The following is a 70,194-nucleotide window of genomic DNA, read 5'->3' on the forward strand; positions in this document are numbered from 1 at the left end:
CCTTTCCTCGTAACTCATACCTCTCAGCTACTCTGGTGGAATACCTCTGAATTTTCTCTAACTTTGTCTTGTGTTTAATTAAGTATGGACTCAAGGCTGGCACTGCATACTCTAGGATTGGTCTGATAAATGTGGTATACAAGCTTCTGAACGATTCCTTACACAAGTTTCTATAGGATTTCACCTCTTAAATGGTACCCTATGCTCGGCCTCCTGCTCTCTTCACCTAATATTAGTAACAGTAATAATAGTAAATTAGTAACTAATAGTACTAGTAACACTTACTATTAGTAACTAATAGTAATAGTAACTTAATAGTAATAATAACACACTTAATAGTAACCTAATAGTAACGTAACACTTACCTTGAGTTAAACTTTAGTAGCCATTTTCTGGATTATTTCGGCAGTCTCTCAATGTCGTCTTTTAGTCTCTATCTTACTCTATCTTTATCCTTCCCTCATAATTTTAGCATCATCAGCAAACATTGAGAAGAATGAGTCTATACCCTCTGGAAGATCATTTACCTATATATATCAAAAACAGGATGGGTTCGAGTACAGAGCCCTGTGGGATTCCGCCTGTGACATCTCGTCACTCTGAGGTCTCCCCCTTCACAGTTACTCGCTATGTCACGTTGCTTAGATACTCCCTTATCAATTGGAACACCGCGTCTTTTACTCCTGCCTGTTTCTCCAACTTTTGTAACAGCCTCTTTTTGGGTACCGTGTCCAATAATATACAGTCTGCCCACCCTTCTCTTTCTTGCCAAATTTTTGTTGCCTGGTCGTAGAATTCCATTAAACCTGTGAGGCATGATTTACTATCCCTGAACCCATGCTGGTGGTATATTACAAAAGTCCTTCTCTCCAGAGGTTCTCTAAGTTTTCCTCACGATCTTCTTCATCTCACTGCCTGGTATTCAAATTAGGGAAACTGGCCTGTAGTTCAGTGCCTCTTGCCTGTCGCCTTTTATGTATATTGGGACTACGTTACCTATCTTCCAGCTTTCCGGTAAGTCCCCTGTTTCCTGTGACTTGTTATACACTGCAGAGAGGTGGTATACATTGTGCTTCTGCACCTCTTTCAGTAGCCGTGTTGAGATTCTGGAAGGCCCAACAGCCTTTCTCACATCCAGATCCAACAGCTTCCTTTTGACCTAAAATTCCTCCAAGGTTGCTTGGTTTACGCCTCCTCTCTCAGTACAGAAACTGCTCCTTGCTCTATTGTGAAGATGTCTTGGAATCTCATGTTGAGTTCTTCACACACCTTCTTATCTCTCCTTGCTCTCTGGCGTCTATTATTGATTAAGTTTCTCCATGTTCATGTATTTAATTACTTTGCTCCCTTACATATCTGATTGAACCATGGATTCCTTTGTTGCTTTTCATTTTTTCTTCTTTTGAGCCTGGATATATCTGTCTGCAGCTTCCTGGCACTTCAGGGTGAAGTAGTCAATCATATTTTGACCAGACTTTTCTCTGAGCTCTGTTTCCCATGGTATTCCCAAATTAGGAAGTTCCTTGTCTCATCATTGTTTCCTCTTCGGTAAGCCAACCTTTTCCTTTCTGATCCTTTCCCATCGCATCAGGCTTGGGTACCCATGTGCATGGGAAATAGGCTTACAGGTTCCGGAAGATGAGAGGAAATGTCAGCACTGTGGAGAAATGCCCGACAGACCACTGGAACATTATCTAACACAGTGCACAGTTACAAACCCATTAAGATTTCAACTTAGATTAAACAGAGCAGAAGTTATTAAACACGTATGGCAAAATCTTACTAAAGCGACCATACGAGTCATAATTACTCATACTCCGTCCAAGTAAAACAGAAACAAGCAACACTTAGTGGGCCAGCCAGAGGCTTAGGGCCCGCGCAGGAATATCCCTGCAAAAAAAAAAAAAAATATTCCTTCCTTGGATAGGTTATCCGTACCTCCACCAGATACTCAAATGTCAATACACTGTGATTACTCATTCCCATGGGGGCTTCATATTTCACTTTCCTTATTTCTGACTCATTCAAAGAGAATATCAGGTCGAGTCTGGCTGGTTCGTCATTGACTCTCAGTTTTGAGGGTTCCCTGATATGTTGGCTCAGAAATTTCCTTGTTGCAACTTCCAAGAGCTTAGCTCTCCATGACCTGCAGCTCCATGTGGTCTATCTTTCCATGATTGAAGACACCCATGATTAAAAGACTGGCACCATTCCTGTAGGCAATTTGAAGGTGCTCTCTCTATTAAATTCCCAACCACTTGGGCTGGACGGTAGAGCGACGGTCTCCCTTCATGCGGGTCGGCGTTCAATCCCCGACCGTCAAAGTAGTTGGGAACCATTCCTTTCCCCCGTCCCATCCCAAATCCTCATCCTCATCCCTTCCCAGTGCTATATAGTCGTAATTGCTTAGCGCTTTCCCCCCTCATAGTTCCCTTCCCATCTCTATTATATTAATGGTAGTGGTGTATCAAACTCCTGCTTGTGACTTCTGTCATTTAATATAGAATTATATATTACTGTTAATATTATCTTAGGTCCTCTCATTGTAATATTTCCTGTTATGTAATCGTTGAATCCTTCACTGTCCAGGATATCCATGTTTTCAAAACACAAGTCGTTCCTTATCATCAGGGCCACTCCTCTTCCTCCTCCTTCACTGCCTTCCCTCTTTTGCCTTACTCAATTGTTGTCCTGCAGAAACACCGCATTTGTTATGATGCCTGACAATTTGGGTTCTGTGAGTGCTATTACATCTACATTTTCTTCCTGCACCCTTTCGGCCAGCTCACTTGCTTTATTTGTAATCCTATGTTTCAGTACCTTAAAGCTTACTTTCCTTAGACCTTACTCACATACTCTCCGCTGTGATGTAGGAAGCTGCTACATTAGCAGAGACATGTGGGTAAGTACTCCTGTTGGGTAGTTAACTGGGGATGGAGGGAGAGGTGGTGGGGGATAGGTGGTGCATGGGATGGCAGGGACTACGGGGGCCTGGGATGGCAGAGACTACGGGGGCCTGGGATGGCAGGGACTACGGGGGCCTGGGATGGCAGGGACTACGGGGGCCTGGGATGGCAGGGACTACGGGGGCCTGGGATGGCAGGGACTACGGGGGACTGGGATGGCAGGGACTACGGGGGCCTGGGATGGCAGGGACTAAGGGGGCCTGGGATGGCAGGGACTACGGGGGCCTGGGATGGCAGGGACTACGGGGGCCAGGGATGGCAGGGACTACGGGGGTCAGGGATGGCAGGGACTACGGGGGCCTGGGATGGCAGAGACTACGGGGGCCAGGGATGGCAGGGACTACGGGGGCCTGGGATGGCAGAGACTACGGGGGCCAGGGATGGCCGGGACTACGGGGGCCAGAGATGGCAGGGACTACGGGGGCCTGGGATGGTAGGGACTACGGGGGCATGGGATGGCAGGGACTACGGGGGCCAGGGATGGCAGGGACTACGGGGGCCAGGGATGGCAGGGACTACGGGGGCCTGGGATGGCAGGGACTACGGGGGCCTGGGATGGCAGGGACTACGGGGGCCTGGGATGGCAGGGACTACGGGGGCCAGAGATGGCAGGGACTACGGGGGCCTGGGATGGCAGGGACTACGGGGGCCTGGGATGGCAGGGACTACGGGGGCCTGGGATGGCAGGGACTACGGAGGCCTGGGATGGCAGGGACTACGGGGGCCTGGGATGGCAGGGACTACGGGGGCCTGGGATGGCAGGGACTACGGGGGACTGGGATGGCAGGGACTACGGGGGCCTGGGATGGCAGGGACTACGGGGGCCTGGGATGGCAGGGACTACGGGGGCCTGGGATGGCAGGGACTACGGGGGCCTGGGATGGCAGGGACTACGGGGGACTGGGATGGCAGGGACTACGGGGGCCTGGGATGGCAGGGACTACAGGGGCCTGGGATGGCAGGGACTACGGGGGCCTGGGATGGCAGGGACTACGGGGGCCTGGGATGGCAGAGACTACGGGGGCCTGGGATGGCAGGGACTACGGGGGCCTGGGATGGCAGGGACTACGGGGGCCTGGGATGGCAAGGACTACGGGGGCCTGGGATGGAGGGACTACGGGGGCCTGGGATGGCAGGGACTACGGGGGACTGGGATGGCAGGGACTACGGGGGCCTGGGATGGCCGGGACTACGGGGGCCTGGGATGGCAGGGACTACGGGGGCCTGGGATGGCCGGGACTACGGGGGCCAGGGATGGAGGGACTACGGGGGCCAGGGATGGGAGGGACTACGGGGGCCTGAGATGGCAGGGACTACGGGGGCCTGGGATGGCAGGGACTACGGGGGCCTGGGATGGCAGGGACTACGGGGGCCAGGGATGGAGGGACTACGGGGGCCTGGGATGGCAGAGACTACGGGGGCCTGGGATGGCAGGGACTACGGGGGCCTGGGATGGCAGGGACTACGGGGGCCAGGGATGGCAGGGACTACGGGGGCCTGGGATGGCAGGGACTACGGGGGCCTGGGATGGCAGGGACTACGGGGGCCAGGGATGGCAGGGACTACGGGGGCCTGGGATGGCAGGGACTACGGGCGCCTGGAATGGCAGGGACTACGGGGGCCTGGGATGGCAGGGACTACGGGGGCCTGGGATGGAGGGACTACGGGGGCCTGGGATGGCAGGGACTACGGGGGCCTGGGATGGCAGGGACTACGGGGGCCTGGGATGGCAGGGACTACGGGGGCCCGGGATGGAGGGACTACGGGGGCCTGGGATGGCAGGGACTACGGGGGCCAGGGATGGCCGGGACTACGGGGGCCTGGGATGGAGGGACTACGGGGGCCAGGGATGGCAGGGACTACGGGGGCCTGGGATGGCAAGGACTACGGGGGCTTGGGATGCTGTACACTATGGTGGCCTGGGATGCTGTACACTATGGTGGCCTGGGATGCTGTACACTATGGTGGCCTGGGATGCTGTACACTATGGTGGCCTGGGATGCTGTACACTATGGTGGCCTGGGATGTTGTACACTATGGTGGCCTATGTGGGAACCGACCTGTGAGATTTATATTTATTTAATTTATATGAATTTATATTTACGTTAATTTATATACTTCGATAGCAATTTGTATAATGATAAGTGGACTGTATTTCTGCAATAATCTCATAATCTCACAAATCGATCCTCTACACATTAGGGGGGTTTATTAAATTAATATATATGCAGCCAATCAAACTACAGTAACTACATACATTGAAGAGGTTCCTTATCTTATAGTACAGCAGGTTAGTCCACCAGGTATAACTAGGGTGTAGACACCAAATTATCCTCTTTGAGGTAGCTTCCATATCACCCAGTAACTGGTGCACAAATCTTGCTTCCTCGTCTTGACCTGTCAAAAGTGCGCTAGCTGTGAAGCCAGAATCCTATATATGACAAGTATTTCAGAGAAAACTGTACATGGAACATGAAGACCTGGCTTAATTACCTTTAGTTTGAGGCTTCCACGTGCTCTAACTGGGTCACCCTATATAATGACATTAATGGCCATAAATGAAAGATACACGGGTTTCGGAAAGAACACTTAACTTGAATTGTAGACATCGTGTTGGAGATGGTACCTTTGGTTTCCATAACACTACGTCCAAGTAAAATTAACAGGAGCCGAATTTGCTCCCGTGTGAGCCTCTGGTCTCAATATAAACAATGGCTGTTTAACACTCCATACTATTGACGTTACTGGCCGACATTGTCCAGATATGATAGGAGCTAAATTTGCTCCACACGTCTCGGAGGTGACACAACAATGGCCGCCTCCTTCCTCCCTCCCTGGCTTACATTGTCCAGATGTCCAAAGGTGATAGAAGGGTCACATTTACTCTACTTTACTACTGATAATTAAATTAATTTATATAAGATGTTTTATGATGGTAAAGTCCAAAGACTAATGTATTTAAGAACAATTCCCAGCAAAATAGCTGGTGAATTATAATAGTATGTGGTGATGATATCCCGTTTTCCTTAGACGGTAATTCCACTACAAGTTACGTTTTCTATGGGTAACTTGTTTATACAACACAGCTCTTATCTGTCTGTATGATATTATATGGTGTCGGATTTTCCGACAGCCTAGTATGCTGTACACTATGGTGGCCTGGGATGCTGTACACTATGGTGGCCTGGGATGCTGTACACTATGGTGGCCTAGGATGCTGTACACTATGGTGGCCTGGGATGCTGTACATTATGGTGGCCTGGGATGCTGTACACTATGGTGGCCTGGGATGCTGTACACTATGGTGGCCTGGGATGCTGTACACTATGGTGGCCTGGGATGCTGTACACTATGGTGGCCTGGGATGCTGTACACTATGGTGGCCTGGGATGCTGTACACTATGGTGGCCTGGGATGCTGTACACTATGGTGGCCTGGGATGCTGTACACTATGGTGGCCTGGGATGCTGTACACTACGGTGGCCTGGGATGCTGTACACTATGGTGGCCTGGGATGCTGTACACTATGGTGGCCTAGTATGCTGTACACTATGGTGGCCTGGGATGCTGTACACTATGGTGGCCTGGGATGCTGTACACTATGGTGGCCTAGGATGCTGTACACTATGGTGGCCTAGGATGCTGTACACTATGGTGGCCTGGGATGCTGTACACTATGGTGGCCTGGGATGCTGTACACTATGGTGGCCTGGGATGCTGTACACTCTGGTGGCCTGGGATGCTGTACACAATGGTGGCCTGGGATGCTGTACACTCTGGTGGCCTGGGATGCTGTACACTATGGTGGCCTGGGATGCTGTACACTATGGTGGCCTGGGATGCTGTACACTATGGTGGCCTGGGATGCTGTACACTATGGTGGCCTAGGATGCTGTACACTATGGTGGCCTGGGATGCTGTACACTATGGTGGCCTGGGATGCTGTACACTATGGTGGCCTGGGATGCTGTACACTATGGTGGCCTGGGATGCTGTACACTATGGTGGCCTGGGATGCTGTACACTATGGTGGCCTGGGATGCTGTACACTATGGTGGCCTGGGATGCTGTACACTATGGTGGCCTGGGATGCTGTACACTATGGTGGCCTGGGATGCTGTACACTATGGTGGCCTGGGATGCTGTACACTATGGTGGCCTGGGATGTTGTACACTATGGTGGCCTAGTATGCTGTACACTATGGTGGCCTGGGATGCTGTACACTATGGTGGCCTGGGATGCTGTACACTATGGTAGCCTAGGATGCTGTACACTATGGTGGCCTAGGATGCAGTACACTATGGTGGCCTGGAATGCTGTACACTATGGTGGCCTAGGATGCTGTACACTATGGTGGCCTGGGATGCAGTACACTATGGTGGCCTGGGATGCTGTACACTATGGTGGCCTAGGATGCTGTACACTATGGTGGCCTAGGATGCTGTACACTCTGGTGGCTTGGGATGCTGTACACTATGGTAGCCTAGGATGCTGTACACTATGGTTGCTTGGGATGCTGTACACTATGGTGGCCTAGGATGCTGTACACTATGGTGGCCTAGGATGCTGTACACTATAGTGGCCAGGGAGGCTGTACGCGATGGTGGCCTGGGATGCTGTACACTATGGTGGCCTAGGATGCTGTACACTATGGTGGCCTAGGATGCTGTACACTATGGTGGCCTAGGATGCTGTACACTATGGTGGCCTAGGATGCTGTACACTATGGTGGCCTGGGATGCTGTACACTATGGTGGCCTAGGATGCTGTACACTATGGTGGCCTAGGATGCTGTACACTATGGTGGCCAAGGATGCTGTACACTATGGTGGCCTAGGATGCTGTACACTATGGTCGCCTGGGATGCTGTGCACTATGGTAGCCTAGGATGCTGTACACCATGGTGGCCTGGGATGCTGTACAATATGGTGGCCTGGGATGCTGTACACTATGGTGGCCTAGGATGCTGTACACTATGGTGGCCTGGGATGCTGTACAATATGGTAGCCTGGGATGCTGTACACTATGATAGCCTAGGATGCTGTACACTATGGTAGCTTGGGATTATGTACACTATGGTGGCCTAGGATGCTGTACACTATGGTGGCCTGGGATGCTGTACATTATGGTAGCCTAGGATGCTGTACACTATGGTGGCTTGGGATGCTGTACACTATGATGGCTTGGGATGCTGTGCACTATGGTGGCATGGGATGTTGTACACTATGGTGGCCTGGGATGCTGTACAGTATGGTGGCCCTGGGATGCTGTACACTATGGTGGCCTGCGATGCTGTACAATATGGTAGCCTGGGATGCTGTACACTATGGTGGCCTAGGATGCTGTACACTATGGTGGCCTAGGATGCTGTACACTATGGTGGCCTAGAATACTGTACACTATGCTAGTCTGGGATGCTGTACACTATGGTGGCCTAGGATGTTGTACACTATGGTGGCCTAGAATACTCTACACTATGCTAGTCTGGGATGCTGTACACTATGGTGGCCTAGGATGCTATACACTATGGATGCCTGGGATGCTGTACACTAAGGTAGCCTGGGATACTGTACACTATGGTGGCCTAGGATGCTGTATACTATGGTGGCCTTGGATGCTGTACACTATGGTGGCCTAGGATGCTGTACACTATGGTGGCCTAGGATGCTGTACACTATATGGTGGCCTGGGATGCTGTACACTATGGTGGCCTGGGATGCTGTACACTATAGTGGCCTGGGATGCTGTACACTATCGTGGCCCTGGGATGCTGTACACTATGGTGGCCTAGGATGCTGTACACTATCGTGGCCTGGGATGCTGTACACTATGGTGGCCTGGGATGCTGTACACTATGGTGGCCTAGGATGCTGTACACTATGGTGGCCTGGGATGCTGTACACTATGGTGGCCTAGTATGCTGTACACTATGGTGGCCTGGGATGCTGTACACTATGGTTGCCTTTGATGCTGTACACTATGGTGGCCTGGGATGCTGTACACTATGGTGGCCTGGGATGCTGTACACTATGGTGGCCTAGGATGCTGTACACTATGGTGGTATGGGATGCTGTACACTATGGTGGCCTAGGATGCTGTTCACTATGGTGGCCAAGGATGCTGTACACTATGGTGGCCTGGGATGCTGTACACTATGGTGGCCTGGGATGCTGTACACTATGGTGGCCTGGGATGCTGTACACCATGGTGGCCTAGGATGCTGTACACTATGGTGGCATGGGATGCTGTACACCATGGTGGCCTAGGATGCTGTACACTATGGTGGCCTGGGATGCTGTACACTATGGTGGCCTAGGATGCTGTACACTATGGTGGCCTAGGATGCTGTACACTATGGTGGCCTGGGATGCTGTACACTATGGTGGCCTGGGATGCTGTACACTATGTTGGCCTGGGATGCTGTACACTATGGTGGCCTAGTATGCTGTACACTATGGTGGCCTAGGATGCTGTACACTATGGTGGCCTAGTATGCTGTACACTATGGTGGCCTGGGATGCTGTACACTATGGTGGCCTGGGATGCTGTACACTATGGTGGCCTGGGATGCTGTACACTATGGTGGCCTGGGATGCTGTACACTGTGGTGGCCTAGGATGCTATACACTATGGTGGCATTTGATGCTGTACACTATGGTGGCCTGGGATGCTGTACACTATGGTGGCCTGGGATGCTGTACACTATGGTGGCCTGGGATGCTGTACACTATGGTGGCCTGTGATGATGTACACTATGGTGGCCTGGGATGCTGTACACTATGGTGGCCTGGGATGCTGTACACTATGGTGGCCTGGGATGCTGTACACTATGGTGGCCTGGGATGCTGTACACTATGGTGGCCTGGGATGCTGTACACTATGGTGGCCTGGGATGCTGTACACTATGGTGGCCTGGGATGATGTACACTATGGTGGCCTGGGATGCTGTACACTAAGGTGGCCTGGGATGCTGTACACTATGGTGGCCTGGGATGCTGTACACTATGGTGGCCTGGGATGCTGTACACTATGGTGGCCTGGGATGATGTACACTATGGTGGCCTGGGATGCTGTACACTATGGTGGCCTGGGATGCTGTACACTATGGTGGCCTAGGATGCTGTACACTATGGTGGCCTGGGATGATGTACACTATGGTGGCCTGGGATGCTGTACACTATGGTGGCCTGGGATGCTGTACGCTATGGTGGCCTGGGATACAATGGAATATGGTGAAGTATAGTGGCTTGGGAAAGGCCAAGGAAAAATGTGTACTGGAAGGCTAGTACAGTGGAGATCAAGAATATCAGAGACTATTTGAAATCTGAGTGTGAGTGTGTGGTATGAGCCTGTGTGTTGTGAGTGTGTGGTGTGTGTGGTGTGAGTGTGTTGTGTGAGCGTGTGGTGTGAGTGTGTCGTTTGATTGTGTGGGGAGAGTGTGTGATGAGAGTGTGTGAAGTGTGTGTGTGAGAGTGTGTTTGTGTGTATGGTTTGAGTGTGTGGTGTGAGTGTGTGAGTGTGTGGTGTGAGTGTGTGAGAGTTAGTGAATGTGTGGTGTTAATGTGTGGTGTGTGGTGATTGTGTGTGGTGTGAGTGCGTGGTGTGAGTGTGTGCGAGTGCGTGTGTGTGTGTGTGTGTGTGTGTGTGTGAGTGTGTTTGCTGCGTGTGTTGTGTGAGTATGAGGTTGTAAGTGTGTGGTATAAGTGAGAGAGTGTGTGATGTGAGTGTGTGGTGTGAGTTTGAGGTTGTAAGTGTGTGGTATAAGTGAGAGAGTGTGTGATGTGAGTGTGTGGTGTGAGTATGAGGTTGTAAGTGTGTGGTATAAGTGAGAGAGTGTGTGATGTGAGTGTGTGGTGTGAGTGTGTCGTGTGAGTGAGTGTGTGGTTGAGTGTGTTGTGTGAGTGTATGGTGTGTGTGGGTGTGTGGTGTATGTGAGTGTATGGTGTGAGTTTGTTGTGTGAGTGTGTGGCGTGAGTGTGTGAATGTGTGGTGTGAGTGTGTGAATGTGTGGTGAGAGTGTGTGAATGTGTGGTGAGAGTGTGTGAATGTGTGGTGTGAGTGTGTAGTGTGAGTGTGTGAGTGTGTGGTGTGAGTGTGTGGTTTAAATGTGTAAGTGTGTGTGGTGTGAGTGTGTAGTGTGAGTGCGTTAGTGTGTGATGTGAGTTTGTAAGTGTGTGGTGTTAGTGGGTGTGCTGTGAGTGTGGTGTGAGTGTGTGGTGTCAGTGTGTGAAGTGTGTGGTGTAAGTTTGTAAGTGTGTGGTGTTAGTGGGTGTGCTGTGAGTGTGGTGTGAGTGTGTGGTGTGAGTGTGTGTGTGTGCGGTGTGAGTGTGTGGTGTGAGTGTGTGTGTGTGTGGAGTGAGTGTGTGGTGAGAGTGTGTGGTTTGAGTGTGTGATTTGAGTGTGTGAGTGTGTGTGAGTGTGTGGTTTGAATGTGCGGTGTGAATGTGTGGTGTGAGTGTGTGGCGTGTGTGGTGTGAGTGTGTAGTGAGCGAGTGGTGTGAGTGTGTGGGTTTAGTGGGTGGTGTGAGTGTGTGAGAGTTTGTGAATGTGTGGTGTGTGGTGATTGTGTGTGGTGTGAGTGTGTGCGAGTGCGTGTGTGTGTGTGTGTGTGTGTGTGTGTGTGTGTGTGTGTGTGTGTGAGTGTGTTTGCTGCGTGTGTGATGTGAGTATAAGGTTGTAAGTGTGTGGTATAAGTGAGAGAGTGTGTGATGTGAGTGTGTGGTGTGAGTATGAGGTTGTAAGTGTGTGGTATAAGTGAGAGAGTGTGTGATGTAAGTGTGTGGTGTGAGTGTGTCGTGTGAGTGAGTGTGTGGTTGAGTGTGTTGTGTGAGTGTATGGTGTGTGTGAGTGTGTGGTGTATGTGAGTGTGTGGTGTGAGTTTGTTGTGTGAGTGTGTGGCGTGAGTGTGTGAATGTGTGGTGTGAGTGTGTGAATGTGTGGTGAGAGTGTGTGAATGTGTGGTGTGAGTGTGTGGTGTGAGTGTGTGGTTTAAATGTGTGAGTGTGTGTGGTGTGAGTGTGTAGTGTGAGTGCGTTAGTGTGTGGTGTGAGTGTGTGATGTGAGTTTGTAAGTGAGTGGTGTGAGTGTGTGGTGTGAGTGTGTGGTTTAAATGTGTGAGTGTGTGTGGTGTGAGTGTGTAGTGTGAGTGCGTTAGTGAGTGATGTGAGTGTGTGGTGTGAGTGTGTGATGTGTGTGGTGTAAGTTTGTAAGTGTGTGGTATTAGTGGGTGTGCTGTGAGTGTGTGGTGTGAGTGTGTGGTGTGAGTGTGTGGTGTGAGTGTGTGGTGTGAGTGTGTGTGTGTGCGGTGTGAGTGTGTGGTATTAGTGTGAGGTGTTAGTGTGGTGTGAGTGTGTGGTGTCAGTGTGTGAAGTGTGTGTGGTGTAAGTTTGTAAGTGTGTGGTATTAGTGGGTGTGCTGTGAGTGTGTGGTGTGAGTGTGTGGTGTGAGTGTGTGGTGTGAGTGTGTGGTGTGAGTGTGTGGTGTGAGTGTGTGTGTGTGCGGTGTGAGTGTGTGGTGTGAGTGTGTGTGTGTGTGGAGTGAGTGTGTGGTGTGAGTGTGTGGTTTGAGTGTGTGATTTGAGTGTGTGTGAGTGTGTGGCGTGTGTGGTGTGAGTGTGTAGTGAGCGAGTGGTGTGAGTGTGTGAGTTTAGTTGGTGGTGTGAGGTGTGAGTGTGTGGTGTGAGTGGGTGGTGTGAGTGTGTGGTTTGATTTTTGTGGTATGAGTGTGTGGGGAGAGTGTGTGAGTGTATGGTGTGAGTTTGCGGTATTAGTGTGTGGGGTGTTAGTGTGTGTGGTGTAAGTGTGTACTGTGAGTGTGTTGTGTGAGTGTGTGGTTTGAGTGTAAGGTGTGTGTGGTGTATGTGGTTTTAATGTGTGGTTTGTGTGGTGTGAGTGTGTTTTGTTAGTGCATGGGATGTGAGTGTGTTGTGTGAGTGTGTGTTGTGTGAGTGTGTGTTGTGTGAGTGTGTGTGTGAGTGTGCGGTGTGAGTGTAAGTGAGTGTGTGGTTTGAGTGTGTGGTTTCAGTGTGTGTGAGTGTGTGGTGTGAGTGTGTGTTGTGTGAGTGTGTGTGGTGTGAGTGTGTGTGTGAGTGTGCGGTGTGAGTGTAAGTGAGTGTGTGGTTTGAGTGTGTGGTTTCAGTGTGTGTGAGTGTGTGGTGTGAGTGTGTGTTGTGTTAGTATGTGTGGTGTGAGTGTGTGTGTAGTGTGTGTGTGTACTCACCTAATTGTGCTTGCGGAGGGTTGAGCTTTGGCTCTTTGGTCCCGCCTCTCAACTGTCAATCAACTGGTGTACAGATTCCTGAGCCTACTGGGCTCTATCATTTCTACATTAGAAACTGTGTATGGAGTCAGCCTCCACCACATCACTTCCTAGTGCATTCCATTTATTAACTACTCTGACACTGAAAAAATTCTTTCTAACGTCTCTGTGGCTGATCTGGGTACTAAGTTTCCATCTGTGTTCCCTTGTTCGTGTCCCACCCGTGCTGAAGAGTGGGATACAAGAGTGAGTGTAATAATTCTGTCTTGTAATAAGAGGATAATATAAGAGTGGGAGCCACACCCATGTGTGAGTGTGTGTGAGTGTAAGTGTGTAAGCGTGTGGTGTGAGTGAGTGATGTGTGTGTGTGTGTGTGTTTACTAGTTGTGTTTACTAGTTGTGTTTTTGCGGGGGTTGAGCTTTGCACTTTCGGCCCGCCTCTCAACTGTCAATCAACTGTTTACTAACTACTTCTTTTTTTTCGCACACCCCACACACACACCCCAGGAAGCAGCCCGTGACAGCTGACTAACTCCCAGGTACCTATTTACTGCTAGGTAACAGGGGCACTTAGGGTGAAAGAAACTTTGCCCATTTGTTTCTGCCTCGTGCGGGAATCGAACCCGCGCCACAGAATTACGAGTCCTGCGCGGTATCCACCAGGCTACGAGGCTCCCACCTCCCTACGAGGTGTGTGTGTGTATGTGTGTGTGTGTGTGTGTGTATGTGTGTGTGTGTGTGTGTGTGTGTGTGTGTGTGTGTGTGTGTGTGTGTGTGTGTGTGTGTGTGTGTGTGTGTGTGTGTGTGTATGTGTGTGTGTGTGTGTGTGTGTGTGTGTGTGTGTGTGTGTGTGTGTGTGTATGTGTGTGTGTGTGTGTGTGTGTGTGTGTGTGTGTGTGTGTTGTGAGTGTCTGGTTTGATTGAGTGGGGAGAGTGTTTGAGTGTGTTAGAGAGTGTGAGTGTGTGATGGGAGTGTGTGAGAGTGTGTGAATGTGTGAAGTGAGTGTGTGAGTATGTGTGTGTATAGTGTGAGTGTATGGTGTGAGTGTGTAAGTGTGTGAGGTGTGAGTGTGTGAGTGTGTGAGAGTTTGTGAATGTGTGGTGTGAGTGTGTGGTAAGTGTGTGTGTGGTGTGAGTGTTTGCGAGTGCGTGTGTGTTTGTGTGAGTGTGTTTGGTGTGTGTGTGTGTGTGGTGTGAGTATGTGGTGTAAGTGTGTGGTGTAAGTGAGAGAGTGTGTGATGTTAGTGTGTAGTATGAGTGTGTGAGTGTGTAGTTGAGTGTGACGTGTGAGTGTGTGGTGTGTGTGTGGTGTGTGTGAGTGTGTAAAATGAGTGTGTGGTGTGAGTTTGTTGTGGGTGTGTCGTGTGAGTGTGTGAATGTGTGGTGTGAGTGTGTGAATGTGTGGTGTGAGTGTGTTATGTGAGTGTGTGGTGTGAGTGTGTTATGTGAGTGTGTGGTGTGAGTGTGTGGTTTAAATGTGTGAGTGTTTGAGTTTGTGGTGTGAGTGTGTGCTAGGAGTGTGTGATGTGTGTGGTGTAAGTTTGTAAGTGTGTGGTGTTAGTGTGTGTGGTCTGAGCGTGTGGTGTGTGTGTGGTGTGAGTGTGTAGTGTGAGTGTGTGTGTGAGAGTGCAGTGTGAGTGTGTGGTTTGAGTGTGTGGTGTGAGTGTGTGGTGTGAGTGTGTGTGGTGTTAGTGTGTGTGGTGTGAGTGTGTGGTGTTAGTGTGAGTGGTGCGAGTGTGTGGTGTGAGTGTGTGTTGTAAGTGTGTTAGTGGAGTGTGTGTGAGTGTGTGACGTAATTGTTTTTGGTTTTTGGTGTGAGTGTGAGGTATAAGTGTGTGTGGTGTTAGTGTGTGGTGTTAGTGTGTGGTGTTATTGTGTGGTGTGTGTGTGTGTGTGTGTGTGTGTGTGTGTGTGTGTGGTGAATTTGTGATGTGAGTGTGTGGTGTGCGTGTGTGGAGTGAGTGTATTGTGTGAGTGTGCGGTGTGTGTGTGTGTGTGTGAGTGTGTGGTGTGAGTGTGTGGTGTAAGTGTGCGTGTGTGCAGTGTGAGTGTGTGGTTTGAGTGTGTGGTGTAAGTGTGCGTGTGTGCGGTGTGAGTGTGTGGTGTGAGTGTATGTGTGTGTGTGTATGTGTGTGTGCGGTGTGAGTGTGTGGTGTGAGTGTGTGTGTGTGCGGAGTGAGTGTGTGGTTTGAGTGTGTGGTATGAGTATGTGATGTGAGTGTATGTGAGTGTGTGGTTTTAGTGGGTGATGTGATTGTGAGGTGTGAGTGTGTGGTATGAGTGGGTGGTGAATTTGTGTGGTGTGAGTGTGTGGTGTGAGGGTGTTGTGTGAGCGTGTGGTGTGAGTGTGTGGTTTTAGTGGGTGATGTACGTGTGATGTGTGAGTGTGAGGTATGAGTGGGTGGTGTGAGTGTGTGGTGCGTGTGGTGTGAGTGTGTGGTTTATTTTTGTTGTTTGAGTGTGTGGGGAGAGTGTGTGAGTGTATGGTGTGAGTGTGTGGTATTAGTGTGTGGGGTGTTAGTGTGTGTGTTGTGAGTGTGTGGTGTGAGTGTAAGGTGTGTATGGTGTGTGTGGTGTGAGTGTGCGGTGTTAATGCGTGTGGTGTGAGTTTTGTGAGTGGTGTTAGTATGTGTGGTATGAGTGTGTAATGTGAGTGTGTGTGAGTGTATGGTGTGTGGGTTTGGTGTGTGTGTAATCACCTAATTGTGCTTGCAGGGGGTTGAGCTTTAGCTCTTTGGTCCCGCCTCTCAACTGTCAATCAACTGGTATACAGATTCCTGAGCCTACTGGGCTCTATCATTTCTACACTTGAAACTGTGTATGGAGTCAGCCTCCACCACATCACTTCCTAATGCATTCCATTTATTAACTACTCTGACACTGAAAAATTTCTTTCTAACGTCTCTGTGGCTCATCTGGGTACTAAGTTTCCATCTGTGTTCCCTTGTTCGTGTCCCACCCGTGCTGAAGAGTGGGATACAAGAGTGACTGTAATAATTCTGTCTTGTAATAAGAGGATAATATAAGAGTGGGAGCCTCACCCATGTGTAAGTATGTGTGGTGTGAGTGTGTATGTGCATGTAATGTGTAGTGTGTGTGTAAGTGTAAATGTGTGGTGTGAGTGAGTGATGTGTATGTGTGTGTGTGAGTGTGTGGTGTGAGTGTGTGGTGTGAGTGTGTTTGTGTGTGGTGTGAGTGTGTGGTGTGAGTTTGTGGTGTGAGTGTGTGGTGTGAGTGTGTGGTGAGTGTGTGGTGTGAGTGTGTGGTGTGAGTGTGTTGTGTGAGCGTGTGGTGTGAGTGTGTGGTTTTAGTAGGTGATGTGAATGTGTGGTGTGAGTGGGTTGGGTGAGTGTGTGGTGTGTGCGTTGTGAGTGTGTGGTGTTAGTGGGTGTGGTGTGAGTGTGTGGTGTGAGTGTGTGGTGTGAGTGTGTGTGGTGTGAGTGTGTGTGAGAGTGCAGTGTGAGTGTGCGTGTGTGAGTGTGTGGTTTGAGTGTGTGGTGTGAGTGTGTGAGGTGAGTGTGTGTGTGTGGTGTGAGTGTGTGGTGATAGTGGGTGTGGTGTGAGTGTGTGGTGTGAGTGTGTGGTGATAGTGGGTGTGGTGTGAGTGTGTGGTGTGAGTGTGTGGTGTGTGTGTGTGTGGTGTGAGTGTGTGTGAGAGTGCAGTGTGAGTGTGTGTGTGTGAGTGTGTGGTTTGAGTGTGTGGTGTGAGTGTGTGAGGTGAGTGTGTGTGTGTGGTGTTAGTGTGTGTGGTGTTAGTGTGTGTGGTGCGAGTGTGTGGTGTGAGTGTGTGGTGCGAGTGTGAGATGTGAGTGTGTGTGAGTGTGTGGTGTGAGTGTGTGGTGTGAGTGTGTGTGTGTGTTATGTGAGTGTGTGATGTGAGTTTGTGGTGTGAGTGTGTGGTGTGAGTGTGTGGTCTGAGTGTGTGGTGTGAGTGTGTGGTGTGAGTGTGTAGTGTGGGCGTTGGTGTGAGTGTGTGGTTTCAGTAGGTGATGTGAATGTGTGGTGTGAGTGGGTTGGGTAAGTCTGTGGTGTGTGTGGTGTGAGTGTGTGGTTTGATTTTTGTGGTTTGATTGTGTGGGGAGAGTGTGTGAGAGAGTGTGTGAGTGTGTGAAGTGAGTGTGTGAGAGTATGTGTGTGTATGGTGTGAGTGTGTGGTGTGAGTATGTGAATGTGTGGTGTGAGTGTGTAGTTTAAATGTGTGGTGAGTATGTGTGGTGTGTGTGAGGGAATGAAGATTCCCTCAGCTAATTTTCCTAGTTTCTAGATTAGGCTAGTCGCTCTAGGGACTCGTAGAAACTGAAGCTATCAAACTAACATATACTTGTGGGGTGTTGAATGAAAGCTTATGTTAAGGACTGTCGGTTGGGACTGGTTAGATGTCTGTGATTGCTCTGTAGAGAGAATTACAGAAATTTTCCTGTTTTTGTGAAATAGGACGAGGTGAGAGTAAAGTGGTATGAGAGGATACTTGACTAAAACCGTTAGAGGTGGAGGGAGAGTGGGGTGAACGTTCCCCCCCCCCCCATGTGAAACATTGCGCCATTGTCTTTAGGCCTCCCCCTCCTTGTGACGTCACGGGACGCCTGAGGGTGAGCGAGGCCTCTGATTGGGTTAGGACCTCTGCTCTGAGCTGTGTTTTGGCGCGAACAGCTGTGATTGGAAGCGGCACGAGGGAACAGTGCCGGCTTCGTGCTGATTGGTCAAAACAAAGTAGGGGGGAGATATGGGCATTTGAGTTTCCCTGCCCACCATAAAGTCAGTTGGAATTGGGCGGCAAGTGGAGGAAGAAGTGACTGGTGGAGATGGCAGGCCTGCCACCTCCACCCCCCGTTAATCGCTTCTGTCGTCCAAATTACTCAGCGAGCATGGCACTCCTGCCATCAGGGGTTGTGTCAAGGCCCAATTGGCGTGAATTGGGGCCAAGGATTTACGGAAGGAACAGTAAAAAGTTAAAGAGACAGTTGACAGTGTTCACCCATGAGGCAGCTGGCAGAGCCTCATGTTGTAACAGGTGGTTTGAATAACCTGTCTAGTAGTGATGGACAATTAGCGGAAATCGAGCAGGGCCTCCTAGTGTAATTGTGGTGAGATTACAGGCCCATGTTGGACTTTGAGTTCCGCCAGGCGGCGTCAGTGTGGGGACGCCGCCGGCCATTGTCACTCCAGTGTAGAGCAAGGCAGGCTCTGGTTTGCTGGAGTTGTTGGTGATTCCTCAACCACGTGTGTATGCCCGGGGGCCACCCCCAGGCAACCCCAGGCCGCCCGCGGCCACACCCGGCGCCCACAGCCGCCCGGAGGCGCCCGAGGCCGCCCGCGGCAACCCGCGCCGCCCACCTTGGCCAGCTGTCCGGGGGGCTACCCCAGGCCACCCGCGCGGCCAAACCCCACCCTACCCCGCGCGCCAGCTCAGCCGGGTGGGGTGCTATGACGTCATGCGCTACCCGTGGCCACCCCTAGGACCACGAGGTGGCCACATGTTGGGCCACGTGGTTAGGCCACCTTCCCTGGACATTCTAGGGCCACACCTCGCACGAGGAGCGAGCTAGGTGTTTACAGCCAGAGAGGTAGTGACCAGGAAAAGGATTGTGGTGAATATCCAGAGCCGTGAGTACAATAAAAGTGTTACAGTGAGGGTAGCAGCTGAGTGACAGCTGTCAGTGGCACGTCCAGGTGACTGGTAGGGCCGTACCTGGAGATGGATGTTGTACTCGGTACCACACTATAGATATATTGTATATAAGTGTGTAGACTGACTCGAGTATGTACCGGTCAGTGTAGAGATTTAACATGTAAGTGATCCAGCCTGTCGATTCTATATAATCGTTCAGACTGGATTAATGCCATAGAGTACCGTATTGTATCATTAGAGGTAGGCAGGCCAGGTTGCAGGAATGTCAGTGGGTACCCTGAGGTCTGTGTAGTTAGAGATACATTTACCTGATGATATAATTTTCATTGATTATGTGAATGCCATTTCTATGTGTTCATTTGCATGTTTATGTACTGTGTTGTGTGGTGAGTCAGTAGATGTGATTGCTGACTGATTGCCTAATGATGTCATTAGCATGTGGGGTATGCTGACGGCATCATTATGTTTCAGGTTTGTGCAGTATTTTTATCAGTTTATACGATATTGCTGCCCTAGGAACTGTGTTGAGGGTTTAAGGAACCTCTAGGATTATTCAGGGGAATTCACAGTGCTTAATGAGAGCAGGCAATTGATGGGTTAATTGCCTTGCTGAGGTAAGAGTGTGTTCACAGTAGTCCTTTGCGACGGTTGCAAGATAAGGGGGGGCAGTAATATTGGTATACTCTTGTGTGTAGCACAGCAGTGTGTCATTATTGTGTGGGCACAGTAATTAACGAGTTGCAGTAGCTGCAACCGTATGTGGGCAGTGCATTTGTGTTGTTGCATGCCATTGTAGTGTGACCTAGGTAACGCTGGGGTTACTTTGTTTCTTTAAGTTGTGTTGAGGACTTAAGGATTCAGTGAGTTAATAATTGGGGAATTAACTGGATAAGGGGTGCACACTTATTGTGGAGTGAGTGAGGGCTGTTATGAGAGAGAACAGTGTTGAGCTTGAGTGAGATACGTCTCGGGAGCAATTAATTGTCCGTGTGACAACTAATTGACCACTCTAGCTAATTATGTAATTAGCCTTCTCATCATGAATTCACGTAGTGGGAGAGGGTCTGTCAGAGTCTGTCAGTATTTGTGTTAACGTAATTTGCTCGAGACTCATTACCTTTCTGGGTATAGCAATTAGTGGCTCATGTTAATTTGTGGAGTAATTAACATCTGGAGAGCTCCGATGACCCGGTAAAGCGAGGTCATGGAGCTAGCATAAATCGTTGTATTAATCATATCCTGTCTGAGGACAGTGGATTAGTGGCACATCTTGTTAATTAGGGGTAATTAACTCCTTTCCCGTGAATTCACAGTGTTTGATGAGACCTGCTTAGGCAGTGCGGAGTGAGACGTATTTATGGATGATTAATTATCGGTCCTGGTGACAGTTAATTAATTACTCGGAGTTAATTAGGGTAATTAACACTTACTAGTAATTTTTTGACACAGACTGTTGAGAAGCTACCAAGTTAGGGTAGGCTTAGTTAACGTAACTCAATGGGGATGTAATTAGTGGTCCGTTTGACCTTAATTGAGGATTACTCACTGAATACTTGCTAGGAGTCAAGTGTGATGTAATATAAGTTTGAGTTATTGTTAACATGAGAGACAAGTGTTAAGGATTAACGTAGAGTATCATCATGTTGTTGTCTAGTGTGAGACAATTGTTTGTGATTACCGTGGTACTTTGTTGCTGACTGCTGCGATCAGTCAATTAACGTAATTAATCACTTAAGGCAATTTCTTTTGGTTGTCGTCTGGTGACGAGAGTAGAGCCATCTAGGGATTTGTGGAGCTGTGTCTCAGAATCCCGCCTTGCCTGTCTTTGTTGCTGTTTACAACAGGGCAACATCTTGTAGGGAGTTGCAAAGAGTGTTCACACTGGGTTGTGATAGGGGGGGGGGGGTCACTGTTGGACTACCCGCCTAGTTACGTGGGTCTCTCCTGGGGGGCGGGAGGACCCCTAAGCTTGTGATTATAGTAGCTGTCAGGGAAACCGAGACACTATTGATTGCATGCTTGTGTCTTCAGTGGATATCCTTCATTTGTTCAGTTAGTTCATGTTGTCAGCCCTAAGTGTCAGCAAGATGGAGCCTGCTGTCACTTCTCGAGGGGCTGTTGAATAGCTGTGTTGCAAATGCCACTTGATGTACAATAACGTAACCATTCGCTGTGGTGTAACTTAGTCTGTGATATTTTTCTTTGATTTGCAATATTGCGTCATCAGTGGGCACACCTGTGTTCAGGTTAGTTCAGTATGCAGCCTCACAGCAAGGGTTGCTATTTAGCTGTTTGTTATCGTGCCACTGGATTGACATTAACGTAACGTAAACTCGGTAATGTAGTAGTTAGTCTCTTGTTATTAATAAATTTTTATGTTATAGAAAACGGTCTTTGATGTCAACCCTTCAATCATATTATTCCACCATATTTCTGCATATTATTAAATGTTGATGTGATCTTGATAAGGCGGCTGTTCTTGGGAATTCGAATTCCAATTCATAGCGCCACATCAAATATAAATATTTGATTGTGAAAACCCGTCAGTTACCCTTTATTAGTTTTAACGTCCTGTTTAACTAGGAGGAGCCAGCGGCCTATTGTGGACAGGTTTTCACCCCTGGTGGTGGAGGCCTGGCGGTTTGCTCCCGCTTTTCCTTTTTCTATTGGACTCATGCTTAACTGCTGTGAGCAGACTTTAAACTTGTAGTCCACCTCCTAAGGGAGGTAGGCGTAGAAAAAAATCTCACAGTGTGAGTGTGTAGTGTGAGAACGTGAGTTTGTGGTGTGAGTGTGTGATGTGTGTGGTGTAGGTTTGTAAGTGTGTGGTGTTAGTGTGTGGTGTGAGTGTGTGGTGTGAGTGTGTGGTGTGAGTGTGTGATGTGAGTGTGGGGTGTGATGTGAGTGTGTGTGGTGTGAGTGTGTGGTGTGAGTGTGTGATGTGAGTGTGTCGTTTGATTGTCTGTTTTGTGTGTTGTGTGAGTGTGTAGTGTGAGTGTGTGAGTGTGTTGTTATTGGGTGAGTGTTTGGTGTGACTGTGTTGTGTGAGCGTGTGAATGTGTGGTGTGAGTGTGTGCTTTGAGTGTGTGTGAGTGAATGTGTAGTGTGAGTGTGTGGTGTGAGTGTGTTGTCAGGGTTTGTGTGAATGTGTAGTGTGACTGTGTGGTGTGATTGTGTGGAGTGAGTGTGTGAGTGTGTTATATGAGGGTGTGGGATGAGTTTGGGGTGTGAGAGTGTGATGTGAGTGTGTGGTTTAAGTGTGTGGTGTGAGTGCGTGAATGTGTAGTGTGAGTGTGTGCTGTGAGTGTGTGATGTGTATGGTGTAAGTTTGTAAGTGTGTGGTGTTAGTGTGTGGTGTGTGTGAGTGTGTGGTGAGAGTGTGTGGTATGAGTGTGTGGTATGAGTGTGGGATGTGTGTGGTGTACGTTTGTAAGTGTGTGGTGTTAGTGGGTGTAGTGTGAGTGTGTGTATGTGTGGTGTGAGTGTGTGTGAGAGTGCAGTGTGAGTTTGTGTGAGTGTGTGGTTTGAGTGTGTGGTGTGAGTGTGTGGTTTGGTTTTTGTGGTCTGAGTGTGTGGGGAGAGTGTGTGAGTGTATGGTGTGAGTTTGTGGTATTAGTGTGTGGGGTGTTAGTGTGCGTGGTTTGAGTGTGTGGTGTAAGTGTGTGGTATGAGTGTGTGGTTTGTGTGGTGTTAGCGCGTGTGGTGTGAGTGTGTGGTGTGAGTGTGTTGTGTGAGTGTGTTGTGTGAGTGTGTGTATGTGAGTGTGCGGTGTGTGTGAATGTGTGGTTTGAGTGTGTGGTGTAAGTGTGTGTGGTGTGAGTGTGTAATGTGAGTGTGTGTGAGTGTATGGTGTGTGTGTGGTATGTACTCACCTAGTTGTACTCACCTAGTTGTGTTTGCGGGGGTTGAGCTCTGGCTCTTTGGTCCCGCCTCTCAACCGTCAATCAACAGGTGTGCAGATTCCTCAGCCTATCGGGCTCTGTCATATCTACACTTGAAACTGTGTATGGAGTGAGCCTCCACCACATCACCCCCTAATGCATTCCATTTGTCAACCACTCTGACACTAAAAAAGTTCTTTCTAATATCTCTGTGGCTCATTTGGGCACTCAGTTTCCACCTGTGTCCCCTTGTGCGTGTTCCCCTTGTGTTAAATAGACTGTCTTTATCTACCCTATCAATCCCCTTCAGAATCTTGAATGTGGTGATCATGTCCCCCCTAACTCTTCTGTCTTCCAGCGAAGTGAGGTTTAATTCCCGTAGTCTCTCCTCGTAGCTCATACCTCTCAGCTCGGGTACTAGTCTGGTGGCAAACCTTTGAACCTTTTCCAGTTTAGTCTTATCCTTGACTAGATATGGACTCCATGCTGGGGCTGCATACTCCAGGATTGGCCTGACATATGTGGTATACAAAGTTCTGAATGATTCTTTACACAAGTTTCTGAATGCCGTTCGTATGTTGGCCAGCCTGGCATATGCCGCTGATGTTATCCGCTTGATATGTGCTGCAGGAGACAGGTCTGGCGTGATATCAACCCCCAAGTCTTTTTCCTTCTCTGACTCTTTCAATTTCCTCTCCCAGATGATACCTTGTATCTGGCCTCCTGCTCCCTACACCTATCTTCATTACATTACATTTGGTTGGGTTAAACTCTAACAACCATTTGTTCGACCATTCCTTCAGCTTGTCTAGGTCTTCTTGAAGCCTCAAACAGTCCTCTTCTGTTTTAATCCTTCTCATAATTTTAGCATCGTCCGCAAACATTGAGAGAAATGAATCGATACCCTCCGGGAGATCATTTACATATATCAGAAACAAGATAGGACCGAGTACAGAGCCCTGTGGGACTCCACTGGTGACTTCACGCCAATCGGAGGTCTCACCCCTCACCGTAACTCTCTGCTTCCTATTGCTTAGATACTCCCTTATCCACTGGAGCACCTTACCAGCTACACCTGCCTGTCTCTCCAGCTTATGTACCAGCCTCTTATGCGGTACTGTGTCAAAGGCTTTCCGACAATCCAAGAAAATGCAGTCCGCCCAGCCCTCTCTTTCTTGCTTAATCTGTGTCACCTGATCGTAGAATTCTATCAAGCCTGTAAGGCAAGATTTACCCTCCCTGAATCCATGTTGGCGATTTGTCACGAAGTCCCTTCTCTCCAGATGTGTTTACTCACCTAATTGTGCTTGCGGGGTTTGAGCTTTAGCTCTTTGGTCCCGCCTCTCAACTGTCAATCAACTGGTGTACAGATTCCTGAGCCTACTGGGCTCTATCATACCTACATTTGAAACTGTGTATGGAGTCAGCCTCCACCACATCACTTCCTAGTGCATTCCATTTATTAACTACTCTGACACTGAAAAAATTCTTTCTAACGTCTCTGTAGCTCATCTGGGTACAAAGTTTCCACCTGTGTCCCCTTGTTCGTGTTCCACCCGTGCTGAAGAGTTTCTTTTTGTCCACCCTGTCAATACCCCTGAGAATTTTGTAGGTGGTTATCATGTCTCCCCTTACTCTTCTGTTTTCCAGGGATGTGAGGTTCAGCTCCTTTAGCCTTTCCTCGTAGCTCAATCCTCTCAGTTCCGGGACGAACCTGGTGGCATACCGCTGAATCTTCTTTAACTTTGTCTTGTTTTTAACTAGGTATGGACTCCAGGCTGGAGCTGCATACTCCTGGATTGGTCTTACATAAGTGGTATACAGGGTGCTGAAAGATTCCTTACACAAGTTTCTGAAGGCAGTTCTTATGTTGGCCAGTCTAGCATATGCCGCTGATGATATTCTTTTGATGTGGGCCTCTGGGGACAGGTTCGGTGTGATATCAACCCCCAGATCCTTCTCTCTATTTGACTCTTGCAGGATTTCCCCTCCCAGATGATACCATGTGTTCAGCCTCCTGCTCCCTTTGCCTAATTTCATCGTCTTACACTTTCCTGAGTTGAACTTTAGCAGCCATTTTCTAGACCATTCCTCCAGTTTATCCAGGTCATCCTGTAGTCTCTGTCTATCTTCATCCGTCTTGATTCTTCTCATAATTTTTGCATCATCAGCAAACTTCGAGAGGAATGAGTCTATACCTTCTGGAAGATCGTTCACATATATTAGAAACAGGATGGGTCCAAGTACTGAGCCCTGTGGGACTCCGCTGGTGACATCTCGCCATTCTGATGTCTCCCCCTTCACCGTTACTCGCTGTTTCCTGTTGCTTAAGTACTCCCTTATCCACTGGAGCACCTTCCCTTTTACTCCTGCCTGTTGCTCCAACTTTTTTAACAGCCTTTTATGGGGTACTGTGTCAAAGGCTTTTTGGCAATCCAGGAAAATGCAGTCGGCCCACCCTTCTCTTTCCTGCCTAATTTTCGTTGCCTGGTCATAAAATTCTATTAAACCTGTGAGGCACGATTTACCATCTCTGAACCCATGTTGGTGGTGCGTTACAAAGTTATTTCCCTCCAGATGCTCTACGAGCCTTTTCCTCACGATCTTCTCCATCACCTTGCATGGTATACAAGTTAAGGAAACTGGCCTGTAATTCAGTGCCTCTTGCCTGTCACCCTTTTTGTATATTGGGACCACGTTAGCTGTCTTCCAACTTTTTGGTAAGTTTCCTGTTTCCAGTGACCTGTTTTACACCATAGAGAGTGGCACACTTAGTGCTTCTGCACCTTCCTTTAGTATCCATGGTGAGATTCTATCAGGCCCAACTGCCTTTGTCACATCCAGCTCCAGCAGACACCTTTTGACCTCATCACTGGTGAGGTCAAATTCCTCCAAGGTTGCTTGGTTTGCCGCCTCCTCATTTAGTGCAGGGGCTTCTCCTTGTTCTATTGTGAAGACCTCCTGGAATCTCTTGTTGAGTTCTTCACACACCTCCTTGTCATTCTCTGTGTATCTGTTCTCCCCTTTCCGCAGCTTCATCACTTGTTCCTTCACTGTTCTTTTCCTCCTGATGTGGCTGTGGAGCAGCTTTGGTTGGGTCTTGGCTTTACTCGCGATGTCATTTTCAAACTGTCTCTCTGCTTCCCTCCTCACTCTGGTATCTCTCCCTGCTCTCTGGTGTTCTGTTATTTCTGTAGTTTCTCCATGTTCTTTTACTCAGTTGTTTCGCTACCTTACATTCCTGGCTGAACCATGGGTTTTTCTGTTGTTTTTCGTTTTTCTCCTTTTGGACGGGGATAACCCTGTCTGCAGCTTCCTGGCACTTCTGGGTGACAAAATCCATAATGACCTGCACATTCTTGTCTCTAAGTTCTGTTTCCCATGGTATTTCCCTGAGGAAGTTCCTCATCTCGTCATATTTTCCTCTTCGGTAATTCAGTCATTTCCCCTCCGCTCCCATCCTTGGATAGGTTATCCCTACCTCCATCAAGTACTCAAAGGTCAGTACACTGTGGTCACTCATTCCTATGGGGGCTTCAACTTTGACTTCCCTTATTTCTGACTCATTCACGGTGAATATCAAGTCGAGTCTAGCTGGTTCATCATTGCCTCTCACTCTTGTGGGTTCCTTGACATGCTGGCTCAGAAAATTCCTTGTTGCCACTTCCAAGAGTTTAGCTCGCCACGTATCTGCACCACCATGTGGGTCCCCATTCTCCCAGTCTATCTTTCCATGGTTGAAATCACCCATGATTAAGAGTCTTGAGCCATTCCTGCAGGCAACTGAAGCTGCTCTCTCTTTTATATTAATGGTTGCCATGTTGTTCCTATCAAACTCCTGTCTAGGTCTTCTGTCATTTAGGGTAGGGTTGTAAATGACTGCCACTATTATCTTAGGTCCACCCATTGTTATAGTTCCTGTTATGTAATCTCTGAATCTGTCACAGCCTGGAATTTCCATCTCATCAAAACTCCAGTCCTTCCTTATCAGCAGGGCCACTCCTCCACCTCCTCTCTCTTCCCTCTCTTTCCTTACTATATAGTAGTCCTTTGGAAACACAGCATCTGTTATGACTCCTGACAATTTTGTTTCCGTTAGTCCTATTACATCAGGGTTTTCTTCTTGCACCCTTTCTGCCAGTTCACTTGCTTTATTGGTAATCCCATCAGTGCTTGAGTACATTACCTTGAAGCTCACTTTCTTATATCCAATTTCACCCTCACTCCCCACAAGTGTAGGAGGTTGTTCTATGGTCATTGCTACTTGGGTAGGCTCATCCTCCTGTGAGGTAGTTTCCAGGGGTTCAGGGGAGGTGGAGTGGGGGATGGAGGGCTTAGGTCTTCCTCAGGCCTGCTTGGGGCAGGAAGAAGTCCTGGGGGTGAGGGAGCAGGGATTGCTTGGGGAGAGGGCACGCCCTCCTGTGGAGTAGTTGACAGGGGTTTGGAGGGAGGTGGAGTGGGGGATTGAGGGCTTTTTGGTCTTGCTCAGGCCTGCTTGGGGCAGGGAGAAGACCAGGATCTGGGAAAGCAGGGGCTACTTGGGGTAAGGGGAGGGGGAGGATTTGGGTTTCATGATGGGCATTATGCAGGGGCAAGGAAGGGTTTGTGCTGGGGGTAGGGAGGGCCCTATTGGGTGGTGGGCTGGGGTGTTGCATTTCCCCCTGGGGTTCCTGGGTTGCTGGATTGGGGTTCCCCACTCCCCTCTGGGATTGCTGGGATGGATGCTGAGGTTCCCTGACTCCCTTCCCTCTCCTTGCACCTTTTCCTTGCATCTGCTGCCCTTACTATCTCGTCTCTGGTCATGTCCCTCTGAACATATACCTCTTTGTAGTTCTTTGCATGCCTCAGTTTGCTCTTCCTTACTAGGATGTCCTCTTTGATGTCCTCGCTCTTGAATACTACCTTGATCAATCTCTTTTTGTCTCTGTTGTACTGGCCAATCCTGAAAAACTGTTCTATGTCTCGTTCAGCCCCTTCCATTCCTATCTCCTTTAATATCCCTGCCACTGCAGCTTTGTCTTTAGTCCTCGTTTCCTCCCTTGTGGAGCCCTCTTGTTTCTTGACACCTACCACTACTACAACTCTTTTCCTTTCCATTAGCTGGCTTGTGCATCTAGCTGCCTCCTGTGAGGTTACTGCTTTCATTACAACTTCCTTGACTGAGCACATTGCTCCTGGGCTCTTGAGCATTTCAGCAAAGGTTGGGCCAATTGTAGGGGTCCCTGCCATTGCTACATCTCCTGGCACCTGGGGGTTGGTCCCCTGGGCCAGAGTCTGATGAGGGCCTGTTTTTAGGCTTTTTATCTCCTCTTGTGCTGCACTTAGTTCTATCTGCAGCTTACATATAGTTTCCTTCAGGTCCTTCAATTCCCCACTGACTTCCTTCCATGTTCTTCCTTCCTTCCATGTTCCTTCCTTCCATGTTCTTCCTTCCTTCCATGTTCCTTCCTTCCATGTTCTTCCTTCCTTCCATGTTCCTTCCTTCCATGTTCTTCCTTCCTTCCATGTTCTTCCTTCCTTCCATGTTCTTCATTCCTTCCATGTTCCTTCCTTCCATGTTGTTCCTTCCTTCCATGTTCTTCCTTCCTTCCATGTTCTTCCTTCCTTCCATGTTCCTTCCTTCCATGTTCTTCCTTCCTTCCATGTTCCTTCCTTCCTTCCATGTTCCTTCCTTCCATGTTCTTCCTTCCTTCCATGTTCTTCCTTCCTTCCATGTTCCTTCCTTCCATGTGTGTGTGTGTGTGTGTGTGTGTGTGTGTGTGTGTGTGTGTGTGTGTGTGTGTGTGTGTGTGTGTGTGTGTGTGTGTGTGTGTGTGTGTGTTTACTAGTTGTGTTTACTAGTTGTGTTTTTGCGGGGGTTGAGCTTTGCTCTTTCGGCCCGCCTCTCAACTGTCAATTAACTGTTTACTAACTACTTTTTTTTTTTTTTTTTTTTTTTAATTTCCCACCCCACACACACACACACCCCAGGAAGCAGCCCGTGACTGCTGACTAACTCCCAGGTACCTATTTACTGCTAGGTAACAGGGTGTTGGATATTTCCAACATCGAATACAACATTGTTGTATTCTCATTACCTATTACTAATCATATTAATATTGTAGTAAGTAAAATTAAGAACTCGTAGAATTCACCTGTACTAATAATTCATCTGTGCATTAGGCTAGAATTCTCACGTCATCTAACGCTAGTATTGTGTCAGATTTCTTTACAGTAAAACACATTATATACAATTTGTGTGAGAATTAAATACGATTCTCCATAATTAAAGCATTCTGTATGACAACTGATTGCAGACGAATTGTTCTCTAACTAAAAGCCGAATAGAGCGTTAGAATTATACCGTCTACCTCGCGATAGTGTTAACGTCATCAATGAATGCCATGGGGAGACATTAATTCCTCTCCCTTATATATTTACTATTCTAAAATAGTTAAATAATAATATTCCGTTCCTCTAAATAATAAACCCGTCCAGTCTTTAGAGTTTCAAGCGCGAATGCGAGAAATATTAATGTTCATGCCAATAATTTGTGTAATGAACGTCGACTCGGCGTGGGGTAGGGGACGCGACGCCATCCTCAGTCGGGAAGCGGACACGTGCAAGGCCAGAAGGAGGCAAAGCTACGCTTACCGTACTCACAAAAGACGCCATTGTCCAGCAAATAGGACAAGTGTGTCCATCCTCAGATGAAAGCCGCCACTGTGAGGCGTGAACGACCTTGCAGATAATATCTTCAACTAGTGCTGGTGTTAAATAAGGGACCCCTAGACTTGGTTCCTGACGACACGTGATCAGCCAGCTTGAAACGCATCAATCCAGGATAGGTTCACCGGAGCCTGGGATGCGAAATTACGGCAATCTTAATACTTACACAGTGCCCACAGCTAAGTACCTTTTATTTGATGCATCATTTACAGGTTTAATAATAGCGGGGTGATTGCGCGTCACGCGGCACGACAACACCTAATAACAGGTGATTAGAAATTTCTCTGTAGATATCAATAATCTTGAATATGTATTGAGCAGTTAAATCAATTGCTACTGGTAGTTATTTATTTTGCAGCTCGAGAGACGAATTCCTCATGCTGTCTTCTCCATGTTAACCGTGTCAGACGTCGGTGTACCAGACCTGGAGATTAAGAGGACTGCCAGGGTTATCTAAAGGAATCTATTACCAGCTAAGGCTTATTTCTTTTACTCATAACATTTCAATTTGATACATTCAGAATGTTTTCAACATAATGTGTGATTTACTGTAATTCATTATTATGCACATATTCATGTTCTTCTTTGTATGAATAATATTATATTCAACATTAATTATAGGATTAGATTATTATTAATAGAATTAGTGAACGAACCACACTGATTCCTGGACGTACTGACCTCCAGTAATAACCCCCCAATGTAGGTGTTTGAGGTTTGGTTTTTTAATAATACAGCCCATTAATTATTCTTATGATCATACTTTCTAGTCATATCCATAGTCACTGGTTTTCTCTAGAACTTTATTTAATGATCTAAATTCTCAGTTTCCCTCTTCACTTTAAAAGCGGGTGGTCCTTCGTAATTTAATTTACTACTTTAATTATTAATTAATCAGAATCAAACCCAAATATCCCACATTATGGTCCTTTTCGAACCGGATAGGCATTAAATTTATAATTAAAATATTAACCATTAATAGCTAATCCTTGTGTGATAGAAGCTAGACTAACTATTTAATCAATTGTGACAACTAACATTGTAACACATTAGTTAGCCTAGATCACACTAACATATTGCTACTTTTATCTCATGTATAAAGTGGCTTTAGTGGGTCATAGCCAATTACCCACAACACTTAGACCTATACCTCACACCGAGGTGAGAATCTTTAGGTCACCAGGAGCAACAGCTCACAACTTTTACAATAACACCACCCTAACACCTGCGTTAGAGTGGCCTCACCACCTAACTATCATATACTTAGGTGGTAATGACATCCACCCCACTCGTCATCCAGCCGAGGTGATCAAACACCTCAAAAACATAATTTCTTCTTTCAAGCTCATCAGTGAATCAGTAGTATTCACATTAGTGGAGCCTCGCCAACCTAGCCAAGATAATCGTTGGGGAGTAACTCCGGAATACTACCTGAGAGTTGCTAAGTACATAAATTTCAGGCTGAAAAAACGAGTGAGATTGGATGCCACATATATACAATTTACAGCCAGACCTTACAGACAGAACCTGACCAGAGACGGTGTACATTTGTCAGGGGAATCTAGGTTGCATGTGGTTGACAAGTTAATTAACACCATCAACCATCACAAAAGGCTGTGGCTAGCAAGCCAAACTTAACTGTACATAATTATTCACCTGTGTGTGCAAGAGCACTCTTATGAAACAAAAAACCCAAAAATACAGCACAACTATATTTACCTTATTGCACCACAATAATCTTTACCCATGTTATTAGGTAGAATTTAGGCTGAGATTGTGCTGAATTTGGTACAAGCCCAGACTAAATAATTTTATAGTTCTTAGCTAGGAATTATTATGACTAGATCTAAAACTAGTCAGTGTTGTGTATATATTACATTATTGTGCTGACCCTCTACAGGGTGGGATAAATTTTGAGATAACTCTGATTGGAGTATCTCCATAATATTTCTCTTGTATACATTATTTTGTGTATCTATTTTGTGTATTGCTGGATTATCTCCATTAACTCTGATGGTGATAAGGATGAGCTAACCGGACGAGAACTAATGGTGAAGTTCAGACAGTGCACAAAATATCTAGCTATTTGTTGTTAGGTAGGTAGGTACATTCAACCTCAAGTGAGGTAAACCATAAAGTAGTCATTTTAATTTAGGCTACAATTAATGTTACCTGTTCACTAATGAACAAGTATCCAAGCTTCATTAGTAATACATATACTAACACTGTGAAGTTTGAACCTAAGCCCAACATGGCTACTCCTGAACAATTGAGGAGAACCTACATTGGCCTTAAAGGTCACTTGACCAGATTAATCAATAAGGCTGATGCCTTAACTAAAGATAATCCCATTGACTCTTATCACTTAGAGTCAACAGTTAGATTGGCTGATCTGAAATTTGATCAAGTCAGAACTGCAGGTCAATCTTATCTTGCTCTGCTAAATACTGTAGAAATTGATCCTGATGAAGTAAGTCAAATAGTAAACGACATCTCCCAATATGAAGAGGATACTCATGATAAAATTTTCAGGCTATCTAAATTAGCCAAACAGGCTGGATCCAATGCCAGCAACACTGGGTCTCACTCCAATAATCACTTATCTGAGGTTCGTTTACCTACTCTAGACTTGCCCACCTTTTCAGGATTAGATACAGAAAATTGGGACAATTTTTGGACTTCCTTTGAAGTTCACATCCATAAGAAACAGTCTCTAGACAAGGTTTCAAAATTTTCATACCTACTCAGTCTTCTCACAGGAGAGGCTAAAAAGGTCATACATAACCTTACTCTTGATGAGAGTAATTATGAGGAAGCTATAAAACTCCTGAAGTTGAACTATTGCAACAAAGAGTTAAGTATAGCCACCCTTTATTATCAATTGCTAGATCTGAATGCACCCAACAGTAGACCAGAGTCACTTCAAAGCTTCAGACTAGAAGTAGAGTCTCTAGTAAAGGCCTTAGGTACCAAGGTTAATATACCTAGTTCTGAATGGTCTATCAAGCTATTGTTACAGAGGAAATTACCTCGGAATGTCTTGACAGAGCTCTGCTCACATTATAATACTGAGTTTCTTACTCTCGATCAGATTTTCGAGGGGTTGAGGATCACAGTTAATAGGTTAAAGACTCATGACAAAATTAAACCTGAGTCTAAACCAATCAATACTGATATTTCAGTCAAACCTAAACAGACTCCAAGTAAGTCTAATAAATATAAATCCAAACCTACTCCATCCACCAGGAAAAGAAGTGGAAATGTAGGTACCTACTCAGTATCTCCTTCAGAGATAACTCATGACTTGTCTACTAAAGAGACTAAGTCTATTAATCAAAGAAAGTGTCTGTTCTGCAATCAGGAACACACCACTTATCAATGCTCTGCTTATCCTACGTATAATGCTAGAGTTAAAAGGTTACAGGAATTGCACAAATGCACTAAACGTATGGGTTCTCATGATCCCAAGCAATGTGCAGTACCACTACGTACTTGCAACCGTTGTAAACAGGGTGTACACCACTACGCCTTATGTAGGAAATCTCCTACACCAACTATGCCCACTGGAGAGAATTCTACTAATTTTACGTCAGTGCAATATTGTAAAGTACATCACGAAGTGAATGTACTCGCTACTGAGTCAGGCAACAGTACTACCTTGCCTACTGCTCAGCTTAAATTAATAAACCGACGATCTAGAATTAACAGTAGAGGTCTCTTTGACCAAGGTTCCCAAAAAACTTTCATCACACAACAGTTGGTAGATGATTTAAATTTAAAACCTACCAAAAGTGTGAAGTTAAACATTTCTGGTTTCCTATCAAATAGTGGACCACGTGACTACAAGGTAGTCAAATTACTAGTTAGATTAGGATCCTCTGCCAGCCCCATTCATGCTGTGGTCGTAGATAAGATTCCTACGGACCTACAGGTCACAGGATTAGCTCGAACTGCGAGACACCTTAAGCGAAACCGCATGAGGCTAGCGGATCATAAAATAAATTCCGATTGTCTCACAGATATTGGAATATTAATAGGCGCGGATCATTATTACAAGTTTATCACTGGATGCACTAGGCAACATGGTATGAATTTGTTGTCGTCCGCAGGGGGCAAATTGCTCACAGGACCCGTGCTTTTCAGACAAGGTCCAGCGCCCACAAACCAACAAACCAATAATGTAATTGTGGCGTGACTAGGCTTAGAGCAGTCACCCCTACGCTTCAGGGAAATAGCCGAGGACATTGAGTCTGACCCACCAATACATCGTTTGTGGGATTTAGATACGTTAGGCATCATCCCTGAGCAACCAAGTCCTGATGATACATGGACTTACCAGCAATATCTGGATACGGTTGTCTACTCAAATAAACAATACTGGGTAAGACTCCCATGGAAGTTAGATCATCCCCAACTTCCAGTGAATTATTTTATGGCAGCCTCACAATTGCGGTCTCAATTAACACGACTGCAGAAGCAGCCAGAGAAATTAACCATGTATCACCAACTTATCCAACAACAACTTAACAATAAGTTCATTGAAGTTGTTGAACACGATGACCGAAAAGCAGGTCATTATTTACCTCACCATGCTGTGGTGAAGGACTCACTGACAACACCTATTCGTATTGTCTTTAATTGCAGTGCTAAAGTAAAGCCTAATAGTGTGTCTCTAAATGAATGTCTCCAAACGGGACCTAGCCTAACACAAAGGCTACATGACGTATTGTTACGATTTCGTACAGGCATTTTTGCCTACACTGCTGACATCAGCAAAGCCTTTCTCCGAGTAGGATTGCAGGAGGAAGATCGTGACTACACAAAATTCCTCTGGTACAAGGATCCACTGGATCCTAACAGTGAAATAATCACCTATCGGTTCGCCTCTGTATTATTTGGTGCTACATCCTCACCGTTTCTTTTGCAAGCCACATTAGACACGCATTTGAGGAAATCAGACAGCCCTTATAAGGCAACCATTAGCGACAACTTGTATGTCGACAATTTCCAGGGGACAACTAATGATCAAGCTGATCTGGTAGAAATCTACCATGAGGCTAACCGTGAACTGTTAGGAGCTAATATGCCTCTACAGTCATGGGCCTCAAATAATAAACTACTTAACCAGTTAATTGAGAAGGAATTTCCCGATTATCAGGTACCCAGTAGCTTAAAGGTTCTAGGTGTGGAATGGAACACCAACACTGACGAAATGAATGTCAAGTCAGTGCAAACTGATGACTCCACCCTTACCATGAGAACACTGCTCTCATTTGTCAGTCAACCATTTGACCCTTTAGGCCTACTTAGTCCTATATTAATAAGGGGTAAACTCCTAATGCAGGAGTGCTGGCAACAACATATGGGATGGGATGACCCGTTACCAAGTGAGTTACAAGCCAAATGGCAAATACTCTCAACGGATTTTAATCAGTTAGGTGTTTTGAAATTTCCACGTAATGCCTCGGGACCAAACTTACCCACCAATTTGCACGTTTTTTGCGATGCCTCTGGCAAAGCATATGGCGCAGTAGCCTATTTAGTTAACAGTGCTCAATCAATTTTACTCACATCAAAAGCAAGAGTTGCTCCCATCAAAAAGAGATCCTTACCTCAGATGGAATTGACTGCGTTGCTAGTGGGAGTAAGGTTAGCCCATTGCCTGGCAAAGACACTCAGTAATATCCACTTTGGTGAGATTGTAGTGTGGTCAGACAACGAGGCAGTCTTACAATGGGTAAGAAACAATAACAACAAAACTCCTTATGTCAGTAATCGCGTCAGGGAGATTCATGATTTATCCGCAGGTTATAAGTTTAGACATGTCCCTACTAAGGACAATCCTGCAGATTATTTGTCGAGAGGATTGACATTAAAACAACTTGTCAAATCTTCACTGTGGTTCAACGGACCTTCATGGCTTGTTGGTGGTCAGTGGCCCAAACAAAAGCCACAAGTCATCGTGACCAATATCACCACTCCCATGAAGGACCCAGAGCCTCAGCGAACATTAGCCATTAATCCTCATCATTATTCTAATTTAAGCAAATTGTTACGAGTGACTGCACACGTGTTTGATTTCCTCTCTAAAATAGGAATACAACACAAATTCCCCAATCCTGTTCATTATTGGATTAAACGGGCGCAGCAAGAGACTTACGGAAGCGAATTTGAGAATCTTCCGGATAAACTCACTAAATCTCTGGGCATCTGGTACGATGTCAACACTCATAACATACTACGATGTGGAGGACGTTTGCTACATGCAAAGATTGACTTAGACACTAAGAACCCAATCCTTTTACCTCGCCACCACATCATAACTAAACTTTTTGTCTTACATCACCATCAATATGGTACCCTACATGGTGGAGTTTTAGATACGCTCACCGATCTTAGACAAAGGTATTGGCTTCCTCAAGGTCGTCAGACTGTTAAGACCATTATTAAATCTTGTGTAATCTGTAAGAGATACGACGCTAGAGTCTGTCCTTACCCAGGACCTCCTCCACTCCCAGAAGAGCGAGTAGTTCATCTTCGTCCATTCGAAACAACTGGAGTAGATTATACAGGAGCCTTACTCCTCACTGGTAACCCAGATAATATACCAGTGAAAGCGTACATTTGTCTCTTTACCTGTGCTACAACCAGAGGTGTACACTTAGAGGTCACCCCAGACATGAGTGCTGAAGCGTTCATTCAAGCTTTCCGCAGATTTGCTGCCCGTCGATCATGTCCTAGATTAATGATATCAGACAACGGATCTAATTTTGTAGCGGGAGAAAGCTGTTTACGAGAAGTCTGGAACCACCCTGAAGTGCAATCAGTCTTACAAAGAAGACAATGTCACTGGAAATTCATAGCACCAAGAGCCCCTTGGCAAGGTGGGTTCTATGAGCGAATGGTAGGCACAGTCAAAAGATGTCTAAGGAAAACGTTACACCGACAAAGGGTCAGTTACTCAGAACTCCAAACTATTGTTGTAGAAATCGAGGCGCGAGTCAATAACCGCCCGATCACCTACCTGTCTGATGATTACACCCAGAGAGAACCACTGAGCCCCTCTCACTTGATCCATGGAGGTCTATTGAGCCCTCTCATCCCCTTAGTCGAAGAGGACCCAGTAGACCCATCCCATGTGACTCGAGGAGACTTGGTGGAAAGCTACCAACATCTTTCTAGAGTTATCAACAGGTGGAATGAGGTGTGGACTCGAGAATACCTCACAGCTCTACGAGAATACCACTACGGAGCTTCGAGTCCTTACAATAAGGTACAATTAAAACCTGGAGACCTTGTACTAGTCGACAGTGATGGACCAAGGTCCGAGTGGCCTATAGGAAAAATCGTCACCATCCACCCAGATCGACAAGGTGTCCTAAGAGTGGTTAAAGTCTTATGCAAGGGCAACACTACTCTAAAAACCTTAGAGAAGCTGGTTCCCCTAGAACTGACTGAACAAGAATATCAGCCAAATCCAGCTTCCCCAGTAATTTCAGAGGACAATGAATCTGTTCCTCCTAGCAACCGTCCCACTAGAGCTGCAGCTCAACAATGTAGGCGGAATTTGCGAGCCTATTATAACTCTGAAGAAGAATAATCTCCTTCATTTCCCCCTAAGGAAACTGTACTGATACTACGATGTGATATCGCGTAACGAAACATTACACGTCACTGTGACCCAAGATGTCGCATCACTGTAGATTCTGTTAGTATAAATTGGGAGAGTTAAATTTATAAATATTGTGTAGGCTACAAACATGTTTCAGTTGACATGTGAATAACAAGACTTAAATTCTTGTAAGTCCTTGATAAATCCGGGACGTTCGTTATGTGTGTACTAACATACTAACATACTAATGTGTTAATCTTAATATCACTTCGGGATAGGTCAGTACAACACAGTACACTGCGACCCTGGGAACCCCCCCCCGGAGTTATGTTGGATATTTCCAACATCGAATACAACATTGTTGTATTCTCATTACCTATTACTAATCATATTAATATTGTAGTAAGTAAAATTAAGAACTCGTAGAATTCACCTGTACTAATAATTCATCTGTGCATTAGGCTAGAATTCTCACGTCATCTAACGCTAGTATTGTGTCAGATTTCTTTACAGTAAAACACATTATATACAATTTGTGTGAGAATTAAATACGATTCTCCATAATTAAAGCATTCTGTATGACAACTGATTGCAGACGAATTGTTCTCTAACTAAAAGCCGAATAGAGCGTTAGAATTATACCGTCTACCTCGCGATAGTGTTAACGTCATCAATGAATGCCATGGGGAGACATTAATTCCTCTCCCTTATATATTTACTATTCTAAAATAGTTAAATAATAATATTCCGTTCCTCTAAATAATAAACCCGTCCAGTCTTTAGAGTTTCAAGCGCGAATGCGAGAAATATTAATGTTCATGCCAATAATTTGTGTAATGAACGTCGACTCGGCGTGGGGTAGGGGACGCGACGCCATCCTCAGTCGGGAAGCGGACACGTGCAAGGCCAGAAGGAGGCAAAGCTACGCTTACCGTACTCACAAAAGACGCCATTGTCCAGCAAATAGGACAAGTGTGTCCATCCTCAGATGAAAGCCGCCACTGTGAGGCGTGAACGACCTTGCAGATAATATCTTCAACTAGTGCTGGTGTTAAATAAGGGACCCCTAGACTTGGTTCCTGACGACACGTGATCAGCCAGCTTGAAACGCATCAATCCAGGATAGGTTCACCGGAGCCTGGGATGCGAAATTACGGCAATCTTAATACTTACACAGTGCCCACAGCTAAGTACCTTTTATTTGATGCATCATTTACAGGTTTAATAATAGCGGGGTGATTGCGCGTCACGCGGCACGACAACACCTAATAACAGGTGATTAGAAATTTCTCTGTAGATATCAATAATCTTGAATATGTATTGAGCAGTTAAATCAATTGCTACTGGTAGTTATTTATTTTGCAGCTCGAGAGACGAATTCCTCATGCTGTCTTCTCCATGTTAACCGTGTCAGACGTCGGTGTACCAGACCTGGAGATTAAGAGGACTGCCAGGGTTATATAAAGGAATCTATTACCAGCTAAGGCTTATTTCTTTTACTCATAACATTGCAATTTGATACATTCAGAATGTTTTCAACATAATGTGTGATTTACTGTAATTCATTATTATGCACATATTCATGTTCTTCTTTGTATGAATAATATTATATTCAACATTAATTATAGGATTAGATTATTATTAATAGAATTAGTGAACGAACCACACTGATTCCTGGACGTACTGACCTCCAGTAATAACCCCCCAATGTAGGTGTTTGAGGTTTGGTTTTTTAATAATACAGCCCATTAATTATTCTTATGATCATACTTTCTAGTCATATCCATAGTCACTGGTTTTCTCTAGAACTTTATTTAATGATCTAAATTCTCAGTTTCCCTCTTCACTTTAAAAGCGGGTGGTCCTTCGTAATTTAATTTGCTACTTTAATTATTAATTAATCAGAATCAAACCCAAATATCCCACACAGGGGCACTTAGGGTGAAAGAAACTTTGCCCATTTGTTTCTGCCTCGTGCGGGAATCGAACCCGCGCCACAGAATTACGAGTCCTGCGCGCTATCCACCAGGCTACGAGGCCCCTGTGTGTGTGTGTGTGTGTGTGTGTGTGTGTGTGTGTACTCACCTAGTTGTGTCTGCAGGATCGAGCATTGACTCTTGGATCCCACCTTTCGAGCATCGGTTGTTTACAGCAATGACTCCTGTCCCATTTCCCTATCATACCTGGTTTTAAAATTATGAATAGTATTTGCTTCCACAACCTGATCCTGAAGTGCATTCCATTTCCCCACTACTCTCACGCTAAAAGAAAACTTCCTAACATCTCTGTGACTCATCTGAGTTTCAAGCTTCCATCCATGTCCTCTCGTTCTGTTACTATTCCGTGTGAACATTTCGTCTATGTCCACTCTGTCAATTCCTCTGAGTATCTTATACGTTCCTATCATGTCCCCCCCTCTCCCTTCTTCTTTCTAGTGTCGTAAGGCACAGTTCCCTCAGGCGCTCTTCATACCCCATCCCTCGTAGCTCTGGGACGAGTCTCGTTGCAAACCTCTGAACCTTTTCCAGTTTCATTATATGCTTCTTCAGATGGGGACTCCATGATGAGGCGGCATACTCTAAGACTGGCCTTACGTAGGCAGTGTAAAGCGCCCTAAATGCCTCCTTACTTAGGTTTCTGAATGATGTTCTAACTTTTGCCAGTGTAGAGTACGCTGCTGTCGTTATCCTATTAATATGTGCCTCAGGAGATAGATTAGGTGTTACGTCCACCCCCAGGTCTCTTTCACGCGTCGTTACAGGTAGGCTGTTCCCCTTCATTGTGTACTGTCCCTTTGGTCTCCTATCTCCTAGTCCCATTTCCATAACTTTACATTTGCTCGTGTTGAATTCTAGTAGCCATTTCTCTGACCATCTCTGCAATCTGTTCAGGTCCTCTTGGAGGATCCTGCAATCCTCATCTGTCACAACTCTTCTCATCAACTTTGCATCATCCGCAAACATCGACATGTAGGACTCTACGCCTGTAAACATGTCGTTAACATATACAAGAAATAGATACCGCCTAATAGATATACCGCCTCTGTGTGTGTGTGTGTGTGTGTTTGGTGTGTGTGTGTTTGGTGTGTGTGTGTGTGTGGTGTGAGTATGTGGTGTGAGTGTATGGTGTGAGTGTGTGAGAGTGGGGCGTGAGTTTGTGGTGTAATTGAGTGGTGTCAGTTTGTTGTGTGAGTGTGTAGCGTGAGTGTGTGAATGTGAGGTGTGAGAGTGTGAATGTGTGATGTGAGTGTGTGGTGTGAGTGTGTGGTGTGAGTGTGTGGTGTAAGTGTGTTGTTTGATTGTCTGCTTTGTGTGTTGTGTGTGTGTGGTGAGTGTGTGTGAGTGTGTGGTGTGAGTGTGTGCGAGTGCGTGTGCGTGTGTGTGTGTGTGTGTGTGTGTGTGTGTGTGTGTGTGTGTGTGTGTGTGTGTGTGTGTGTGTGTGTGTGTGTGTGTGTGTGTGTGTGTGTGTGTGTGTGTGTGTATGTACTCACCCACCTGATTGTACTCACCTAGTTGTGCTTGCGGGGTTTGAGCTTTGGCTCTTTGGTCCCGCCTCTCAACTGTCAATCAACTGGTGTACAGATTCCTGAGCCTACTGGGCTCTATCATTTCTACATTTGAAACTGAGTATGGAGTCAGCCTCCACCACATCACTTCCTAGTGCATTCCATTTATTAACTACTCTGACACTGAAAAAATTCTTTCTAACGTCTCTGTGGCTCATCTGGGTACTAAGTTTCCACCTGTGTCCCCTTGTTCGTGTCCCACCCGTGCTGAAGAGTTTGTCTTTGTCCACCCTGTCAATACCCCTGAGAATTTTGTAGGTGGTTATCATGTCTTCCCTTACTCTACTGTTTTCCAGGGATGTGAGGTTCAGCTCCTTTAGCCTTTCCTTGTAGCTCAATCCTCTCAGTTCCGGGACGAGCCTGGCGTCATACTGCTGAATCTTCTTTAACTTTGTCTTGTGTTTAACTAGGTATGGACTCCAGGCTGGAGCTGCATACTCCAGGATTGGTCTTACATAAGTGGTATACAGGGTACTGAATGATTCCTTACACAAGTTTCTGAAGGCAGTTCTTATGTTGGCCAGTCTAGCATATGCCGCTGATGATATACTTTTGATGTTGGCCTCTGGGGACAGGTTCGGTGTGATATCAACCCCCAGATCCTTCTCTCTATTTGACTCTTGCAGGATTTCCCCTCCCAGATGATACCTTGTGTTCAGCCTCCTGCTCCCTTCGCCTAATTTCATCACCTTACACTTTCCTGAGTTGAACTTTAGCAGCCATTTTCTAGACCATTCCTCCAGTTTATCCAGGTCATCCTTTAGTCTCTGTCTATCTTCATCCGTCTTGATTCTTCTCATAATTTTTGCATCATCAGCAAACTTCGAGAGGAATGAGTCTATACCCTCTGGAAGATCGTTCACATATATTAGAAACAGGATGGGTCCAAGTACTGAGCCCTGTGGGACTCCGCTGGTGACATCTCGCCATTCTGATGTCCCCCCCCCCCCTCACCGTTACTCGCTGTTTCCTGTTGCTTAAGTACTCCCTTATCCACAGGAGCACCTTCCTTTTTACTCCTGCCTATTGCTCCAACTTTTTTAACAGCCTTTTATGGGGTACTGTGTCAAAGGCTTTTTGGCAATCCAGGAAAATGCAGTCGGCCCACCCTTCTCTTTCCTGCCTAATTTTCGTTGCCTGGTCATAAAATTCTATTAAACCTGTGAGGCACGATTTACCATCTCTGAACCCATGTTGGTGGTGCGTTACAAAGTTATTTCCCTCCAGATGCTCTACGAGCCTTTTCCTCACGATCTTCTCCATCACCTTGCATGGTATACAAGTTAAGGAAACTGGCCTGTAATTCAGTGCCTCTTGCCTGTCACCCTTTTTGTATATTGGGACCAGGTTAGCTGTCTTCCAACTTTCTGGTAAGTCTCCTGTTTCCAGTGACCTGTTTTACACCATAGAGAGTGGCACACTTAGTGCTTCTGCACCTTCCTTTAGTATCCATGGTGAGATTCTATCAGGCCCAAAAGGCTTTGTCACATCCAGCTCCAGCAGACACCTTTTGACCTCATCACTGGTGAGGTCAAATTCCTCCAAGGTTGCTTGGTTTGCCGCCTCCTCATTATTGCAGGGGCTTCTCCTTGTTCTATTGTGAAGACCTCCTCCTTGTGTGTACTCACCTATTTATACTCACCTATTTGTGCTTGCGGGGGTTGAGCTTTGGCTCTTTGGTCCCGCCTATCAACTGTCAATCAACTGGTGTACAGATTCCTGAGCGTACTGGGCTCTATCATATCTACATTTAAAACTGTGCATGGAGTCTGCCTCCACCACATCACTGCCTAATGCATTCCATCCGTTAACTACTCTGACACTGATAAAGTTCCTTCTAACGTCTCTGTGGCTCAAGTGGGTAATCAGTTTCCACCTGTGTCTCCTTGTTCGCGTCCCACCAGTGTTGAATAGTTTATCCTTGTTTACCAGGTCGATTCCTCTGAGGATTTTGTAGGTTGTGATCATGTCTCCCCCTTACTCTTCTGTCTTCCAGTGTCGTAAGATGCATTTCCCGCAGCCTTTCCTCGTAACTCATGCCTCTTAGTTCTGGGACTAGTCTAGTGGCATACCTTTGGACTTTTTCCAGCTTCGTCTTGTGCTTGACAAGGTACGGGCTCCATGCTGGGGCCGCATACTCCAGGATTGGTCTTACATATGTGGTGTACAAGATTCTGAATGATTCCTTACACAGGTTCCTGAACGCTGTTCTGATGTTAGCCAGCCTCGCATATGCCGCAGACGTTATTCTTTTTATGTGGGCTTCAGGAGACAGGTTTGGTGTGATATCAACTCCTAGATCATTCTGTCTGTTCGTTTCATTAAGTACTTCATCTCCTATTCTGTTTCCTGTTTCTGGCCTCCTATTTCCACTGCCTATTTTCATTACTTTGCATTTACTCGGGTTGAACTTCAACAGCCATTTGTTGGACCATTCACTCAGTCTGTCTAGGTCATCTTGTAGCCTCTTACTATTGTCCTCAGTTTCAATCCTCCTCATAATTTTGGCATCATCGGCAAACATTGAGAGAAACGATTCTATACCCTCTGGGAGATCATTTACATATATCAGAAACAATATAGGTCCAAGAACCGACCCCTGTGGTACTCCACTCGTAACGTCTCGCCAATCTGAGACCTCACCCCTCACTCTGACTCGTTGTCTCCTGTTACTTAGGTACTCCTGTATCCAACGGAGTACCTTCCCTTTCACTCCAGCCTGCATCTCCAACTTTTTCACTAGCCTCTTGTGTGGCACTGTATCAAAGGCTTTCTGACAATCCAAAAATATGCAGTCTGCCCACCCTTCTCTTTCTTGCCTTATTTTTGTTGCCTGGTTGTAGAATTCAAGTAACCCTGTGAGGCAGGACCTGCCATCCCTGAATCCATGTTGATGCTGTGTTACAAAGTTCTTTCGCTCCAGGTGCTCCACTAGCTTTCTTCGCACAATCTTCTCCATCATCTTGCACGGTATGCAAGTTAGGGACACTGGCCTGTAATTCAGTGCCTCCTGTCTATCCCCTTTCTTGTATATCGGGACTACGTTAGCTGCTTTCCAAATTTCTGGCAGTTCCCCTGTTGCCAGTGATTTGTTATACACTATGGAGAGTGGGAGGCACAGTTCTTCTGCTCATTCCTTTAGTATCCAAGGGGAGATTCCATCTAAGCCTATAGCCTTTGTCACATCTAACTCTAGTAAACACTTCCTTACTTCCCCGCTGGTAATCTCAAACTCTTCCAGTGGTTCCTGGTTAGCTATTCCCTCTCTTATCTCAGGAATTTCTCCTTGCTCGAAGGTGAAGACCTCTTGGAATTTCTTATTCAGTTCCTCACACACTTCCTTGTCGTTTGTAGTGAATACTTCTGCCCCTATCCTAAATTTCATAACCTGTTCCTTTACTGTTGTTTTTCTCCTGATGTGGCTATGCAGCAATTTAGGCTGAGTCTTTGCCTTGCTTGCGATGTCATTTTCGTATTGTCTTGCTGCCTCTCTTCTCATGCGGACATATTCATTCCTGGCATTCTGGTATCATTCTCTGCTCTCCAGTGTCCTGTTATTCCTATAGTTTCTCCGTGCCCTTTTACTTTGCTGCTTAGCTAGCCTACATCTCTGATTAAACCATGGGTTTCTCATTTTCATTTCACTGTTTTCCTTTTGGACTGGGACAAACTTGTTTGCTGCGGCCTTGCATTTTTGCGTGATGTAGTCCATCATATCTTGGGCCGTCTTATCCCTGAGCTCTGTTTCCCATGCTATATCTGTTAGGAATTTTCTTATCTCCTCATAGTTTCCATTTCGGTATGCTAACCTTTTGGTTTCGGTATTCCTCCTCGAGTTCAATAGCCCTTCTTCAATCAGGTACTCAAACACCAATACACTGTAGTCGCTCATTCCTAGTGGGGCCTCAAAACCGATTTCTCTTATGTCAGAGTCGTTCAGGGTGAAGACCAGGTCGAGTCTCGCTGGTTCGTCATTTCCTCTCATCCTTGTGGGTTCTCTGACATGCTGGGTTAAGAAGTTTCTAGTCACCACCTCCAGTAGCTTGGCTCTCCACGTATCCTCGCCTCCATGCGGTTCCTTGTTCTCACAATCAATCCTGCCGTGATTGAAGTCCCCCATGATGAGCAGGTGGGATCTATTTCTACAGGCAGCAGAGGCTGCCCTCTCAATTATAGTGTTAACTGCCATGTTGTTGTTTTCGTACTCTTGACAGGGTCTTCTGTCATTTGGTGGAGGGTTATATATTACTGCTACTACTATCTTTGGACTTCCCATTGTCATGGTGCCTGCTATGTAGTCTCTGAAACCCTCACAGCCCAGGATATCCATCTCCTTAAAACTCCATTCCTTTCTCATGAGTAGGGCCACTCCGCCTCCTTCCCTACCTTCCCTCTCTTTCCTTATTACTGTGTACTCCTGGGGAAACACGGCATTCGTTATGATTCCAGAGAGTTTTGTTTCAGTAAGTCCGATTACATCTGGGTTCACTTCTTGTGCTCTTTCCCTTAGTTCACTTGCCTTGCTTGTGATCCCATCTATGTTCGAGTATATTGCCCTGAAACTGACTCTCTTCTGCTTCTCCTCTGGGGGGAGTCTGTGGGGTCTGGGGTGAGCGGGAGCTGGGAGGATCTGGTACGGGGAGCCTGGTGGAGGAGGAAGGGCTTGGGGGGGTGGGGGAAGGGGGAGGGTAGGGGGAGCGGGTGAGGGGGGGGGAGGGGGTGGGTAGGGGGAGTGGGTGAGGGGGGGGAGGGTTGGGGGGGTGGGTGAGAGCGGGAGGGTTGGGGGGTGAGAGGGGGAGGTTTGGGGGGATGGGGGAGAAAGGGGGGTTTGAGGGGGCAGTAAAGTGGGGAGGGCTTGGGGGGCGTGGGGGGAAAGGGAAGGCTGAGGTGGTTGAGGAAGAGGGGAGGGTTGTGTGTGTGTGTGTATGTGTGTGTGTGTGTGTGTGTGTGTGTGTGTGTGTGTGTGTGTGTGTGTGTGTGTGTGTGTGTGTGTGTGTGTGTGTGTGTGTGTGTGTACTCACCTATTTGTACTCACCTATTTGTGCTTGCAGGATCGAGCATTGACTCTTGGATCCCGCCTTTCCAGCTATCGGTTGTTTACAGCAATGACTCCTGTCCCATTTCCCTATCACACCTAGTTTTAAAAGTATGAATAGTATTTGCTTCCACAACCTGTTCCCCAAGTGCATTCCATTTTTCCACTACTCTCATGCTAAAAGAAAACTTCCTAACATCTCTGTGACTCATCTGAGTTTCCAGTTTCCACCCATGTCCCCTCGTTCTGTTATTATTACGTGTGAACATTTCATCTATTTCCACTTTGTCAATTCCCCTGAGTATTTTATAAGTCCCTATCATATCTCCTCTCTCCCTTCTTTTCTCTAGTGTCGTAAGGTTCAGTTCCTTCAGACGCTCTTCATATCCCATCCCTCGTAACTCTCGGACAAGCCTCGTCGCAAACCTCTGAACCTTCTTCAGTTTCTTTATGTGTTTCTTCAGGTGGGGGCTCCATGATGGCGCGGCATACTCTAAGACGGGTCTCACGTAGGCAGAGTAAAGCGCCCTAAAAGCCTCCTCATTTAGGTTTCTGAATGAAGTTCTAATTTTCGCCTGTGTAGAGTACGCTGCTGTCGTTATCCTATTTATATGTGCCTCAGGAGTTAGATTAGGTGTCACATCCACTCCCAGGTCTCTTTCTCGAATCGTTACAGGTAGGCTGTTCCCCTTCATTGTGTACTGTCCCTTTGGTCTCCTGTCACCTGATCCGATTTCCATAACTTTACATTTACTGGTGTTAAACTCCAGTAGCCATTTCCCTGACCATCTCTGCAACCTGTTTAAGTCCTCTTGGAGGATCCTTCAATCCTCGTCTGTCACAACTCTTCTCATTAATTTTGCGTCATCCGCAAACATTGACATGTATGATTCCACTCCTGTAAACATATCATTTACGTAAATTAGAAAGAGGATTGGGCCCAGCACCGATCCTTAAGGTACTCCACTTGTTACTGTTCGCCAGTCCGACTTCTCGCCCCTTATCATTACCCTCTGGCTCCTTCCTGTTAGATAGTTCTTCACCCATACTAGGGCCTTTCCGCTTACTCCTGCCTGCCTCTCAAGTTTGTATAGCAGTCTCATGTGCGGTACTGTATCAAAGGCCTTTTGGCAGTCAAGAAATATGCAGTCTGCCCAGCCTTCTCTGTCCTGCCTTATTCTTGTTACTTTATCATAGAATTCTAAAAGGTTTGTTAGGCATGATTTCCCTGTCCAGAACCCATGTTGGTGCTTGTGTACAAACCCAATGCTCTCCAGGTGCTCAACAAGTCTTAGCCTAAGTATTCTTTCAAGTATTTTGCAGGGGATGCTTGTCAGTGATACGGGTCTGTAGTTAAGCGCCTCCTCCCTATCATCTTTTTTGAAAATCGGTACGACATTTGCCTCCTTCCAGCAACTGGGCAATTCTCCCGACATAAGTGACTCATTAAAGATCATTGCCAGAGGCACGCTGAGGGCCTGCGCTGCCTCTTTAAGTATCCACGGTGATACTTTGTCTGGTCCAACAGCTTTATTTGCATCCAGTGTTGTCAACTGTTTCATTACCTCCTCTGCTGTCACCTCTATATCTGATAGTCTTACATCTAGGGTAATCGCTTCTAACAATGGGAGCTGCTCAGGCTCGGTTGTGAACACTCCATGGAAATTTGCATTCAGTACCTCGCAGATTTCCTTGTCGCTTTCTGTATATGCCCCTTCTGTTTTCCTCAGTCTTGTCACTTGGTCATTTACCGACATCTTCCTTCTTATATGGCTATGTAGTAGTTTAGGTTGCTTTTTCGCCTTGACTGCAATATCATTCTCATAATTTCTTTTCGACACTCGTCTTATGTTAATGTAATCATTCCTAGCTCTGTTAAATCTAATCCTGTTGTCCTCTGTCCTTTGTCTTCTGTACTTCCTCCACTCCCTCCTGCTTCTCACCTTTGCTTCCTGACACTGTCTATTAAACCATGGGTTATTATATTCCCTCCTGCTTTTTCCTTTATTGTTGGAATAAATCTCTCTTCAGCCTCCTTGCATTTCCATATGACTTGGTTCATCATACCTTGCACTGTTTTTCCTCTAAGTTCTTCCTCCCACTGCACTTCTCCCAGGTAGTCCCTTATCCTTCTGTAGTCCCCTTTTCTGTAATCAAGTCTCCTTTCCCGGACCTCTTGTCCTTTGGTCACAATTTTAAGCTCCATCGTGTAGTCAAAGACTAGGACACAATGGTCACTGGCTCCTAGTGGTATTTCATGTTCCAACTGCTCGATGTCTTCTACATTCTGGGTGAAAATGAGATCTAATAGGCTGGGCGTATCTGGTGGTGGAGGAGGAAGGGCTTGGGGGGGGGGGGGGGGGGAGGGGGAGGGTAGGGGGAGCGGGTGAGGGGGGGGGAGTGTGTGTGTGTGTGTGTGTGTGTGTGTGTGTGTGTGTGTGTGTGTGTGTGTGTGTGTGTGTGTGTGTGTGTGTGTGTGTGTGTGTGTGTGTGTGTGTGTGTCTGTGTGTGTGTGTGTGTGTGTGTGGTGCGAGTATGTGGTGTAAGTGTGTGGTGTAAGTGAGAGAGTGTGTGACGTGAGTGTGTGGTGTGAGTGTATAGTGTAAGTGTGTGGTGTGAGTGTTGGTGTGAGTGTGTGGTATTATTGTGTGGGGTGGTAGTGTGTGTGGTGTGAGTGTGTGTATGTGGAGTGAGTGTGTAGTGTGAGTGTATGGTGTGTGTGGTGTATATGGTTTGTGAGGTGTGAGTGTATGGTGTAAGCGAGTGGTGTGAGTGTGTGGAGTTAGTGCGTGTGGTGTGAATGTGTGTTGTGTGTGTGTGGTGTCAGTGTGTGGTATGAGTGCATGTTGTACTCACCTAGTTGTGCTTCCGGGGGTTGAGCTTTGGCTCTTTGGTCCCGCCTCTCAACCGTCAATCAACTGGTGTACAGATTCCTGAGCCTATTGGGCTCTATCATATCTACACTTGAAACTGTGTATGGAGTCAGCCTCCACCACATTGCTTCCCAATGCATTCCATTTGTCAACCACTTTGACACTAAAAAAGTTCTTTCTAATATCTCTGTGGCTCATTTGGGCACTCAGTTTCCACCTGTGTCCCCTAGTGCGTGTTCCCCTTGTGTTAAATAGCCTGTCTTTATCAACCCTGTCGATTCCCTTGAGAATCTTGAATGTGGTGATCATGTCCCCCCTAACTCTTCTGTCTTCCAACGAAGTGAGGTTCAATTCCCGTAGTCTCTCCTCGTAGCTCATACCTCTCAGCTCGGGTACTACTCTGGTGGCAAACCTTTGAACCTTTTCCAGTTTAGTCTTATGCTTGACTAGATATGGACTCCATGCTGGAGCCGCATACTCCAGGATTGGTCCGACATATGTGGTATATAATATTCTGAAAGATTCCTTACACAAGTTTCTAAAGGCCGTTCTTATGTTAGCCAACCTGGCATATGCTGCTGATGTTATCCTCTTGATATGAGCTTCAAGGGACAGGTCTGGCGTGATATCAACCCCCAGGTCTTTCTCTCTCTCTGACTCTTGAAGTATTTCATCTCCCAAGTGATACCTTGTATCTGGTCTCCTGCTTCCTACCCATATCTTCATTACATTACATTTGCTTGGGTTAAACTCTAACATCCATTTGTTCGACCATTCCTGCAGCTTGTCCAGGTCTTCTTTAAACCTCAAGCTGTCCTCCTCTGTCTTAATCCTTCTCATAATTTTGGCGTCGTCAGCAAACATTGAGAGGAATGAGTCTATACTCTCTGGGAGATCATTTACGTATATCTATACGTAACGTATACGTATATCTATATTACGCAAATATATATTTACGTATTGTGAGTGTGTGTGTGAGTGTGTGTGTGAGTGTGCAGTGTGAGTGTGTGTGAGTGTGTGGTTTAAGTGTGTGGTGTGAGTGTGTGTGATGTTAGAGTGTGTGTGGTGCGAGTGTGTGGTGTGTGTAGTGTGAGTGTGTGATGTGAGTATGTGGTTGTGTGTTGTTTGTGGTGTGAGTGTGAGGTATGAGTGTGTGTGGTGTGTGTGGTGTAAGTGTGTGGTGTTAGAGTGTGTGAAGTGTTTGGAGTATGTGGTGTGTGTGTGTGTGTGTGATGTGAGTATGTGGTATTGTGTTGTTTGTGGTGTGAGTGTGAGGTATGAGTGTGTGTGGTGTAAGTGTGTGGTGTTAGTGTGTGTGGAGTGTGTGGTGTGTGTGTGTGTGTGGTGTGAATGTGTGGTATGAGTGTGTGGTGTGAGTGTGTGGTGGGAGTGTGTAATGTGAGTGTGTGTGAGTGTGTGGTGTGTGTGTTAGTGTGTAGTGTGAGAGTGTGGTGTGAGTGTGTGTTGTGAATAGTGTGAGTGTGTTGTGTGAACGTGTGGTGTGAGTGTGTGATTTTAGTGGGTGATTTGAGTGTGTGGTGTGAGAGGGTGGTGTGAGTGTGTGGTGTGTGAGTTGTGAGTGTGTGGTTTGATTTTTGTGGTTTGTGTGGGAAGAGTGTGTGAGTGTGTGATGTATGTGTGTGGGAGTGTGATAGTGTGTGATGTGAGAGTGTGAGAGAGTGTGAGTGTATGGTGTGAGTGTGTGAATGTTTGGTGTTTAGTGTTTGGTGTGTGGTGTGAGTGTGTGGTGTGAGTGTGTGGCGTGAGTGTGTATGTGTGTGTGTGTGTGGTGTGTGTTTGTGTGTGTGTGTGTGTGTGTGTGTGTGTGTGTGTGTGTGTGTGTGTGTGTGTGTGTGTGTGTGTGTGTGTGTGTGTGTGTGTGTGTGTGTGTGTGTGTGTGTAATTACCTAAGTGTAGTTACGGGATGAGAGCTACGCTCGTGGTGTCCCGTCTTCCCAACACTCTTTGTCATATAACGCTTTGAAACTACTGACGGTCTTGGCCTCCACCACCTTCTCACCTAACTTGTTCCAACCGTCTTCCACTCTACTTGCGAAAGTGAATTTTCTTATATTTCTTCGGCATCTGTGTTTAGCTAGTTTAAATCTATGACCTCTTGTTCTTGATGTTCCAGGTCTCAGGAAATCTTCCCTATGGTTTTTATAAATTCCTATTAATATTTTGTACGTAGTGATCATATCACCTCTTTTTCGTCTGTCTTCTAATTTTGGCACATTTAATGCCTCTAACCTCTCCTCGTAGCTCTTGCCCTTCAGTTCTGGGAGCCACTTAGTAGCATGTCTTTGCACCTTTTCCAGTTTGTTGACGTGCTTCTTAAGATATGGGCACCACACAACCGCTGCATATTCTAGCTTTTGCCTAACAATAGTCGTGAACAATTTCTTTAGTATATCGCCATCCATGTATTTAAAAGCAATTTTGAAGTTAGAAGGCGTGGCATAGGCTCCTCGCACAACGTTCTTTATGTGGTCCTCAGGTGAAAGTTTTCTATCTAGAACCACCCTTAGATCTCTTTCTTTATCAGAATTCTTTAAAGATTTCTCACATAATATATAGGTTACGTGGGGTCTATGGTCTCCTATTCCACATTCCATAACATGGCATTTATTAACATTAAATTCCATTTGCCAAGTGGTGCTCCATATACTTATTTTGTCCAGGTCATCTTGATGGGAATGACAATCATCTGTTTCTTATCCTTCCTATTATCTTAGCATTATCAGCAAACACGTTCATATAATTTTGTATACCAACTGGTAGATCATTTATGTAGACAATAAACATCACTGGTGCAGAACCCTGTGGTACCCCACTTGTGACATTTCTCCAGTCCGATACATTGCCTCTGATTACTGCCCTCATTTTTCTATCAGTCAGGAAATTTTTCATCCGTGTTAGAAGCTTAGCTGTCACCCCTCCAATATTTTCCAGTTTCCAGAGCAACCTCTTATGTGGTACTCTGTCGAAAGCCTTTTTTAGGTCCAGATAGATGCAGTCAACCCAACCATCTCTTTCCTGTAAAATCTATGTGGCTCGATCACAGACACTGAGTAAATTCGATACACAGGATCTTCCAGATCGAAAACCATACTGTCTGTCTGAAATAATATAATTTCTCTCCAGGTGTTCTATCCATTTAGTTTTGATTACTTTTTCCAATACTTTCACTATTACACTAGTCAATGACTCAGGTCTATAATTGAGGGGGTCTTCCCTGCTGCCACTTTTGTAGATTGAAACTATGTTAGCCTGTTTCCACACATCTGCTACGACTCCTGTACACAGGGATGCCTGAAAGAACAGGTGAAGTGGAATGCTGAGCTCAGATGCACATTCTCTCAGAACCCATGGTGAAACTCCATCTGGGCCAATAGCTTTATTCTTACTTAGCTCCTTTAGCATATTTTCAACTTCATCTCTAGACACCTCTATATACGCTCTGTTGTTCTGTGGAATTCCTATTGTGTCGGGTTCTCTGAAGATCTCATTTTGTACAAACACACTTTGGAACTTTTCATTTAATGTTTCACACATTTCCTTTTCATTTTCCGTGTATCTGTCCTCCCATTTTTAACCTCTGAATATTAGCCTTTTCCCTGCAGCTTACTTTTAATGAGTGTATAGAAAAAGCCTGTATCTGATTTACCTTTGTCTGCTATACCGTTCTCAAAGTCCCTCTCTGCCTCTCTCCTTACTGACGTGTAGTTGTTTCTTGCATCTTTGTATCGCTGGTATGTTTGGGGGTTTGGCCTCTTTTTATAATGATTCCATTATAGAAAGTTAGTTTGTGTGTGTGAGTGTGTAAGGTGTGAGTGTGTAGTTTTAGTTGGTGATGTGAGTGTGTGGTGTGAGATTTAGGTGTGTGTGGTTTGTGTTATGTGAGTGTGTGGTGTGTGGTGTGAGTGTGTGGTGTGAGTGTGTGGTGTGAGTGTGTGGTGTGTGGTGTGAGTGTGTGGTGTGAGTGTGTGGTGTGAGTGTGTGGTGAGGGGGCGGCGTTGCGATAGGGAACTGCGGTACTACAGGATAAGACACGTCGTATCTTCAAAAGATACAGAAAGGAGGAGCGGTGAGGTGAGAGATAAAACAAGTGTCTCCTACGTAGGTGTGAGGGAGACGCTTGAGGCAGGAACACTGGGGTGTCCAGATATCGGGGCTCGGACCTCATGTGGAACAGGAAGGCTTGAGTATAGAATTGATTGGTTATGGGTTTGGCTGGCGAGGAATAGTGAGCAGTATTGTGCTGTGAGGCAGCTTGGTGGGTGTGGCTGGCCAGGAATAGTGAGCAGTATTGTGCTGTGAGCCAGCTTGGTGGGTGTGGCTGGCGAGGAATAGTGAGCAGTATTGTGCTGTGAGGCAGCTTGGTGGGTGTGGCTGGCGAGGAATAGTGAGCAGTATTGTGCTGTGAGCCAGCTTGGTGGGTTTGGCTGGCGAGGAATAGTGAGCAGTATTGTGCTGTGAGGCAGCTTGGTGGGTGTGGCTGGCGAGGAATAGTGAGCAGTATTGTGCTGTGAGGCAGCTTGGTGGGTGTGGCTGGCGAGGAATAGTGAGCAGTATTGTGCTGTGAGCCAGCTTGGTGGGTGTGGCTGGCGAGGAATAGTGAGCAGTATTGTGCTGTGAGGCAGCTTGGTGGGTGTGGCTGGCGAGGAATAGTGAGCAGTATTGTGCTGTGAGGCAGCTTGGTGGGTGTGGCTGGCGAGGAATAGTGAGCAGTATTGTGCTGTGAGGCAGCTTGGTGGGTGTGGCTGGCGAGGAATAGTGAGCAGTATTGTGCTGTGAGGCAGCTTGGTGGGTGTGGCTGGCCAGGAATAGTGAGCAGTATTGTGCTGTGAGGCAGCTTGGTGGGTGTGGCTGGCGAGGAATAGCGAGCAGTATTGTGCTGTGAGGCAGCTTGGTGGGTGTGGCTGGCGAGGAATAGTGAGCAGTATTGTGCTGTGAGGCAGCTTGGTGGGTGTGGCTGGCGAGGAATAGTGAGCAGTATTGTGCTGTGAGGCAGCTTGGTGGGTGTGGCTGGCCAGGAATAGTGAGCAGTATTGTGCTGTGAGGCAGCTTGGTGGGTGTGGCTGGCGAGGAATAGCGAGCAGTATTGTGCTGTGAGGCAGCTTGGTGGGTGTGGCTGGCGAGGAATAGTGAGCAGTATTGTGCTGTGAGGCAGCTTGGTGGGTGTGGCTGGCCAGGAATAGTGAGCAGTATTGTGCTGTGAGCCAGCTTGGTGGGTGTGGCTGGCCAAGAATGGTGAGCAGTATTGTGCTGTGAGGCAGCTTGGTGGGTGTGGCTGGCCAGGAATGGTGAGCAGTATTGTGCTGTGAGGCAGCTTGGTGGGTGTGGCTGGCCAGGAATGGTGAGCAGTATTGTGCTGTGAGGCAGCTTGGTGGGTGTGGCTGGCCAGGAATGGTGAGCAGTATTGTGCTGTGAGGCAGCTTGGTGGGTGTGGCTGGCCAGGAATGGTGAGCAGTATTGTGCTGTGAGCCAGCTTGGTGGGTGTGGCTGGCCAGGAATGGTGAGCAGTATTGTGCTGTGAGCCAGCTTGGTGGGTGTGGCGGGCCAGGAATGGTGAGCAGTATTGTGCTGTGAGGCAGCTTGGTGGGTGTGGCTGGCCAGGAATGGTGAGCAGTATTGTGCTGTGAGCCAGCTTGGTGGGTGTGGCTGGCCAGGAATGGTGAGCAGTATTGTGCTGTGAGGCAGCTTGGTGGGTGTGGCTGGCCAGGAATGGTGAGCAGTATTGTGCTGTGAGGCAGCTTGGTGGGTGTGGCTGGCGAGAAACAGAGAAGTTGTGGATGAAGTGGTTTTGCCAGTGTGACGCATGTTGGGTTGTGATGGCTCGTGCGCGACGGCTGGAAAGGATTGAATTTGAGAGGGGAGGACTACCGTGGCGTGGGCTACCGTGGCGTGGGCTACCGAGGCGTGGGCTACCGTGGAGTGGGCTACGGCGACGCGGAATGGGCGGCGATGGTGGGCGCGGCTGGCGGGCGTGTGTGAGGGGAGTGTCGGTGGTGGGCAGAGGGTCGGCAGTGTCCGTGTGACTCTCGCGAGGTGTGGGTGTGCGCGCTTCGGTCTCGTTCGCACCGTCCTCCTTGTTGACATAGCCCCTGGCTATCGTTAATGGTGTGTTTTCTCTGACCTCAGATATTCGGACCTAGAAAATTGAATTTCTGTGTCAAAAACAAAGGGAAACGCCAAGTTTGGTTGCAATATAGTTGAATTTTTGTGCAATGGACACACGCTCAGACAAGTGAACGGTGTTTGTAAATTACCATGGTGACGCGTTAGTCAAAATTTGAGAATATATTCGTGAAATATTTAGTTTTCATCTCAACTGAAACCGAGACAGAGGATTGAAGGCGTTGATTTTCATCAGTAAATCGTCTTAAGGTAAGTTGCAATAAACACGTTCATGTAATATCACCTGTCATGCAGATGGTTGAGTCATTACCAGTTATATTTAGCATAAGAGACCGTGTGTGAGTGTGTCATAGTGTTGATGAGTGGGAGACACTTGAGTGTGTCATAGTGCTGGTGAGTGGGAGACGCTTGAGTGTGAGTGTGTCATAGTACTGGTGAGTGGGAGACGCTTGAGTGTGAGTGTGTCACAGTACTGGTGAGTGGGAGACGCTTGAGTGTGTCATAGTACTGGTGAGTGGAGGACGCTTGAGTGTGTCATAGTGCTGGTGAGTGGGAGACGCTTGAGTGTGTCATAGTGCTGGTGAGTGGAGGACGCTTGAGTGTGTCATAGTGCTGGTGAGTGGGAGACGCTTGAGTGTGTCATACTGCTGGTGAGTGGGAGACGCTTGAGTGTGTCATAGTACTGGTGAGTAGAGGACGCTTGAGTGTGTCATAGTGCTGGTGAGTGGGAGACGCTTGAGTGTGTCATAGTGCTGGTGAGTGGAGGACGCTTGAGTGTGTCATAGTACTGGTGAGTGGGAGACGCTTGAGTGTGTCATAGTGCTGGTGAGTGGAGGACGCTTGAGTGTGTCATAGTGCTGGTGAGTGGAGGACGCTTGAGTGTGTCATAGTACTGGTGAGTGGGAGACGCTTGAGTGTGTCATAGTACTGGTGAGTGGAGGACGCTTGAGTGTGTCATAGTGCTGGTGAGTGGGAGACGCTTGAGTGTGTCATAGTGCTGGTGAGTGGAGGACGCTTGAGTGTGTCATAGTGCTGGTGAGTGGAGGACGCTTGAGTGTGTGTGTGTCATAGTACTGGTGAATGCAGGACGCTTGAGTGTGAGTGTGTCATAGTGCTGGTTAGTGCGAGACGCTTGAGTGTGTGTGTGTCATAGTACTGGTGAGTGGGAGACGCTTGAGTGTGTGTGTCATAGTACTGGTGAGAGGGAGACGCTTGAGTGTGTGTGTGTCATAGTACTGGTGAGAGGGAGACGCTTGAGTAAGTGTGTGTCATAGTACTGGTGAGTGCGAGACGCTTGAGTGAGAGTATGAGGGCCAAGACAGTGCTCCAGGGTGAGGTTGTCCAGCACCCGCCCTCACCGTAAATAATGTATCATGTATTCTCTATCCCGCCTTCCCCGCTGCTCGAAGGCTTCACTCACAGTGGCGCTCCACGGGGTCACTCACAGCGACGCTCCACGGGGTCACTCACAGCGGCGCTCTACGGGGTCACTCACAGCGGCGCTCTACGGGGTCACTCACAGCGGCGCTCTACGGGGTCACTCACAGCGGCGCTCTACGGGGTCACTCACAGGGGCGCTCCACGGGGTCACTCACAGGGGCGCTCCACGGGGTCACTCACAGGGGCGCTCCACGGGGTCACTCACAGGGGCGCTCCACGGGGTCACTCACAGCGGCGCTCTACGGGGTCACTCACAGCGGCGCTCTACGGGGTCACTCACAGCGGCGCTCCACGGGGTCACTCACAGGGGCGCTCCACGGGGTCACTCACAGGGGCGCTCTACGGGGTCACTCACAGCGGCGCTCTACGGGGTCACTCACAGCGGCGCTCTACGGGGTCACTCACAGCGGCCATCTACGGGGGTCACTCACAGCGGCGCTCTACGGAGTCACTCACAGCGGCGCTCCACGGGGTCACTCACAGGGGCGCTCTACGGGGTCACTCAGGGGCGCTCCACGGGGTCACTCACAGGGGCGCTCCACGGGGTCACTCACAGGGGCGCTTCACGGGGTCACTCACAGGGGCGCTTCACGGGGTCACTCACAGGGGCGCTCCACGGGGTCACTCACAGCGGCGCTCCACGTGGTCATTCACAGCGGCGCTCTATGGGGTCACTCACAGCGGCGCTCTACGGGGTCACTCACAGCGGCGCTCTACGGGGTCACTCACAGGGGCGCTCTACGGGGTCACTCACAGCGACGCTCCACGGGGTCACTCACAGGGGCGCTTCACGGGGTCACTCACAGGGGCGCTCCACGGGGTCACTCACAGGGGCGCTCCACGGGGTCACTCACAGGGGCGCTCCACGGGGTCACTCACAGGGGCGTTCCACGGGGTCACTCACAAGGGCCAGCGTGAGGGGCCGTGTGTGGAGGGTGGGAACTTCGTGCACACAATAATGCAGAGTGAACATCACGCAAGGCAACAAGAATGTTGGTGCGCACTTGTAACGAATGTTGATCGTCATTGTTTCGTGAAGGTACATTATATGATGGGTGAGGGTGGCAGCGTGAGTATAGTGAGGTATGATGACAAGTGACCCGTCCCCTGCTTGGTCTGTAGTTACTGCCGCACGCATACGCTTGTCGCCGCCGGTAACTACCGTAATACAACTCATCCTCATGTTTACATACCACCTATTGTCACGGTCGTCGGTAGTCACGAATTCGTACGTACCAAGTTTATAGAAGGTAGTGTATTGACTAGTAGGGAATTCTTTAAAATAATAAATAAAACTAAACAACACACTTAAATATTCCTAGGCCTTGTATAGCACACATATGTACTATATTAGGCCTCAGATATCGTGTATTAGGCCTTGGAAGGCTTAATATCCTCATCCCTTTATTGCAGTTTGAACTCGGGTCCATTGAACTAGGAGTGTGTAGAGTGGCCGCTCACCACCCCACACATTGTCCTGCTGGGTTGTGGTGCTCATCAGCGGCAGTATTGCTGGTCCTGGCACACACACTCCCGTTACTGCACCAGTGTCAGCCTTCCATACGTGAGGCATGGTCGCCTCTGACACCAGTGTCAGCCTTCCATACGTGAGGCATGGTCGCCTCCGACACCAGTGTCAGCCTTCCATACGTGAGGCATGGTCGCCTCCGACACCATTGTCAGCCTTCCATACGTGAGGCATGGTCGCCTCCGACACCATTGTCAGCCTTCCATACGTGAGGCATGGTCGCCTCTGACACCATTGTCAGCCTTCCATACGTGAGGCATGGTCGCCTCCGACACCATTGTCAGCCTTCCATACGTGAGGCATGGTCGCCTCTGACACCAGTGCCAGCCTTCCATACGTGAGGCATGGTCGCCTCTGACACCAGTGCCAGCCTTCCATACGTGAGGCATGGTCGCCTCCGACACCATTGTCAGCCTTCCATACGTGAGGCATGGTCGCCTCCGACAGTGTGGTGTACTCACCTAGTTGTGCTTGCGGCGGTTGAGCTCTGGCTCTTTGGTCCCGCCTCTCAACCGTCAATCAACTGATGTACAGATTCCCGAGCCTACTGGGCTCTATCATATCTTCCTTTGAAACTGTGTATGGAGTCAGCCTCCACCACATCACTGCCTAATGCATTCCATCTGTTAACTACGCTGGCACTGATAAAGTTTTTTCTAACGTCCCTGTGGCTCATTTAGATACTTGGTCTCCACCTGTGTCCCCTTGTTCGCGTACCACCCGTGTTAAACAGTTTATCCTTGTCTACCCTCTCAATTACTCTGAGAATTTTGTAGGTAGTGATCATGTCTTCCCTTACTCGGGTTGTGGTATTGGTGTGTACTCGGGTTGTGGTGTTGTGTTGTACTCGGGTTGTGGTATTGGTGTTGTACTCGGGTTGTAGGGTTGTGTTGTACTCGGGTTGTGGTAGTGGAGTGAACTCGGGTTGTGGTTGTGAGTTGTACTCGGGTTGTGGGGTCGTGTTGTACTCGGGTTGTGGTGGTGGGTGGTCCTCAGGTTGTGGTGGTGGGTTGTACTCGGGTTGTGGTGGTGGGTGGTTGTACTCAGGTTGTGGTGGTGGGTTGTACTCGGGTTGTGGTGGTGGGTTGTACTCGGGTTGTGGTGGTGGGTTGTACTCGGGTTGTGGTGGTGGGTTGTACTCGGGTTGTGGTGGTGGGTTGTACTCAGGTTGTGGTGGTGGGTTGTACTCGGGTTGTGGTGGTGGGTTGTACTCGGGTTGTGGTGGTGGGTTGTACTCGGGTTGTGGAGGTGGGTTGTACTCGGGTTGTGGAGGTGGGTTGTACTCGGGTTGTAGTGGTGGGTTGTACTCGGGTTGTGGTGGTGGGTTGTACTCGGGTTGTGGTGGTGGGTTGTACTCGCGTTGTGGTGGTGGGTTGTACTCGGGTTGTGGTGGTGGGTTGTACTCGGGTTGTGGTGGTGGGTTGTACTCGGGTTGTGGTGGTGGGTTGTACTCAGGTTGTGGTGGTGGGTTGTACTCGGGTTGTGGTGGTGGGTTGTACTCGGGTTGTGGTGGTGGGTTGTACTCGGGTTGTGGAGGTGGGTTGTACTCGGGTTGTGGAGGTGGGTTGTACTCGGGTTGTGGTGGTAGGTTGTACTCGGGTTGTGGTGGTGGGTTGTACTCGGGTTGTAGTGGTGGGTTGTACTCGGGTTGTGGTGGTGGGTTGTACTCTGGTTGTGGAGGTGGGTTGTACTCGGGTTGTGGTGGTGGGTTGTACTCGGGTTGTAGTGGTGGGTTGTACTCGGGTTGTGGTGGTGGGTTGTACTCGGGTTGTAGTGGTGGGTTGTACTCGGTTTGTGGTGGTGGGTTGTACTCGGGTTGTGGTGGTGGGTTGTACTCGGGTTGTAGTGGTGGGTTGTACTCGGGTTGTGGTGGTGGGTTGTACTCGGGTTGTGGTGGTGGGTTGTACTCGGGTTGTGGTGGTGGGTTGTACTCGGGATGTGGTGGTGGGTTGTACTCGGGTTGTGGTGGTGGGTTGTACTCGCCACAAGTGGTTATACCCGCCACATGCTTCCCTCTATATCAACCCTCTCGCATATTCTCATATAATTCCATATTCTCCTTTTATATTCATAGTTAGTATTGTTTGTCTGCGGAATAGCAATTCTGCAGACATTCAGCTTCAGCAATGAAGCTGAATAAAGAATATGATCATGTTTGCTTGAGTAAGTTGGTATGAATGATGAGTGGGAACCTAAGTAACAAAGATGGTATGAATGATGAGTGGGAACCTGGGTAACAAAGTTGGTATGAATGATGAGTGGGAACCTGGGTAACAAAGATGGTATGAATGATGAGTGGGAACCTGGGTAACAAAGATGGTATGAATGATGAGTGGGAACCTGGGTAACAAAGATGGTATGAATGATGAGTGGGAACCTGGGTAACAAAGATGGTATGAATGATGAGTCGGAACCTGGGTAACAAAGATGGTATGAATGATGAGTGGGAACCTGGGTAACAAAGATGGTATGAATGATGAGTGGGAACCTGGGTAACAAAGATGGTATGAATGATGAGTGGGAACCTGGGTAACAAAGATGGTATGAATGATGAGTGGGAACCTGGGTAACAAAGATGGTATGAATGATGAGTGGGAACCTGGGTAACAAAGATGGTATGAATGATGAGTGGGAACCTGGGTAACAAAGATGGTATGAATGATGAGTGGGAACCAGGGTAACAAAGATGGTATGAATGATGAGTGGGAACCTGGGTAACAAAGATGGTATGAATGATGAGTGGGAACCTGGGTAACAAAGATGGTATGAATGATGAGTGGGAACCTGGGTAACAAAGATGGTATGAATGATGAGTGGGAACCTGGGTAACAAAGATGGTATGAATGATGAGTGGGAACCTGGGTAACAAAGATGGTATGAATGATGAGTGGGAACCTGGGTAACACAGATGGTATGAATGATGAGTGGGAACCTGGGTAACAAAGATGGTATGAATGATGAGTGGGAACCTGGGTAACAAAGATGGTATGAATGATGAGTGGGAACCTGGGTAACAAAGATGGTATGAATGATGAGTGGGAACCTGGGTAACAAAGATGGTATGAATGATGAGTGGGAACCTGGGTAACAAAGATGGTATGAATGATGAGTGGGAACCTGGGTAACAAAGATGGTATGAATGATGAGTGGGAACCTGGGTAACAAAGATGGTATGAATGATGAGTGGGAACCTGGGTAACAAAGATGGTATGAATGATGAGTGGGAACCTGGGTAACAAAGAAGGTATGAATGATGAGTGGGAACCTGGGTAACAAAGATGGTATGAATGATGAGTGGGAACCTGGGTAACAAAGAGCTTCGTTGCTTCGTTCCAAGCTTCAAGACGACGGACCCAAACAATCCCTGAGCCCCCCCCCCATCACACGCCTCGCCCTACAGTTACTGACTGTATGTCTGCAGGTTGTAGTCGGGTTGTGGAGGTGGGTTGTACTCGGGTTGTGGTGGTGGGTTGTACTCGGGTTGTGGTGGTGGGTTGTACTCGGGTTGTGGTGGTGGGTTGTACTCGGGTTGTGGTGGTGGGTTGTACTCGGGTTGTGGTGGTGGGTTGCCCTCCCCTCCCCCCCCCCATCACACGCCTCACCTTACAGTTACTGACTGTGGCCCCCCCCCCTCTCACACGCCTCACCTTACAGTTAATGACTGTGGCCCCCCCCCCCCTCTCACACGCCTCACCTTACAGTTAATGACTGTGGCCCCCCCCCCTCTCACACGCCTCACCTTACAGTTAATGACTGTGGCCCCCCCCCCCTCTCACACGCCTCACCTTACAGTTAATGACTGTGGCCCCCCCCCCTCTCACACGCCTCACCTTACAGTTAATGACTGTGGCCCCCCCCCCTCTCACACGCCTCACCTTACAGTTAATGACTGTGGCCCCCCCCCCTCTCACACGCCTCACCTTACAGTTAATGACTGTGGCCCCCCCCCCCCTCTCACACGCCTCACCTTACAGTCACTGACTGTGGCCCCCCCCCCCTCTCACACGCCTCACCTTACAGTCACTGACTGTGGCCCCCCCCCCCTCTCACACGCCTCACCTTACAGTCACTGACTGTGGCCCCCCCCCCTCTCACACGCCTCACCTTACAGTCACTGACTGTGGCCCCCCCCCCCTCTCACACGCCTCACCTTACAGTCACTGACTGTGGCCCCCCCCCCTCTCACACGCCTCACCTTACAGTCACTGACTGTGGCCCCCCCCCTCTCACACGCCTCACCTTACAGTCACTGACTGTGGCCCCCCCCCCTCTCACACGCCTCACCTTACAGTCACTGACTGTGGCCCCCCCTCTCACACGCCTCACCTTACAGTCACTGACTGTGGCCCCCCCCCCTCTCACACGCCTCACCTTACAGTCACTGACTGTGGCCCCCCCCTCTCACACGCCTCACCTTACAGTCACTGACTGTGGCCCCCCCCCCTCTCACACGCCTCACCTTACAGTCACTGACTGTGGCCCCCCCTGACACGCCTCACCTTACAGTCACTGACTGTGGCCCCCCCTTGAGGTTATCTTGAGGTTATCTTGAGATGATTTCGGGGCTTTTTTTAGTGTCCCCGCGGCCCGGTCCTCGACCAGGCCTCCACCCCCAGGAAGCAGCCCGTGACAGCTGACTAACACCCAGGTACCTATTTACTGCTAGGTAACAGGGGCATTCAGGGTGAAAGAAACTTTGCCCATTTGTTTCTGCCTCGTGGTTTCTGCCCCTGACACTGTTTCTGTTTCTGTTTCCCCCTGACACGCCTCACCGTACAGTCAGTGACTGTGGCCCCCCCTGACACGCCTCACCGTACAGTCAGTGACTGTGGCCCCCCCTGACACGCCTCACCGTACAGTCAGTGACTGTGGCCGCCCTGACACGCCTCGCCTTAGTCAGTGACATTCTTGCTACCATTAATAAGGTGATCTATATTATGTTTTTTCGCGTAAAAATGTTTTGCTTTAATTTTGAGAGTTATATCAGTAATTCCGGAGTGAATTTTTGGTAAGAATGATTAGGTGTATGTCAGTGGTTGAGGAAGGTCGCCCCGTATAGGCTGAGGAAGGTCGCCCCGTGTAGGCTGAGGAAGGTCGCCCTGTGTAGGCTGAGGAAGGTCGCCCTGTGTAGGCTGGTGAAGGTCGCCCCGTGTAGGCTGGTGAAGGTCGCCCTGTGTAGGCTGTGGAAGGTCGCCCTGTGTAGGCTGGTGAAGGTCGCCCTGTGTAGGCTGTGGAAGGTCGCCCTGGGTAGGCTGAGGAAGGTCGCCCTGGGTAGACTGAAGAAGGTCGCCCTGTGTAGGCTGATGAAGGTCGCCCTGTGTAGGCTGAGGAAGGTCGCCCTGTGTAGGCTGATGAAGGTCGCCCTGTGTAGGCTGTGGAAGGTCGCCCTGGGTAGGCTGAAGAAGGTCGCCCTGTGTAGGCTGGTGAAGGTCGCCCTGTGTAGGCTGTGGAAGTCGCCCTGGGTAGGCTGAAGAAGGTCACCCTGTGTAGGCTGAGGAAGGTCGCCCTGGGTAGGCTGAAGAAGGTCGCCCTGTGTAGGCTGTGGAAGGTCGCCCTGGGTAGGCTGAAGAAGGTCGCCCTGTGTAGGCTGGTGAAGGTCGCCCTGTGTAGGCTGTGGAAGTCGCCCTGGGTAGGCTGAAGAAGGTCGCCCTGTGTAGGCTGGTGAAGGTCGCCCTGTGTAGGCTGTGGAAGTCGCCCTGGGTAGGCTGAGGAAGGTCGCCCTGTGTAGGCTGAGGAAGGTCGCCCTGTGTAGGCTGAGGAAGGTCGCCCTGTGTAGGCTGAGGAAGGTCGCCCTGTGTAGGCTGAGGAAGGTCGCCCTGTGTAGGCTGAGGAAGGTCGCCCTGTGTAGGCTGAGGAAGGTCGCCCTGTGTAGGCTGAGGAAGGTCGCCCTGTGTAGGCTGAGGAAGGTCGCCCTGTGTAGGCTGAGGAAGGTCGCCCTGTGTAGGCTGAGGAAGGTCGCCCTGTGTAGGCTGAGGAAGGTCGCCCTGTGTAGGCTGAGGAAGGTCGCCCTGTGTAAGCTGAGGAAGGTCGCCCTGTGTAGGCTGAGGAAGGTCGCCCTGTGTAGGCTGAGGAAGGTCGCCCTGTATAGGCTGAGGAAGGTCGCCCTGTGTAGGCTGAGGAAGGTCGCCCTGTGTAGGCTGAGGAAGGTCGCCCTGTGTAGGCTGAGGAAGGTCGCCCTGTGTAGGCTGAGGAAGGTCGCCCCTGTGTAAGCTGAGGAAGGTCGCCCTGTGTAGGCTGAGGAAGGTCGCCCTGTGTAGGCTGAGGAAGGTCGCCCTGTATAGGCTGAGGAAGGTCGCCCTGTGTAGGCTGAGGAAGGTCGCCCTGTGTAGGCTGAGGAAGGTCGCCCTGTGTTGGCTGAGGAAGGTCGCCCTGTGTAGGCTGAGGAAGGTCGCCCTGTGTAGGCTGAGGAAGGTCGCCCTGTGTAGGCTGAGGAAGGTCACCCTGTGTAGGCTGAGGAAGGTCGCCCTGTGTAGGCTGATGCGCCTGTGTAGGTTGAGGAAGGTCGCTACTGTGCAGGTTGAAGAAGGTCGCCATATGCGCAGGTTTAGGAAGGTCGCCACTGTGCAGGTTGAGGAAGGTCGCCTCTGTGCAGGTTGAGGAAGGTCGCCACTTTGCAGGTTGAAGAAGGTCGTCTCTGTATAGGTTTAGGAAGGTCGCCACTGTGCAGGATGAAGAAGGTCGCCTCTGTGTAGGTTGAGGAAGGTCGCCACAAGTGCAGGTTGAGAAAGGTCGCCACAGTGCAGGTTGAGAAAGGTCGCCACAGTGCAGGTTGAGAAAGGTCGCCACATTGCAGGTTGAGGAAGGCCGCCTCTGTGTAGGGTGAGGAAGGTCGCCACAGTGCAGGTTGAGAAAGGTCGCCACTGTGCCGGTTGAGGAAGGTCGCCACTTTGCAGGATGAAGAAGATCGCCACTTTGCAGGTTGAGGAAGGTCGCCACAGTGTAGGTTGAGGAAGGTCGCCACTGTGCAGGTTGAGGAAGGTCGCCACAGTGTAGGTTGAGGAAGGTCGCCACTGTGCAGGTGGGAAAGGTCGCCACTGTGCAGGTTGGGAAAGGTCGCCACTGTGCAGGTTGAGGAAGGTCGCCACTGTGCAGGTTGAGAAAGGTCGCCACTGTGCAGGTTGAGGAAGGTCGCCCTGTGCAGGTTGAGGAAGGTCGCCTCTGTGTAGGTTGAGGAAGGTCGCCCTGTGTAGGCTGAGAAAGGTCGCCTCTGTGTAGATTGAGGAAGGTCGCCCTGTGTAGGCTGAGAAAGGTCGCCTCTGTGTAGGTTGAGGAAGGTCGCCCTGTGTAGGTTGAGGAAGGTCGCCTCTGTATAGTTTGAGGAAGGTCGCCCTGTGCAGGTTGAGGAAGGTCGCCCTGTGCAGGTTGAGGAAGGTCGCCCTGTGCAGGTTGAGGAAGGTCGCCCTGTGCAGGTTGAGGAAGGTCGCCCATGTGCAGGTTGAGGAAGGTCGCCCTGTGCAGGTTGAGGAAGGTCGCCCTGTGCAGGTTGAGTAAGGTCGCCCTGTGTAGGTTGAGGAAGGTCGCCACTGTATAAGTTGAGGAAGGTCGCCTCTGTGTAGGTCATGGAAGGTCGCCTTCCTGATGAAACAGAGCCAGGATAATAACAGTTTAGTGAATCATCTGGGACACAGCGCCAGCCCTCACAGGGTTTGGTCAATTTTATGAATATCTCCTTCCTCTCCCTGTCTCCTGCAACCCCTTCCTTCCCCTCCCTGTCTCCTGCAACCCCTTCCTTCCTCTCCCTGTCTCCTGCAACCCCTTCCTTCCTCTCCCTGTCTCCTGCAACCCCTTCCTTCCCCTCCCTGTCTCCTGCAACCCCTTCCTTCCTCTCCCTGTCTCCTGCAACCCCTTCCTTCCCCTCCCTGTCTCCTGCAACCCCTTCCTTCCTCTCCCTGTCTCCTGCAACCCCTTCCTTCCCCTCCCTGTCTCCTGCAACCCCTTCCTTCCTCTCCCTGTCTCCTGCAACCCCTTCCTTCCCCTCCCTGTCTCCTGCAACCCCTTCCTTCCCCTCCCTGTCTGCTGCAACCCCTCCCTTCCCCTCCCTGTCTCCTGCAACCCCTCCCTTCCCCTCCCTGTCTCCTGCAACCCCTTCCTTCCCCTCCCTGTCTCCTGCAACCCCTTCCTTCCCCTCCCTGTCTCCTGCAACCCCTTCCTTCCCCTCCCTGTCTCCTGCAACCCCTTCCTTCCCCTCCCTGTCTCCTGCAACCCCTCCCTTCCCCTCCCTGTCTGCTGCAACCCCTCCCTTCCTCCCCCTGTCTTCTGCAACCCCTCCCTACCCCTCCCTGTCTCCTGCAACCCCTTCCTTCCCCTCCCTGTCTCCTGCAACCCCTTCCTTCCTCTCCCTGTCTCCTGCAACCCCTTCCTTCCTCTCCCTGTCTCCTGCAACCCCTTCCTTCCTCTCCCTGTCTCCTGCAACCCCTTCCTTCCTTTCCCTGTCTCCTGCAACCCCTTCCTTCCCCTCCCTGTCTCCTGCAACCCCTTCCTTCCTTTCCCTGTCTCCTGCAACCCCTTCCTTCCCCTCCCTGTCTCCTGCAACCCCTTCCTTCCTCTCCCTGTCTCCTGCAACCCCTTCCTTCCTCTCCCTATCTCCTGCAACCCCTTCCTTCCTCTCACTGTCTCCTGCAACCCCTTCCTTCCCCCTCCCTGTCTCCTGCAACCCCTTCCTTCCTCCCCTGTCTCCTGCAACCCCTTCCTTCCCCCTCCCCTGTCTCCTGCAACCCCTTCCTTCCCCCTCCCTGTCTCCTGCAACCCCTTCCTTCCTCCCCCTTTCTCCTGCAACCCCTCCCTTCCTCCCCTGACTCCTGCAAAACCTCCCTTCTTCCCCCTGTCTCCTGCAACCCCTTCCTTCCTCCCCCCTGTCTCCTGCAACCCCTTCCTTCCTTCCCCCTGTCTCCTGCAACCCCATCCTTCCCCCTCCCTGTCTCCTGCAACCCCATCCTTCCCCCGGCCCATCAACAACCCAGCTAATCCTCTCCCTTTTTGTGTCCGGTTCTCCGCTCTCTTTTCCCTCCCTGCTGACAGCTGCTCTCTTCCTGCTGCCAACCTCCCTCCCTGCTGACAACCTCCCTCCCTGCTGACATCCTCCCTCCCTGCTGACAGTTTCCCTCCCTGCTGACAACCTCCCTCCCTGCTGACAGTTTCCCTCCCTGCTGACAGCCTCCCTCCCTGCTGACAACCTCCCTCCCTGCTGACATCCTCCCTCCCTGCTGACAACCTCCCTCCCTGCTGGCATCCTCCCTCCCTGCTGACAACCTCCCTCCCTGCTGACATCCTCCCTCCCTGCTGACAGTTTCCCTCCCTGCTGACAGTTTCCCTCCCTGCTGACAGCCTCCCTCCCTGCTGACAGCCTCCCTCCCTGCTGACAGCCTCCCTCCCTGCTGACATCCTCCCTCCCTGCTGACAGTTTCCCCTCCCTGCTGACAGTTTCCCTCCCTGCTGACAGTTTCCCTCCCTGCTGACAGCCTCCCTCCCTGCTGACAGCCTCCCTCCCTGCTGACAGCCTCCCTCCCTGCTGACAGTTTCCCTCCCTGCTGACAGCCTCCCTCCCTGCTGACAGCCTCCCTCCCTGCTGACAGTTTCCCTCCCTGCTGACAGCCTCCCTCCCTGCTTACATCCTCCCTCCCTGCTGACATCCTCCCTCCCTGCTGACAGCCTCCCTCCCTGCTGACAGTTTCCCTCCCTGCTGACAGCCTCCCTCCCTGCTGACAGCCTCCCTCCCTGCTGACAGTTTCCCTCCCTGCTGACACCCTCCCTCCCTGCTGACAGCCTCCCTCCCTGCTGACAGTTTTCCTCCCTGCTGACAGCCTCCCTCCCTGCTGACAGCCTCCCTCCCTGCTTACATCCTCCCTCCCTGCTGACAGCCTCCCTCCCTGCTGACAGCCTCCCTCCCCTGCTTACATCCTCCCTCCCTGCTGACATCCTCCCTCCCTGCTTACATCCTCCCTCCCTGCTTACATCCTCCCTCCCTGCTTACATCCTCCCTACCTGCTGACAGTTTCCCTCCCTGCTGACAACCTCCCTCCCTGCTGACAGCCTCCCTCCCTGCTGACAGCCTCCCTCCCTGCTGACATCCTCCCTCCCTGCTGACAACCTCCCTCCCTGCTGACAGCCTCCCTCCCTGCTGACATCCTCCCTCCCTGCTGACAGTTTCCCTCCCTGCTGACAGCCTCCCTCCCTGCTGACAGCCTCCCTCCCTGCTGACATCCTCCCTCCCTGCTAACATCCTCCCTCCCTGCTGACATCCTCTCTCCCTGCTGACATCCTCCCTCCCTGCTGACAGTTTCCCTTCCTGCTGACAGCCTCTCTCCCTGCTGACAGCCTCCCTCCCTGCTGACATCCTCCCTCCCTGCTGACATCCTCCCTCCCTGCTGACATCCTCCCTCCCTGCTGACATCCTCCCTACTGACATCCTCCCTCCCTGCTGACATCCTCCCTCCCTGCTGACATCCTCCCTCCCTGCTGACAGTTTCCCTCCCTGCTGACATCCTCCCTCCCTGCTGACAGCCTCCCTCCCTGCTGACATCCTCCCTCCCTGCTGACAGCCTCCCTTTCTGCTGACAACCTCCCTCCCTGCTGGCATCCTCCCTCCCTGCTGACAGCCTCCCTCCCTGCTGACAGTCTCCCTCCCTGCTTACATCCTCCCTCCCTGGTGACAGTTTCCCTCCCTTCTGACAGCCTCCCTCCCTGCTGACAACCTCCCTCCCTGCTGACAACCTCCCTCCCTGCTGACAACCTCCCTCCCTGCTGACATCCTCCCTCCCTGCTGACAGCCTCCCTCCCTGCTGACATCCTCCCTCCCTGCCTACATCCTCCCTCCCTGGTGACAGTTTCCCTCCCTTCTGACAGCCTCCCTCCCTGCTGACAACCACCCTAACTGCTGACATCCTCCCTCCCTGCTTACATCCTCCCTCCCTGGTGACAGTTTCCCTCCCTTCTGACAGCCTCCCTCCCTGCTGACAACCTCCCTCCCTGCTGACAACCTCCCTCCCTGCTGACAACCTCCCTCCCTGCTGACAACCTCCCTCCCTGCTGACAGCCTCCCTCCCTGCTGACATCCTCCCTCCCTGCTGACACCCTCCCTCCCTGCTTACATCCTCCCTCCCTGCTGACATCCTCCCCTCCCTGCTGACAACCTCCCTCCCTGCTGACAGCCTCCCTCCCTGCTGACAACCACCCTAACTGCTGACATCCTCCCTCCCTGCTTACATCCTCCCTCCCTGGTGACAGTTTCCCTCCCTTCTGACAGCCTCCCTCCCTGCTGACAACCTCCCTCCCGGCTGACAACCTCCCTCCCTGCTGACAACCTCCCTCCCTGCTGACAACCTCCCTCCCTGCTGACAGCCTCCCTCCCTGCTGACATCCTCCCTCCCTGCTGACACCTTCCCTCCCTGCTTACATCCCTCCCTCCCTGCTGACATCCTCCCTCCCTGCTGACAACCTCCCTCCCTTGCTGACAGCCTTCCTCCCTGCTGACAACCTCCCTCCCTGCTGACAGTTTCCCTCCCTTCTGACAGCCTCCCTCCCTGCTGACAACCTCCCTCCCTGCTGACAACCTCCCTCCCTGCTGACAACCTCCCTCCCTGCTGACCAGCCTCCCCTCCCTGCTGACAGCCTCCCTCCCTGCTTACAGCCTCCCTCCCTGCTGACAACCTCCCTTCCTGCTGACAGGCTCCCTCCCTGCTGACAACCACCCTAACTGCTGACATCCTCCCTCCCTGCTGACATCCTCCCTCCCTGCTGACAGCCTCCCTCCCTGCTGACAACCTCCCTCCCCTGCTGACAGCCTCCCTCCCTGCTGACAACCACCCTAACTGCTGACATCCTCCCTCCCTGCTGACAGTTTCCCTCCCTGCTGACAATTTCCCTCCCTGCTGACAGCCTCCCTCCCTGCTGACATCCTCCCTCCCTGCTGACAACCTCCCTCCCTGCTGACATCCTCCCTCCCTGCTGACAACCTCCCTCCCTGCTGACATCCTTTTCTCCCTGCTGACAGTTTCCCTCCCTGCTGACAGTTTCCCTCCCTGCTGACAGCCTCCCTCCCTGCTGACATCCTCCCTCCCTGCTGACATCCTCCCTCCCTGCTGACAGTTTCTCTCCCTGCTGACAGCCTCCCTCCCTGCTGACAGCCTCCCTCCCTGCTGACAACCTCCCTCCGTGCTGACAACCTCCCTCCCTGCTGACAGCCTCCCTCCCTGCTGACAGCCTCCCTCCCTGCTGACAGCCTCCCTCCCTGCTGACAACCACCCTCCCTGGTGACAGCCTCCCTCCCTGCTGACACCCTCCCTCCCTGCTGACAGCCTCCCTCCCTGCTGACAACCTCCCTCCCTGCTGACAGCCTCCCTCCCTGCTGACAACCTCCCTCCCTGCTGTCAGCCTCCCTCCCTGCTGACATCCTCCCTCCCCTGCTGACAGCCTCCCTCCCTGCTGACAACCTCCCTCCCTGCTGACAACCTCCCTCCCTGCTGTCAGCCTCCCTCCCTGCTGACAGCCTCCCTCCCTGCTGACAACCACCCTCCCTGCTGACAACCTCCCTCCCTGCTGACAACCTCCCTCTCTGCTGAC

General features: G+C 49.2%; 2 protein-coding genes across 2 annotated transcripts; one reads left to right on the forward strand and one right to left on the reverse strand.

Moving 5' to 3' along the window:
- Positions 1-3,021: 3,021 nt before the first annotated feature.
- LOC123767797 (spidroin-1-like) lies at positions 3,022-59,766 on the forward strand. The gene is made up of 2 exons (XM_069320834.1): positions 3,022-4,870; positions 59,711-59,766. The coding sequence occupies exons 1-2, from the start codon at positions 3,022-3,024 to the stop codon at positions 59,764-59,766; spliced, it is 1,905 nt and encodes a 634-aa protein (XP_069176935.1).
- A 2,888-nt stretch (positions 59,767-62,654) lies between these two features.
- Positions 62,655-64,170, reverse strand: LOC138361578 (proline-rich protein 2-like). The gene is made up of 3 exons (XM_069320835.1): positions 63,920-64,170; positions 63,261-63,837; positions 62,655-63,080 (listed from the first exon to the last, which is right to left on the reverse strand). The coding sequence occupies exons 1-3, from the start codon at positions 64,168-64,170 to the stop codon at positions 62,655-62,657; spliced, it is 1,254 nt and encodes a 417-aa protein (XP_069176936.1).
- Positions 64,171-70,194: the final 6,024 nt, after the last annotated feature.

Source organism: Procambarus clarkii, unplaced genomic scaffold, assembly GCF_040958095.1.
Source record: "Procambarus clarkii isolate CNS0578487 unplaced genomic scaffold, FALCON_Pclarkii_2.0 HiC_scaffold_488, whole genome shotgun sequence".
NCBI lineage: Eukaryota > Metazoa > Arthropoda > Malacostraca > Decapoda > Cambaridae > Procambarus > Procambarus clarkii.

What these genes read in the sequence shown, in the direction of transcription:
- LOC123767797 (XM_069320834.1), top strand. Translation starts at nt 3,022, where the DNA reads ATGGCAGGGACTACGGGGGCCTGGGATGGCAGGGACTACGGGGGCCTG. An exon ending in CTACGGGGGCTTGGGATGCT is followed by an intron (nt 4,871 to 59,710) that starts GTACACTATGGT and finishes TTATATTCATAG; the next exon opens with TTAGTATTGTTTGTCTGCGG.
- LOC138361578 (XM_069320835.1), bottom strand. Translation starts at nt 64,170, where the DNA reads ATGGCGACCTTCTTCAACCTGCACAGTAGCGACCTTCCTCAACCTACA. An exon ending in ACACAGGGCGACCTTCCTCA is followed by an intron (nt 63,838 to 63,919) that starts GCCTATACAGGG and finishes CAGCTTACACAG; the next exon opens with GGGCGACCTTCCTCAGCCTA. An exon ending in CCTTCTTCAGCCTACCCAGG is followed by an intron (nt 63,081 to 63,260) that starts GCGACTTCCACA and finishes CGACTTCCACAG; the next exon opens with CCTACACAGGGCGACCTTCA.